Raw genomic sequence first — 64,996 nt, forward strand, 5'->3', positions numbered from 1 at the left:
TTGCTAGGTTTCATCGCCTGGCATCCTGCACACTGTGCCACTATCAATCTGGCCGCAAAGTTGTGATGTGGGAACCGGAGGAAGGCAGTGTCGAATAGATCAGCAGTTTCTTCCACCCCAGGTGGGTGGTTTCATGTAAGTTGGTGATGAAAAATTTCCCCAGTTTCTACGGGCAAAAGCAGTCTTCCCTCTGAGTCCCTAAACCAATTGTCTGACTTGGTCTCCTGAAGGCGTTGGCGTTGGATCCACTCCCAATCTGAGGTGTCGCTTGGTTGCGGTGGCAGCGCTGGGAGTTCTGGTATTGGTAAGTCTATTGCTGCTATCTGGACAGCTTCCTCCTCCTCACCTCCGGAGTCTCCAACAGCCATGGCCACCCTTTTTGCTTCTTTATCCGCAGGGCAGTTCCCCACCGCCTTGGCGGTGCCAGGGAATACGCACCAAGGCAGCCGCCCGGGGTCTCTCGGCTGAGGGCAGGCGTTGTACTTCGGCCAGTTTCTGCCAGGTTTCGCAGCTCCCTCCCCTCTGCTGTTATGAAGCCTCGCTCCCGGTAGATGGCGCTGTGAACATGCACAGTACCGAAGGCACACCGGCTGTCTGTGTAAACAGTCACTCGCCTCCCCTCCGCTGCTTCTAGCGCTTCGGACAGGGCAATTAGCTCTGCCTTCTGCACTGAGGTCCCCGGGGGAAGGGCACGGCTCCAGACCACTTCCCCGTTGTGGTCGACCACCGCTGCCCCTGACCTTCGCACGCCATTCTTCACAAAGCTACTACCGTCCGTGAACCAGGTTGACTCACTGTTCGGCAAGGGCGTGTCCAGGAGATCCTGACGAGCTAGAGTGACTTCTGACAGGATCTCAGGACAGTCATAAAGGGGGGTCTCTAAGTCCAGGTTAGGCAGCAAGGTGGCAGCATTCAAGATGGCTGGTTCTAGGAACACAATTCTGGGAAAATCTAGTAAGAGCCCCTATAGTGCGTGAACCTTGCATTGCTGATTCATTTACCAGGGGGTTGTCTCAGGATTCCCTCTACAGCATGAAGAACTATGATCTTTAAGTTCTGGCCGAAAGTCAGTTTGTCTGCGTCCCTGGACACGAGTCCAGGCCAGCCAGCAGCCACATGATCAAGTTTCTTTGACAGATAAGCTGCTGGTCGTTTCCATGGGCCCAGCTGTTGGGTTGGGACTCCTTTTGCAATTGCCTTTCTTTCATTCACGAAGAGATAAAAGGTTTTAACGGCTTAGGGAGTGTCAGTGCTGGGGCTTTAAGGAGGCGGCCCTCAGTTCTTCAAAGGCTTGCTGATGTCCCCTCAGCCAGGCCCAGAGTACGTTTGCTCTTTAGCAGCCTCATACAGGGGCCTAGCTAAGTCCGCATAACTCCGTATCCAGAGTCTGCAATAACCCGTTGACCCTAACAATTCTCTCACCTCTCGTGGGGAGGTGGGCACGGGAATTCTGAGAACAGTTTCTTTCATGGCCTCTGTTAGGCATCGAGCCCCCTCCTTACGTTTATACCTTCAAGCAAGTCTCTAGTAGCTCTCTGGTGACCTTCCACAGTCGGCGTGGCGAGGAGTAGATCATCAACAGATTGCAGCGGGATCACTGCGGGTGCGCCTGCCATATGGTTCTAGGTCTTGGCTAAGTGCCTCATTAAACAGGGTGGGCGAGCTTTTGAACCCTTGTGGGAGCCGAGTCCAGGTCAGCTGATCAGTCTTGCCTACTTCACACCACTCAAAAGCGAATGTTGGCTGGCTCACCAGGGCCAAAGCTGTGCGGAAGAAGGCTTCCTTCAGATCAAGGGTTGTATACCAAACATGTGGAGAGGGAGGCGGCTTAGAAGAATGTACAGATTTGGCACCGTGGGATGGATATCTTCCATTGTTTCATTCACTCTCCTCAAATCTTGGACTGGGCAATAGTCCTGCCCACTTGGCTTTTTCGCTGGGAGCAGTGGAGTGTTCCACAGAGAGTGGCAGGGCTTTAGAATGCCAGCTGCTATCAACTGGTGAATGTGGGGTGCAATGCCTTGGCGAGCTTCTTCTGGCATGGGGTATTGCTTTACCCGTACGGGTTGTGCATTGGCCTTAAGTTCTACCACCACTGGGGGTCGTGGGCTGCCAATCCTACTCCTGCAATCTCGGCCCAGGCCTGGAGGCAGGCCTTAACCCAGTAGTCCATGTCCTTATCCCAGGTTGCTGGGGGTTTGGGGACGAGGCGGTGCTCATCGGTCAGAGACACAGTGAGTACAGGGAATGGTTGTCCTTGACTGTCAGTTACCTCTATCCCATCTGGCTCTAAGTGGATGCGAGCCCCAATCTTGGTGAGCAGGTGTCTGCCCAGTAATGGTGCCGGGCTCTCTGGAACCACCAGGAACGAATGGGTGACCTGGTGCTTTCCTAGGTTTAACTTTGTGTTGCTTGTCCATGAACAAACTTTCGTTCCTGTTGCTCCTTGTAGTGTGCTAGTCTTATCAGTGAGGGAGCCATGGTCCCAGTTCACTCGCTCACTATTTCCTGGCTTCCTGATCCCTGGCTCAAGCTTGGCTAGCTGGTGGTTGGCTGGTTCAAACCTGGCTGCCTCCCCGTTTGCTTCCTCAGCAGAGGAACAAAGACCAAAGACACCCAGGGTGCTGTCACAGAGAACACCCCTCTGTGCTTTCCATAGACTCCTAGTGCAAGTTTTGGCTTTGTTTTCATTCTAACTTAGAAATGAGCAAAGGAAAAGAGCACAGAGCAAGTCCTGGTGTTCACGGGCACAGAGATGTCTACACTCTGTGAGGAGAGAGAGCTGGGTCCCAGGCCTCCTTTCCCTCCTTTGTCTCTCAGAGTCCAGGACACACAGTGAAAAGATCAAGAGCCGGAAGAGCAGAACTCTGTGAGGTACGGCCTTGCCCTTTGGCCCAGAACCACACAGGTGACTTTAGCTCACCAGAGGGTCCATGGGAGGGGCCTCAGAGAGAGGCTGCTGGGAAGGGAAGCCCAGCAACTAGGAGTGGGCGTTTGCCCACTAGGGGGCACTATGGGCTGCAGAGACCTGCACTGCCTCTGCAGTCCAGCTGTGGACAAGCTGGCCTCACTGCCACAAGGACTATTTCTCTTTGAGGGGAGCCTCTCGTTTGTCCCCCTCGGTGCACTGGTGAGTGTTAGCTCTTTTCTCCACACCCCCTGCCAGACACAGCAAGTGAGCCACAGGACAGGTCCTTTATTCGGGTGGGGGTGGTAGCTGTGGGCAGGGAGAAAATGCAGCAGAGAGAGAGTGCTTGAGGAGGGAAGAGAGAGAACAAAGGAGGAAGGAGACACAGAGAGACACAGAGCAGAGCAGAGCAGTGCAGAGCAGAGCAGAGCAGAGCAGTGCAGAGCAGTGCAGAGCAGTGCAGACGGAGCAAAGGGCAGGGGCATCTTTATAACCTTGAGCTGGCTTGTGGGCAGTGAGGGTACAAAGTTCACTTAGGCCAGTGGGCCTTAAGGGGGCCCAGACCGAGGGTGAACGGGCATTCAAGGGGACTGAGACCGGGATTTAAGGCAGTGCTGGGGAAGCAGGTACTCCAGGTGGCACTAGGTCTGGGATGGCAGGGTCAGTCTTCAGGGTCATGTTCCACTCTCCTTAGAGTGAGGAGAGGTGCAGGGAGACAGAGGTGTGGAAGCACTTTGTAACTGTTAGTCCCGTGATGACACGGATGCTTGGGCTCAAGGTCTGTTCCCCAAGGCCCCCCCTAGAAGGGACATCCCACTGGATCACTCTTCTCCTCATTCCAGCCTTCACACGTCACCAGGGGAACCCAAGGAGGCTCCAGGCCTCACTTCCCTTCTGCAAAGGTGAGGAACATTCTGCATGTCTCCTTCTTGCACCTGCTGTAACTCACAGGGCCCGGAGCCCCAAGGGCAGCAAGTCCATCAGACTGAGATGGGGAGGGGGGAGTAAGAGATCAATGAAGACATGGTGGAGGGGAGGGGGCATGGGCTGCAGGCACCAACCCCTGTCTTGACTGGGTGGGTGAATCACCGGCCCTGCCAGTTCCTAGCTTTAGCTGTGCCTCATTCTCCAACAGACAGCTGGGGAGGCTCCCATGTGGCGATCCCCATGATGATGAGCAAAAGACAGCACCTCTCCAGCACAGTGGCCACATGGGGATGAGATGATGATTATACACTCTGTCCATGTCGACTACCTCAGGGTCCCTGATTGAACAGGCTCTGCCAGTGGCTTCTACTACCCTGTCCTCAGACCAGTGATTCCCCCTGATCTCTTATCCCCGAATGCCTCTTGCTCACCAGAGCCATTACCGCCCCCAAAATGCCTCTTGCCCCAGACATCTGTGCTGACTGTGCCCCATCCAGCTCAGGTGGCCCATCCTCTCCACCCCTCGGACCTCAGCCTGCCTCTCCATCAGTGCAGATCAGAGACTCTCCCATTGGACTCCATAGCACAAGGCTTATCTCCTTTCAGCTCTTGTTGGCCTTCTCCCACACCAGGGCTCTCAGTCCAGGATCTCACTAGCTGCCCCATCTCTACCCTCTCCTGATGGCAGGCAGCTGCCAGTGCTTGGGGTCCCTGCCCTTTCACGTAAAGCAACACCCAGTGGGCAGGGACTGGCAGCTGCTGTTTCATCAACCCCAATGTCCAGAAGGTGTGGAGACCAATGCAGCAGAGGGAAGATGTGGAAGGATGGAGCAGAGGAGGAATCGGTCCACCTCCTGGATGCCCTGCGGATCAGCGTAGGGTCCTCAGCAGGCCAGCAGAACACCACCACCCTTCCTCCCCACTCTGGGTCATGAAAGACAAAACAGAGGAACTGCCTGATCCTCACAGGATTTATTTTTCCAAGGTCCGGGAGGATCCTTTCCAGCAGAAATGCAGCCAGCTCTTCTGGGCCTTCTAGTTCTGCACAGTGAGTCCATTGGTTTTGTTTAATGGGCTCCATAATCCCTTACTGCACTGGAGTCAGTCCCCACCTCTGGCATCAATCCAGACCCAATCTCCCCGCTCCTCACCCATTCATATGCCTTTAACTCTATTGTTCAACAAACTGTACCTGATGATGGACCAGTGCACTTCCAAGAGATGGGCCTCCCAGGACCACTGTCCAGCTCTAAAACTTCCAGTTGATTGCCAACAATGAAATGTGGCCAAAACTGGAGCAACAGCTACAAAAGAGGCTCACACAACCCTTGTGTGGGTCACCCCGCAAGATGAAGCCTCCTCTGATGCAAAGGCCGGCACAGGACCCAGTTCCTGGAACAAGCCAGGCAAAGGCTAGGTCCTAGGACTGCAAAAAGAACATGCAGACAATGCAACCCAGGAGACCTTCAAAGCTACACCTTAAGAGGAACTCAGGCAAGGCCCCAGGCTACTGCCTGGGAAGAGTCCTAGATGATCCACCCAGAGATTCCCAGAGCCCCTTGGCAAAGGCTCCATGGGAAGGCACCAGCACACACTCAGCAAGTAACCTGAGGACCTTAGGAGGCCTAGTCAGAAACCTGAACATTCAATTTGACAGGAAATTAGAGGATGTCAAGGCAGGAACCTGGGGTCTGTGGTCAGTCGGGACAAGCTGGGGACCTTCCTTGCTTCAATGCTCCTCAAGAGACTGACACCAGCAATCCAGCATTCGTAAGTAACAGCGAGTTCTGTGAAGTCCCCTCCATGATCCTTCTAATCAACTCAAAGATTCACAAATCACTGGAAGATCAAATGAGGAGGTTTCATGTGAGACACAGGTGGGGCCTCCCCTTCAAGGTTCTCACACCCATTAATCTCCTTGAAGTGAAAAATACACTAGCTTCTCCATTTCTGTGTCCCATCGTCCCCTCTGCTGCCACCTGTATTTCTGAGAGCTACTCAGAAACCGAGCTAACACTTTCCCTGGGAGAAGCTAACGGGAAAGTGCCAGTGGAGACAGGGAGGGCAAAAGAACCAGTGCTCACCCCAAGGAGTCATCTCCCTTTTTCCCGCACTGTCTATAAGAAAACCTACAGTACAGCTCTGGCCAGCAGAGCCAGTAACGTGGACAGGGAGAGGGTTTGGGGATGAAGCACCGACAGGAGACCAGTGATGGTGGAAGTCTCTGCGAAGTCTCCCTTTATTGCTCCTTCACCTCTCCTTATCTGCTCTTCCCCCCACATCCTCATTTAGCAGCATATTGGATTCAGATGAGTCCAATTAGTCTAGGTGTTTTTAGCCACAAGCCCAGTTCCTGTTCTGCCCAGGCTAACGATCAACTCCTTAGCTCACAACACAGTACCTTGGAGATAACCTCACCCAGGGCCATCTGTGGACTCTCCCATATCCAAGGCAGCAACCAGCCCCAGGAGCACAGTGGGACCCTGGCCTCAGCAGACACTTGCCCCAGCCCATATATCATGGGTTTTTATGAAGCTTCCCAACCTATGCAACCTGAAGAGAGCAGGCAGGCAGGATGGGCAGGGGAGGACAAGCCCTCTCCTTGGGAAGTTACCATGGGATTCAACTCAGTCACCAACTGCCCAAACTCTGCCAGAACCAACCAGAGCCTCTCCCCTTCCAGCAGTCCTGCAGGACACCAGGAAGGAGAGGCAGACCTGAAGGCCCAGGTCTTGCACAGGAAGGACCTCCCAGTGCAGGAGTCAGAGGACTTGGCAATGGGCACTGTCCTTCAAGAACTTGCCGCTGACCACCACCTCTGAGACTGTGCCCCCGAGACTTCCTCCACTATGGACATCTTGCCTTTTCAGACCACTGGGGCCAGACGTGGGAGCCTATCAAGCAACAACTCAGCTTTACACACTGTAAGTGATACTTTGTCGGGGCCAGAGTGCAGCCTAGAGCCACAGGAGCCGAGGGTCCTGAACATGAGGCCCCCATGGGAGAGTGAGCTCAAGATGCTGTGTCCCACTGACAGGTGGGATGTATGCAGGAGAGTCCCATTATGAGAGCAGGAAGGGAAGTTCGTAGGACAGCACACTGCCCATGCCCTTTGGATGTGCCACACTGTCCAGGACACACTAAGAAGCAGAACAGCTCTGCTCTAGCCCAACCCAGAAGTGCCACCCCCATCCAACCGTCCAGGATCAGGAACTTTCTGAAGAAACTATTCCCTTAAATATAAAAAGACAAATATTCATCAAGAACAACCTGTGCCTGTAGCAGGGTGTCAGCCACGAATGGTCAGGCGACCCAAGAGCACAAAATGCTACATCACAATACTCTCAGCTCAAATGAATTCCACGCCTCGGTGGAAGTGTGTTCCTGGCATCACAAGGGAGCTCCCTTCTCTCCCAGGCCAAAGGGAAGGAAAACTGCTGTCCATTACATTGCCAAACCACCTGCAGATGCTGTGGCCAGCCACAGGTGTGCTGTCAAGAACAGGTGGGGGCCCGGCGCCGTGGCTAGCGGCGAAAGTCCTCACCTTGAATGTACCAGGATCCCATATGGGTGCCGGTTCTAATCCCGGCAGCTCCACCTCCAATCCAGCTCCCTGCTTGTGGCCTGGGAAAACAATCGAGGACGGCCCAAAGCCTTGGGGCCCTGCACCTGTGTGGGAGAGCAGGAGCAGGTTCCTGGCTCCTGGCTTCAGATCGGCACCGCATTGGCTGTTGCGGTCGTTTGGGGAGTGAATCATCGGACGAAAGATCTTCCTCTCTGTCTCTCCTCTCTCTGTATATCTGACTTTGTAATAGAAAGAAATAAATCTTAAAAATAAAAAAAGAACAGGTGGTCCGTAGGCAGTGTTTGGCCATGTGGCTTGGGGAATGGAGCCCCCTGCAGTATGGCAACTGCAGGAAAATGTCCTGTTTGGCCATTCCAAACATGCTGCCTCTCTCATCTGTTGGGGTCAGCACAGCACTCTTTGCCTTTCCAAATTAGACCTTTCTAGGCCACGAAATGCCAGCGACTCGAAAAGATATCTTCTGTCCGATGATTCACTCCCCAAATGAGCCGCAAAGGCCGGTGCTGTGCCGATCCGAAGCCGGGAACCAGGAGCCTCTTCCGGGTCTCCCACGCAACGGTCGGTGCTGTGCCGATATGAAGCCAGGAGCCAGGAACTTCTTCTGGGTCTCCCACACGGGTGCAGGGCCCCAAAGCATTGGGCTGTCCTTGACTGCTTTCCCAGGCCACAGGCAGGGAGCTGGATGGGAAGTGGGGCTGCCGGGATTAGAACCGGCGCCCATATGGGATCCCGGGGCGTTCAAGGCGAGGACTTTAGCTGCTAGGCCATGCTGCCGGGCCCAAATACTGCTTTTTTTTTAAATGCTCATGCAAGTCAGTATTTTTCCTTATTTTTGATTTTACACCCTCTCTTTCTCATTTTTATATATCTATACAGTTCATCTGCTAAGTAATTAATAATTATACATTTTTGGAGTTAAAACATTTTTAAACTCTTGTTTCACTTTAAATGTCCATGCAATTCATTTAGCTTTTAGAGGCAAGGAGATTTCAATCTTCTCTCCTTTATTTTCTTTTAAATGCTATAAAATTGCATTTGTTTATTTACTTCTTTATTTATACCATAAAAATCTCTTTAAATTTTTAAAAAAGTCCTTACAACTTCATTATTGTTGATTATGCATAGATTCATTTTGGACTTAAAACCTTTTTAAATTTTTTATTTGTCCATACAATTCAGTTATTTATTTATTTATTTATTTGGGTATAATGCTCTCCTTTATTTTTATGGCACACATAAACTTCATTTATTTAACCATTTATATTTGAAGTCCAAACCTCTCTCCATAATTTTAGCTTTTTTAGAATGTCCATACACTTTATCTGCCTATTTATTTATTTAAGATTGTATTTATTTATTTTTGGAGTTAAAACCACTTTCCTTTATAAAAAAAGTTTATACATTTAATTGTTAATTTACATAAATACTTTCCTTTTTTATTCTTATGTGTTATTTTAACACATATTATTTGCTCCCTAGAGTTTGTGGTTTCTTTCTGTGCCGTGCTGGTGTGTTGGGAAGCGGTCAGCATTCTCCCTTGCTGAGTGCAGTGTCTAGAAAGGGCGGGGCGTGGACAAAAGCTGGGCTGGTGTTCCACGCTCTCCCTTCCCCTGGTCCCTTGCTGCACCTTAGGTTCTCACAATTTGGGATGCTTGAGATGAGCAGAGTCCCTTAGAGGACCCAAGCCGGTCTTTGGTCCCATAGCCTGGCGCTTTTAATGACTGCAGCGAGGGGCTGCAGGACCAGCTTAGGGCTAAATGGCTTCACTCACCATCCAGTGGGTGGGGAGGTTGTAGTACGCAGACCCTGAGTGCAGAGGTGGGAGAAATCTTGCTCTCACGGTCTCTCAGAAGGGAGCCAACAGCCTTGCATCTTCCCAAAAAGCATAGAGAGGGGGCCCAACTACTCACCCTGTCAGAACCCTGTGAGGAAGGGGAGCAGGACCCGCAGGCCTCCCCGGAAGATATGTCTTTTGGATGCTACAACCCAGGAGCCTCCTAGGAGGGCGCCAAAATGAAAGAGGAGCTGGGAGCTAAGACAGCTTGGGATGTGGAGCAGAGCCACTGGTGGTCCTAGAGGGTGATACAAGGTTGGGGACCTGGGCCCGGAGCCCGCTGGATCTTCTGAACAGCCAGCAAGGCAGGCAAGGGAGGGGTGGAGCTGGGTGAGAACCACATGCCTCCTTCAGGAAGTGGGCCGCAGTAGGTGACAGAGAGCAAGAACAGCCCCACGCAGGAGGCAGCAAGCCACTGTGCTCTGCCCTGTCCATCCTGTCACCGATGACAATGCAGCAAGGTTAGAAATGACCCAGGTGTGCACACTGCCACACCCTACTCCCAACTTCCTGACTTAATATCCCTGAGCGAGGTGTGACAGGACCCTGCACCCAGAGAGCATTCTCTCAGAGACGTCACCCAGTCCCTGCCCACTACTGCCTCAGTGACACACTGAGCTGACCTGCCAAACATTTCGAACAGATTTCTGGGAAGCACAGTCAAAGCTGTGACTTTTCTTCCTTCTTTCTAGCCCGGGTTGCTGTACTACTACTTGACTTATTTAACTTTAATTTCTGAGACATGAAAACTCAACTGAACCAGTGTCTAGTCTGCTTGCATTCTGCCTCCACTCACTACCACACATTTACTGTTTGCCAGGCTTCATCTGTTAGACTAAAGCTCCACTAGGATTCCACCCCTCTCCTGCCCGCTTCCCACATCCATCACCCTTCCACTACATTCTTCTCCCACGTTCAGCCGCACGTGTATTAGTGCATTCACTTCTCCATGTGCTAGTTTGTAGAAGAGGTCAGTTCATTTCTCCTTCAGGATCCCCGTTTTGGAGGACGATGTGCAAACTGGGGTCCCAAAGCTCCCACCGTGATGGGGAGACCGACTGCTCCTCAGCCCACCAGTAGATTGCTGCCTGAACTGAACTACACAGCAAGTCAGCTTTCTGAAGACCCATTTCTGCCGCTTGGCTTCTTCCTCTCCCCTGGGAGTTGGGGGCCTTGAGAGCTCTGGCAATCCCCAGCCTTTTCAGCCTGTCCACAAAGTTCATCTTGAGCCGACCCCTGTCGGGAGGGTTTTGGGCAGGCTTCAAGCCATACAGCTCCTGCAGGAATGTTTCACCTGGTTGAGGGGCCAACAAGTTCTCGTGAGATGAGCACAGGCTCTAAGCACAGAGAGGAGGAATGAGGTGAGTGAGAGGGTGAATTGGGGTGTTGGGGGGATGCCAGGGATTTAGGGAGAGGCTGGAGGGGGCATTCTCAGCTCGTGCACTGTGGTACACTTTATATTTACAACGGCATGTGTTTAATTCACTTCACAAAGACAGGATTGCCACTGTTTTTGGTAGAGAATTCAAGAAAAAATGTGTAAAAAATTAAAAAAAATGGGCTATTCCTCAAGAGTTTAGGAAAAGGTTGTAAACAATAATTAAATCTCAACATGCAATCTCATGTAAGTTGCATTTCTTTTCTCAAAAAAGGAGCACTGGGTCCGGGCGGGACGGCCTAGTGTCTAAAGTCCTCAACTTCAACGTGCCGGGATCCCATAAGGGCGCCGGTTCTAATCCCGGCAGCTCCACTTCCCATCCAGCTCCCTGCTTGTGGCCTGGGAAAGCAGTCAAGGACAGCCTAAGGTCTTGGGACCCTGCACCCGTGTGGGAGATCTTGGGGATGCTCTGGACTCCTGGCTTCGGATTGGCGTAGCTCAAGTTCTTGCGGCTGTTTTGAGAGTAAAATATTGAATGGAAGATCTTCCTCTCTGTATATCTGTCTTTAGAATACAAATAGATAAATCTTTTTTAAAAAGTTGTGTGGATTAGTTGCTACACACCAGTGACATCAGCAGAAACATTTTTCTTTGTTATTTCACTAAACAGAATATTTTCCTGTTTTAATCATTTTGTTGCAAAAAGACAGTATTGAATTCATTTTTATGGCTAAGTAGAGTCCCAGACATTTTTGAAATATGAAGTTTCTTTGCTTTGTCCTGTTTCTAGGTTAGATTCAGTATTGTGAATTGTGTTCTTTAACGTTTACTGATATTCAGTTGCAACACTCAATCAGCATCTGCTTCATCATAGTTTTGGTAATTAGTTTCATTTTCATTTTGTTGTATATTATTTATAGTACATTTAATAGAGCAGTCACTCACTTGTGGATGACAGGGACCCTAGTTATCCATCCATTACTTGCTGCTTCTTGGTGATGCTGCTGTAGGAAGTCGGAATCAGACACTGCTCCGCTCTGTGCGTTCCGCTGAGGCCGTCACTATCCGGACTGTCCCGGCCTCCTGTGGTTTCATTCTGTGACCGTTCTGAGGGTGAATCCAGCTGAAGGAAGGCAAAAAGGCTTCTCTACATGTGGTTCTCACCTAACTGCAGTCTTTATCTATTATACAACAATCCTCTTCATGTATGTATGAAAAGGTCTTGCTGTGTTTTGCAGTATGTCTTGATAGTGTCTGTTTTACACCATTTTAATACACATGCTGAATTCTATCATATACAGCTTGCCTTGAACAAAGATGTGAAAGAGACCATGAAAAGAATATTCGGGAATGATGGTGTATGAATAAATTAGTTTAACACTAAATATTAAATCTAAAAACAAAGCTGATTTTTAATGTCTGCATATGAAAAGAGTTGATGGAAATGTTTTACCGCAAAGAACGTTTTCCCCTGCTCTGAACATTTTCAAATAGAGATCATCACTGATTCTCTGTTTTGCACCTGCAGAAAAGTATGGCATCTGTTGTGGGACTGGACCACCTCAGCTACCGACTCTCATACTCAGCTACACACAAGCGACCAAGGCAGGCAGCTCATCTGATCCAGCAGAGGACCCAGAGTACCGCATCTGGAGATAGAAACAAGACAGGTGGGACAATGCTTGAGGCCAGGCTTAGAATAAGCACACAGCCCTGTGGGAAAACTGAGGTAGATGTCAAGTCTATTCAAGCAGTGCCCTCGAAACATTCTTCTCCCCATCGAGGTCTCCACGGTGACATCAAAGACCATCTCTGTCCACAGGAGATGAGAGAGTCTGGTAGCAAGGACCAGTGCACACACTCGCCCCAACGGACACAGGGGGAAAACTGAAACACCTATCTCATCTGTCTTCATCCCATCTTGACCCTCCTCACCCTAATCAAACACCCGTAAGGCTCAACAAACCCCTCCCCTTAGTAATCAATATTCAAGTAATTTGTGAAAATAAAGTAAAATAATTTGTGGAAGAAAAAAGAAAATGTTCACCAAACCTAGGAAAGATGGGGTCATCGGGAAGGTAAGCTACCTTTGGCCAAAACCCAATCCTGCCTTCTTCAATGCTTGTTTCTGCTTTCTAGACGAGAAATCTCACAAGTTCATATAACATTCTAGCAAGATTTCACATAGAACTTTATACACGTTACAACACTGGCAAGTAATCCAAGAGCTCCATAGTTCCAACATGCCATATATTGACAGTTGGAGAGCAGACATCTTATGCAGGTGTGCAGAGAAATCCCAAATAATTTAGCATGTGAGGAAGAGCTGGACTCTGCATCAGAGCAGTCAGGGTGTCCTACTCTTGTAAAAGCCAGCAGAAAATGTAAAGAGGAGACTTGCAAACATGGGCCTATAGAGAGCCTGACCAGTGGCACGGGCTGAACAGTCATAGACCCACCTTTTACTGGATGCTCCAGTTTTTGGATTAGTCTCCATCAGAGGGAAACATATAAGAACAATGGTCCTTATCTGAGCTAATTTTGGGCTGCTGAGAGACCATTAAGGTCACTCTAATGGAGGAAAAGGGGCCAAAGCTAGAGCTAAGGACAGAGAAAGTTGCTCTCCTGTGTCCAGAAGGGAATTTGTAGACTTCCCTTTCTCTGTGAGAACCACCCGGGCTCCTGGGTGTGTGACTGGAGCCCATGGAGGAGCCTGGGCTGCTTCAGTCCCATGTAGAAGATCTAATAGGAAATGGCTGACCCCAGAGTTCTGAGCCTTTGAGGGCAGTCAAATTTCCAGTGATCCCCTAGGTAGTTGGGACATGGTCCTGGGTGTCCTTTGTGACAATCCTTCTGAAGTCTTCACTGGTTCTGCAGTGAAAGCACTTGAAGCCCCAGGGGTCTTGCTAGGACCAGGAGAACATACATCCTGTTAGCCCCCTGCTCTACTATGGGATACCCTCCTTATCTGGGATAAAGACCATGGGGCCACTTTTAAGAGGATGTCCAGGGTGCTCTCAGGTCCAGCTGCAAGTCTTGGGCGCTTTTTCCTAATGTCCATGGCAATTAGGAGCCTGTAATTTATAAATCACTGGTTAGAGTCTTAATAGACCAAACCTCAAGTCTTCCTCAAACATTCTAAGAAGGTTTGGAATTTCTCCATGATTCTGACCTGTTAGGGATTTGTTCAAGTTACACCAACCACAAGAATGTTATTTTAGCAATCTTACACAACTCTGGCATGCATTTCCCTTACTCTCCGATCACTGGCATACAGTTCCCTGGCATACCAATCGCTGGCACGCTGATCACTAGCATACGGTTCACTGACAGTAGATCGTTGGCACGCAGTTCATTGGCGGGCCAATCATTCGTATGGTGTGCCCTAGCTCGTGGATCCATTACTGATCAATCACTAGCACGTGTTTCCCTGGCTTCAGATTGCAGCCACGTGGCTCTCCAGGTTGCAGAAGGTCGGCACATTTTCCTGGCTTCAGATCATTGGTAACTGCTTCCCAGGCTTGCAGAGTGCTGGTAAGCTGTATTCTAGCTCACGGATCACTGCTACGTGGTTTCCTGGCTGCAGCCCACAGCTCGCACTTCCCTGGCTATCCAATCACTGGCATGTGGTTCCCTGGCTTGCTGATCACTGGCAAATGGTTCCCTGGCTGTAGATGGCTGGCATACAGTTGCCTGGCACATACATCGCTGGCACAAGGCTCACTCGCTCAGGGCTCATGGTACGTGATTTCATGGCTCCATATCGCTAGCTCATTAACCAATTACTCGCACGCATTTCCCTGGCTCCCCATTTGCTGGAAATCAGTTTCCTGACTGGTGGAAGGCTTGCGCGCAGTTCCCTGGCTTGCAGATTTCTGTTAAGCAGCTCCCTGGCTGCAGATCGCTGGCACGCAGTTGCCTGGCATGTGGTACACTGGCTCAGGGCTTGCTGGTTCGCAATTCCCTGGCGGCAGCTCACCAACTCACAGTTCTGTGGCTAACCAATTACTTGCAGGCAGTTTCCTGGCTCCCCAGTCGCTGTAGATTGCAGGCACGTGGTTCCCTAGCTCCTGGATGGCTGGCGCACATTACCCTGGCTGCAGACCCCCAGCTCATAGTTTCCAGGCTAACAACCCCCTGGCACTCAGTTCCCTGGCTGTTGGATGGCTCTCAAGTGTTTCCCTGGCTGCAGACTGCTGGTTCAGGTTTCCCTCACTGGCAGATCGCTGGCTGCAGATCACTAGCATGCAGGACCGTGTTGGCCAATCACTCGCACACGTGCCCTGGCTCATGGATCGCTGGCACGAGGTTGCTTTACTCACCGATCACTGCCACGTGGTTCACTGGCTTCAGATGGCTAGCACACAGTTTTCTGGCTAATCAGTTACTTGCGTGCAGTTTTTTTGGCTTACTAATCACTAGAAAGCAGTTCCCTGGCTGCAGATCACTGGCAAGCAGTACAATGGCTTTCAATCCCTGGCTCATGAATGACTGTCATGTGGTTCCTTGGCTTGAAGGTCGCTGTCATGCTGTTCAGTGGCTGAAAGTTTTTGGCATGTGGTTTTCTGGCTTGCAGATCACTGTCACTGTTTTGTTTAAAAGTGCTAGACTCTGATGGATTCCCAACACCCAAATCAACACTGGTTACCAAATAAGACACCCCTACAATCACCTGTTGACCTTTTTGTCCTGAAGGAAGAGCTGGTCCCTGGTTGGTTCTGCAGTTTCATCACAGGCCCAAGAACTTGCACCATCCCCCACTTCCTCCCTCCCAAGCACAGGTGCATGGAGCTGGATTGGAAGTAAACTCAACCCGGTGCTCATATGGGATGCTGGGGCTGTAGGCCAAGTCCACTGTGCCCCAAACAGAATGTCTGAAGAATCGCAGGGCCACAATTAGAGGGAGGGGGCTGGAGCATTTACCTGGCATTACTTTCCACTACCCCTTCATCCCTGACCAATTGCACTACGTTAGGGTGAGAGGAAGGAGCTCACAAGCTTCCATCCGTATAGCAGGTGGCTGATTTACACATGGACACCAGGTAACATGACAACTGTGGGCACTCGAGGGGCAGAAGGGGGCAGAAATCTGATCAGCAGAAAGGAAGAGTTCTATCTTCATCTTCATACTCCTGTTGTATTTGAATGTTCCTGGAATAGAATGGTAGCCACAGAAACTCGGGACTGTTTTGGAACCTATGTCCAGCTTATTTTACTCAGTTTAATGTCCTCCAATTCTAACTATTCTGATACAAATGAATGAATAACCTTCTTGATTATAGCTGGATAATATATCCTTGTAGGTAAATAACTGAATTCTGTTTTTTTTTCCTGTTGGAAAGTCAGATATACAGAAATGAGGAGATACAGAGAAGAAGTCCTTTCTTGCACTGATTCACTCCCCAAGTGGTTGTAATGGCCAGAGCTGTGCTGATCTGAAGCCAGGAGCCAGGTGCCTCCTGTGGGTCTCCCACGTGGGTGCAGGATCCCAAGCCTTTGGGCCATCCTCAACTGCTTTCCCAAGCCACAAACTGGGAGCTGGATGGGAAGCAGGGCCAACAGGTTCAGAACCGGTGCCTATATGGAATTCCAGCACTTCAAGGTGAGGACTTTAGCTGCTAGGCTACCACACAGGGTCCTGATTTGGCATTTTGACACAGAGAGAAGCATTGTGTTTAACCTAATTAATTTACATAGTACAAACTTCTGATATTGATCAATTTGATGATAGGGTTAAATAATCAGAACTTCAGCCCCTGTTAAAGTGGTTGCTATATTCACAGGGGAAAATGCTGAACTACAAATCTAATTAACATTCACTGATTAGCACGAATAGTGAAGACAGAAGCACAAGATCTTTGAGTCTCAACAGTGACTAGACAGAAGTAAAATAAAATCCACTCGTTCTGGCAGCACGGAGAACCGAAACACACTTTTGTCTCAGGTGGGTTAACAAGTGGCTAAATATCATGATAGGAAAAAGTCCTTGCTTTTTGAAAGCATGAGTAATTTAGTATTGAGGGATTTGTAAACTATTAGTTTTAAATCTGATTGCCCAGTGAAATAAACTTACAATCCATTGCCTGGCATTGTAGCATTATCACTCAAAGTGCCACAAGCAGTGCCAGAACCCCACATGGGAGTTTGATCCAGCTCCCTGGAAGCTGGATCCCAGCACCAAGCTGGAATCCCAGAATTCAATCCAGGTGTGTGAAATGGGTGACAGGGATCCAAGTACCTCTTTGTTGCCTCCCAGAGCATGCAATGGCCAAGGACTGGATGTGATTGGAGTGTACCTGGACTGACATCACTCACTCCAGTCGCACAAGTATGTGAAGCAGCAAACACAGCGCTGTTCAAAGCTTCCAGTCTCAAGTATCAACTTCTTGTTAATATTGTTTAATAAGTCAAGAAAGGACTTACCCTAACCCTTCTGTGGCTGATTTTTGTTATAAGACTTGTCAAGTTTCAGGAGAATATACCCAATGGTAACTCCAGAGATTCTGACAACCTCTTGGGTAATAAAAGTATTATTTTTTTGAGTTTACCTGATGGAAAACTGTTGTCAATTAACTTAGGTGGTTTGAGCTTTGCTTCCAAATGATCTCTCAAAGGTGTACATCTGACATTTTAGGGTTGGATTCAACACAGTTGTTAATGAAATATGAAAAATGCATCCATGTTGCAAATAAGAATCATTTTCCTAAAATTAAGACTATAGCAATGCCACTGAATTTCACCAGATGAGTGTGCGGCCTTACAGACATCAAGGGAAATCTCATTAACAACAAACAAGATAAAGAAAAATAAAGACCATAAGCAAAATGTATTGCCAGGAGAATGTCCAAAAGAAACTTGAAAATTTGTGAAGCAGCAAAGTGCATAAATGAGTGCATACTTTACAATTCTTAGTGGCCTTTTAATCTTTGTATTAAGTCTACACATATGGGATTTATATATATATTCATGTATATAATAGGAGATACAGAGAGAAACACTATCCATCTGCTGATTCACACCTCAGGTAGCTCCAACGGCCAGAACTAAGTTAATTCAAAGCCAGAAGACATGATCTTTGGGGTTTCTCACTTGTGTGCAGGGTCCCAAGGCTTTGTGCCAGCCTCTCCTGTCTGATATTATCTCTACCAGCGATGTGCAGGTACACTTAAATAACAACTGAAGCAATCATGACTCCTTATGAAGGACTATACTGTTGAAGTAACATGGGGAAAATCTGTTGGGGGGTGGGAGTTTTGGGAGGAATCCCAGTCTACAAAATTGCATGATAAAACTCAAAACTTCAAAATAAAAAGTTTACAAAAACAAATGGTGTTTTTTTTTTTAAAGATTTACTTATTTTAGTTGCAAGGTCAGATATACAGAGAGGAGGAGAGATAGAGAGGAAGATCTTCTGTCCCCAAGATTCATTCCCCAAGTGACTGCAACAGCTGGAACTGAGCTGAACCGAAGCCAGGAGCCAAGAGCCTCCTCCGGGTCTCCCACATGGGTGCATGGTCCCAAGGCTTTGGGCCATCCTAAACTGTTTTCCCAGGCCACCAGCAGGGAGCTGGATAAGAAGTAGAGCTGCCGGGATTAGAACCAGTGCCCACATGGGATCCTGATGCATTCAAGGCAAGGGCTTTAGCTGCTAGGCCACCATGCTGGGCCCTAGCATAGGTATTAAAATGTTGTAAAACAGACACTATCAAGACATACTGCAAAACATAGCAAGACCTTTTCATACATACATGAAGAGGATTGTTGTATAATAGATAAAGACTGCAGTTAGGTGAGAACCACATGTAGAGAAGCCTTTTTGCCTTCCTTCAGCTGGATTCACCCTCAGAATGGTCACAGAATGAAACCACAGGAGGCCGGGACAGTCCGGATAGTGACGGCCTCAGCGGAACGCACAGAGCGGAGCAGTGTCTGATTCCGACTTCCTACAGCAGCATCACCAAGAAGCAGCAAGTAATGGATGGATAACTAGGGTCCCTGTCATCCACAAGTGAGTGACTGCTCTATTAAATGTACTATAAATAATATACAACAAAATGAAAATGAAACTAATTACCAAAACTATGATGAAGCAGATGCTGATTGAGTGTTGCAACTGAATATCAGTAAACGTTAAAGAACACAATTCACAATACTGAATCTAACTTAGAAATAGGACAAAGCAAAGAAACTTCATATTTCAAAAATGTCTGGGACTCTACTTAGCCATAAAAATGAATTCAATACTGTCTTTTTGCAACAAAATGATTAAAACAGGAAAATATTCTGTTTAGTGAAATAACAAAGAAAAATGTTTCTGCTGATGTCACTGGTGTGTAGCAACTAATCCACACAACTTTTTAAAAAAGATTTATCTATTTGTATTCTAAAGACAGATATACAGAGAGGAAGATCTTCCATCCAATATTTTACTCTCAAAACAGCCGCAAGAACTTGAGCTACGCCAATCCGAAGCCAGGAGTCCAGAGCATCCCCAAGGTCTCCCACACGGGTGCAGGGTCCCAAGACCTTGGGTTGTCCTTGACTGCTTTCCCAGGCCACAAGCAGGGAGCTGGATGGGAAGTGGGGCTCCCAAGTATGAACTTTTTTTAAAGTAAAGGAAAGTGGTTTTAAGTCCAAAAATTAATAAATAAAATCATAAATAAATAAATAAATAAATAGGTAGATAAAATGTATGGACATTCTGAAAAAGCTAAAATTGTGGAGAGTGGTTTGGACTTCAAGCATAAATGGATAAATAAATGAAGTTAATGTATGATATAAAAATAAAGGAGAGGGTTATACCCAAATAAATAATCAATCAGTCAATCAAAAAATAATTGAATTGTATGGGCAAATAAAAAATTTAAAATGATTTTAAGTCCAAAATGAATCAATATATAATCAATATTCATGAAGTTGTAAGGACATTTTAAAAAATTTAAAGGAGAGATTTTTATAGTATAAATAAAGAAGTAAATAAATAAGTGCAATTTTATAACATTTAAAAAAGAAAATAATCTTGGAATCTCCTTGCCCTTAAAAGCTAAATGAATTGCATGAACATTTAAAGAGAAACAGCACTCTTCCCTCAGGGCAAGTACATCGTGAGGGAAACTGGGGAACTGGATTAAAGTCCTTGCTCTGCCCTGCCGCTAACATCTTGCGGCAGGATGAGTTTGGGAGGGGTTCGGGCTTTGGGGTTGGGGGCAGCTGCAGCTCCCTGCAGTGTGGCGGCTGTGGGCGGTGCCCTTGCCAGGCTGGACCCAATGCTGGGGACTCAAGCCAAAGCCCCTGCTGGAAGGCAGAGACCCAGTCCTTAGCTTTCTCTAGGCTCAAGAGAGTTGTTCCCAATCAACAGAGTGATTCACTAAATTCTCCTTTTGTCTCCTCCTAAGGCCCCACATCATGCAGAGAGGCAATCACTCAGTGACCGAGTTCATCCTGCTGGGCTTCACAACAAATCCCGTGATGTAGCTGGTCCTCTTTGTGCTGTTCCTCAGAGTCTACTCCATGACCTTGGTAGGAAATACCACCCTTATCATGTTGATCTGTGACTCCCTGCTACACACACCCATGTACTTTTTCATTGGAAATTTGTCTTTTCTGGACCTCTGGTTGTCCTCTGTCTACACTCCTAAGATTCTAATGACCTGCATGTCTGACAAAAGCATCTCATTTGCTGGCTGCCTGTGTCAGTTCTTCTCTGCTGGGCTGGACCACAATGAGCGTTACCTGCTGGCTGCCATGGCTTATGACCGTTATACGACCATCTTCAAGCCACTGCTTTATGCTCAAGTCACGTCCATAAAACTGTGTGCATTTTTACTAACAGCTTCATATCCTTCATATCTTGGTGGCTTTATTAATTCTTCCATCGTCACCAAAAAAACCTTTTCCTTCGACTTCTGTGATGATATAATGTCATTGATGACTTTTTCTGTGACTTGCTTCCCCTGGTGGAGCTGGCCTGCGGCAGAAAGGAAGGTTACCAGACTCTCATGTACCTCTGTGTCCTAGCCTCCAGTGTCATTACCAGACTCTCATGTACCTCTGTGTCCTAGCCTCCAGTGTCATTACCAGACTCTCATGTACCTCTGTGTCCTAGCCTCCAGTGTCATTACCAGACTCTCATGTACCTCTGTGTCCTAGCCTCCAGTGTCATTACCAGACTCTGATGTACTTTCTCCTGACCTCCAATGTCATCACCCCCATTGTGTTCATCCTCGCCTCCTACCTCTTCATCATTGCCACCAATACGCTCCACCCAGGGCTGCCTCACGGCCTTCTCCGCTTCCTCTTCCCACCTCATCTTTGTCACCTTATACTGTGGTTCCATTCTCTACCTCTATGCTTGCCCTCAGTCTAGCTACTCTTTGTCTAGTGACAAAATTGAGTCTGCATTTTACAATGTGGTGTTCCCCATGCTGAATCCTGTAAGCCTGAGGAATAGAAATGAGAAAGAGGCTCTGAACAAACTCTGCAGGTAAAACAGATGTTTTTGTTCTAGTTAAAAGACTCTATTTAATCAGTTATTTGTATTTTTTATAAAGCAGAGCTGGTCAATGTGTTACATCAGAATCAATGCTCATAAAATGAGGTCGAGGCATCTCTTTTAACATTAGACGGTTCATCAAATGTAAGACAGACAAGTTATTGGACCCCAGAAGATAAAATTTGAATATAAATTATAAGGATGTGTATTGAGTGTCATCTTACTTTGGATTGAAAGCAATGACCATGAACCAAAACATGATCTCTTGAAAAAAAAGGAGCTATATAATCTATGCTCACTAGCTGGCGATTTGGTTAATTGATATGCAGAGAACAGGGCATCTGACTCCGCTAACTGACATGGCTGCAGCTAGTGTCCCTCCCCCCTGGGACAGGAGACAGGGACCTGTTCTTAATTGTTACATTTCCAAAGGGCAGATTTTAGGTTGTTTGAGAAAGACATTTCTGGATAGTGGAAGATACATCTCACAGGGAGAGAGAAGGACCTTACTACTGTTGGTTTCCTAAAGTAAATATCCTAAGAAAAGGAAGACCAGGTGGTCCAGCCAGGCTTTGTGAGGACAAAAAGAATACTTTTTTTTTTTTTTTTGGCAGTAGTGAGTTTTCTCAGACAGGAACTTGTAGGAGATTGGAGTCCTCCCAGAGGCAGGGTCTAGAGCTATTAGAGACTGTTCCAGTGTTTGCTCAACTTTTTTTGGTGGGTGCCAGTTGGAGGGTGAAAGAAGTGGTTTTGTGCCCAGAGTTGCTGTCCCCGTAGGCCAAGTTGGAGGCCTAGTTGAGAAAAGGGCTCAGAGGGCCTGACTACACTTTGATCAAGTAGAGAATCTTTACCAAAAGCCAAAGCACCGTGATATCCCTTTGTGTGCTCTCAGAAGCCTTGGTGATGCCGTGGAAGGAGCAGGTGAATGAATGACCTGGAACTGAACATACCATCACTGTTTCCACAACCTCAGCACACTGTGCTAGAGCCCAAGCCCCAGGATCTGGGGAAACTGGAGGCTTTTAAAGACTTGACAAGTTTTAAAAGCACTTCAAGGATGTCAAAATCAAAAATGATTCAAGTCTTCGAAGCTTGCCTAGCCTTTTTGAGGAAGCTGGAACCTAGAGCTAGTTCAGTCTCTTAGGTGTGAAAAATCCAAGGAAGTTCAGCATGTGGTTCTGTATGGCCACTCTGCATTTTGTTCAGGATTAACACTCCAGGAGTGGCATGTTAAGGACACAGACTCCCGATGACTTGCACTGGGGGTCCCATTCTGCTCATTTGCTTATATTGTTTGTTGTTGGTGGTGCTGTTTCTGTTTTTTTGTTGGGCTCCCCCTTCTCACGCCTGTATGTTTTAACCTGCAATCCATGCAAGTGATGTACCTTCAGAGCGACTGAATGGTTAGTAACACGGCTCAGCCGAGACTAAACTAGGTCGGACAGAGAAACTGAATGTGCTTGGCGACCTCCCGATGTTGTTTCCCAGAGTAACAGTATAAGATGCAAACAGAACATGAAGGAACCCCAGCTTAGTGAAAAAAAAATGAAATTATATTCAGGACATCTGACTTCTAAGTGTTTTTCTTGCAGGACATTCCTGGGTCGGCAGCTTTTACATCCGACATTTCATCACATTTTACCCTTTCTATGGAATTTTTGGAAGCTTTCTGCTCATATATTTGGTCAAGTAAGAATATTTTTATACCCATAACCCAAATGATCCTTTTACCTTCTTTGACAGCATATTTGTGATTAGCACAAGTCACATTCCATTTCCTAAAACTGAGATATTTTCCAGCAAATATGCAAAAAGTGACGTAAAACTATTATCTAACTGGACATCGCAAATCCTTGACAGGACAGGAATGTTAATGTTCTTTTCTGAGTAAAGATTTTCCCAAAACCAAATAATTATTTTTTTACTTCTTTTTTATTATTATCATTTTATGATACAGTTCCATAGGCCCTGGGATTTCCCTCACCTCTACCCACCCCACTGAGTTCCCCTATATTATTACTATAGTATAGTTTATTCAGGTTATGAAGAACTTTACCAAATAATAATTTTTTACCTTGATTTTAATAAATTACATTCTTTAACTGCCTCTTTGTTCCGCTCTTATTCTATTGCACCTTTACTCTAAAGGCTAAGTAATTATAAGGATAATGGTAGCTGCTATGCATCAGACACGTTGTTGAAAGCTTTCAATGCAGTATCTTGTTTGCTTAATCCTGTACAATCCTACAATGTAGATAGTATCATTTTTATTGTCCTGATAAGGGAATTGAGCTCATAGAGATGAAACTACTTACTTCATGTCATAGAACAAGTAAGGCCACTGCCAAGAAAGAACTTTAACTTAGTTCTCTTCAATGACAAAACCCAGACTGTCAACTATTTACCAGTTATTGGAACATTTGAACCTCCTTTATTTCCTCTAATGTTGAGCTGCTTCTACCAGTGGTTATGCAAGCCCAATGATTGGAATCCTTCAAACAGTCATCATTTCCTTCTTTCTACTTCCCCAAAGGTTTCTGGAAAGTGCCTGGATTGCTTGTGTTACCCAGATGAGCCACATACCCATGGAAATGAGCAAAGAGGAGAATTGGAACTGGCTCAGCACTCAGGTAGTGATGGAAGAATCCTTAAAACCCTATTGCATTAACTTTTACTTACCTTGAATATTAACAACTCATTTTATTAGAATACTTGTCTGAGGCCAATGCTTCGCATGCCACTGTGTGAGGTAGGTACTCTAATACCCCTGACCTTACGTATGGTACAATTGAGGCAGGAGGCATGCAAAGATTCAATCACATCAGACCAAAATTAGGAAATGTATATCTACATAGTTTGACTATACAGCCTTCATTTGCTTTAAACCAAGGACTAGTCAAGTGAAGTCCAGAGGTCAGATCTGGCCTACTTTATTGTGATTTTTCCCAAAGTCACTTTACTAGATTTAGTTAAAATAATATGTAATGATACTGTGACTATAACTATTGTGTAAAGTTATGGAACACTCCAGTAGCCTGCCAGATTGCTGGTGTTTCCAATGTCTCACACAACAATAACTAAAACAACACAATGACTTTATACTTCCAAACGTTTTTGATAAACTCCAAAAAATTTTTGTAGCATTTTAAACCATTTATCATTGATGTTTACTGTATTTGAAGTGAAAATGAATATTTAAACATCTAAGTATGAACTCCTTTATTCATTAATGTTAAAACAGCAAGAATAAGTCTCAGACATGTTAACATCAGAGTAATGATGTCATCCCAAGTTTAATAATATCTGGAAAATTCCACGATCCAAGCAAGAAGGAGTGGCAAAGAAAAAGGCAAGTGATGTCTTAGAGGTAATACAGCAGGTGACAGTTTTGGTCTTGCAGATCTCGTCAAAGTGTCCTGGCCACCTCCAGCTTCTCTAGATTAGGGCAACTAACAGTCACATACAACACTCACAATAGCAACAACCCCAGCTAGAATTACACCTCAAGAAAGGTTTAATTGAATAAAACATCATTCTTACGAACTCAAGATAATTTTTTAAATGCTGGAAAGAAAATACATAAGAATACAAAAGAAAACTTTTTAAGTTGGAACTCACTTCTGTGCACAGACATCTTGGCTAGAACTTGAATATCCTACTCATTTAGAACTCCTTTAAGTTGACTCCACGGACATGGCATTCAAACCTGGCAATAAGCACCACAATCCTGCAATCCCACCTTCAACTGCCAGAATCGTCAGTCACAACACCAAGGTCAATGGTGATGTTCTCGCTCAAACCCTGTGTAGCTTTTTGTATCTGTAGCCTTATATGTACCTCACAGAAAAATTGCATAGTCTTTTAAAAGTCTAAGTTTCTGAAACAAAACCGAATATCATTTATACTCCTTATAGTTTCTTGCAAGAAACAGGTATACAATAAATACTTGTAAGAATGTTTGACTAAATGAAGAAATAAGTGAACATTTGCTTTGTGTTGTTTGACACTTGGGCTCATTTGTAGCTACTGTAAACCTTTTCTTTGCAGGTATTGGCAACTTGTAATATTGCACAGTGCTTTTCAGTGATTGGTTTGCTGGGCACCTGAACTTTCAAATTGAACACCAGTGAGTGATTTAAAAAAAAAAAACATTTTGTGTTAGGACAGAAGCCGTCACTCAGCCTCGAATAGAGATCAGACCAGAGATCCAAGTGCAGAATTACAGAGACAAAAATGAATATTTTCTCTAAAGGCTGCTATCTATATTAGCATCAATATGGGAGGGAAAGAGGGAGGGAGGGAGGGAAGGAGAGAGGGAGCGGGAAACGGAGGGAGAAAAGGAAAATATCAAATGTGAGCCGGTGAAGCAGAATCTCTCAACAATATTCAAGGAAGAAATTCTTTTTCTGCAATAATCAGAAAGATTTTGCACTTGTTGATGACATTTTCTCATTCTTTCTCTTACATTAGTTCCTTAAAGCCTCGGCATAGCAGGAAATGATCATCATTCATGTTTTATTGCATGGAAGATTAAAACCCAAGTCATTTACTTGGCTGATTACTGGACCAAAATAAACATGTCCAAGGGAGCTACTCCCAAACGTTTACCTTCTCCATGGCTCACCCACATGGTTTATGTGTTAAGAGATAAGGCAATGGGCCTGGGTCAGTGGCCTAGTGGCTAAAGTTCTTGCCTTGCACACAACAGGATCCCATATGGGCACCGGTTCTAATCCTATCCAGCTCCCTGCAGTCGAGGATGGCCCAAAGCCTTGGGACCATGCACTCACATGGGAGACCTGGAGGAAGAAGCTCCTGGCTTCAGACCAGCTCAGCTTTGGTCCTTCAGCCTCCTCCTCTCTGTATATCTGACTTTCCAATAAAAATAAATAAATCTTAAAAAAAAGAGAGATAAGGGGAGAGTATTTTGCCAAGAGTTTTTTAAATCCCCAGAACAGAGGAGGAAGGTCAAGATTGGGTCTTCATTGGTGGTAAGAGAATAAAGAGAACTCCTTTGGGTTTCTCTTTGATATAAACTTCACTTCTTCTCTTGGTTGTTTCCCCAGTCTCTTCCCTACAATGCCTCGCCATAATTACTACAAAGTGGCACCTCTGGTGAAGTCACTGTGTGCCAAGCATGGGTTGCAGTATGTGAATAAGCCCATGTTGCAGGCGTTTGGAGATATTGTCAGCTAATAACATAATTTCTTCCGGCTCATAGCTCTCAGTTCTTTTCACTACCACCCCCAGACTACGCACTGGCCTGTGAATCATCCACCCAAGAACCCTTTATTAAGGAATACCTGTGAAGCCAGCATGGACACAGAAGTCTTCAGTGCGCAACAGCAACAGAAATAAGGATAATGGAAATGCTTCGTCGTTTTCCTATTACCTTTGGGAACTTCTTAGTGAAAATGTTGTATTATCTGACTACGTATGAGCGTTTTAAAACTAAGGCTGAGTATTATTTGGCCCTTCACCCTCTAGAGGGTTTCCGACATACATTAAAAGTTAAGTAGTGAGAACTATGAAGTCACCTGGTCCAGTGTTGTATGCTTAGATGTCTGCAGGTCCAAGGGGACACAAATGTGCAAATAGTGCTGGTGTTAGAGTAGTGAGGTTTGCTGAAATTGAAAACTCCATACGCATCTGTATTAGTGTGTAGTATTTATAAATATATATATACAACACAAATATAACATAAATAAAATAAATAAAAATAATAGTATAATAAAATAAAAATTAATAAACAGCAAAATATATAGTATATATAAATCATACTATATAAGAGTGTTCTATATATATTCATATATATGATATATATATGAATAAGTTCCATATATGCAAGCTTTTATGCTGTCATACCAAAGTGAACCAATACAGAGTGGTTTGGGAAAATTATGGTAATACAAATGCCTGTTGATTTATGTGGCTTATGTGGATCTTTGATTTATTTTAAAATTTTAAAAAGATTCATTTATTTGAAAGGCACAGTTACAGAGAGGGAGAGAGAGAGATCTTCCAACTGCTGTGTCAGTTTTCAGATGGCTGTAATGGCCAGGGTTGGTCCAGGCTGAGGTTAGGATTGAGGAGCTTCTTCTTGGGCTCTAATATGAGTGGCAGGGGCCCAAACACTTGGGCTATCATCCACTGTTTTGCCGAGGCCATTAGCAGGAAGCTAGGTCAGGTGTGGAGCATCCAGGGACTCAAATCTGTGCCCGTATGGAATGCTACCCATGTGGGCTTTTGGCATTGCAGGTGGTGGCTTTACTCATTGCATTGTAATATTTGTCCCTTAAAGATGTTTTTTCAAGAGCTAAAGATATTTTCAGAGTTGTCAACATAGATTTGTGCCTGTGTTTGCTGGTTGGAGTGGTTTTTGCCTTCTAATTACAGAGCATTCTAAGCACAGGCACTGGGAGGGCACACATAGTGGTGGGATTTGGGAAGGCAAACACACACACCCACACACACCCACACACACCCACACACACCCACACACACACACACAGTGGGTGTAACTGAGGACCGGGAGGAGGGAAGCCATCACGGAGTCCCAGCTTAGGACCTCCTGTTGTCTGTCTCTGAGGGAAGCTCTCCCAGCACCACCTGCTGTGAGGTGATGTGCTTACCTGGAAGCTTTATAATACCTTAGCATCCACATTGACCTGGAGACTTCCCCCCAGGCCCCAGATGCCAGCAAAGCATCCTGAAAAGGAGAGTTTCTGAGAAACCAGGAGAGTTTCTGAGAAACCTGTGGATTGTGACCTCCAGCTCGGCTACCTGCTTTACCCCCATCAGGGCGCCATGCTTTCCCTTATCAGTCATTTAACTTCACGAGCGTGTGTTTGACCTAAGAACAAGTAATTCAGGTAGAGGTGTAGTAGTCATTGTGTTCTAGGTGATTGAATTTTGCTTTATGTATGCACTTAAGTTACACACAAATAACCCACACAGAGAAATGCATACATCTGAGGGGGAAAAGTCTGTGGAAGGGCCTAGCATGGTAGCCTAGTGGCTAAAATCCTTGCCTTGCACACCCTAGGATATCATATGGGCACCGGTTCCTGTCATGGCTGCTCCACTTTCCATCTAGCTCCCTGCCTGTGGTCTGGGAAAGCAGTAGAACTTGGCTTAAAGTCTTGTGACCAGGTACCTGCATGGGAGATCCAGAGGAGGCTCCTGGCTGGTATTGGATCAGCTCAGCTGTGGCCATTGTGGCAACTGGAGAGGGAACCAGTGGAAGAAGATATTTCTCTCTGTGTCTCCTCTCCTTTGTATATCTGACTTTCCAATAACAACAAATAAATATTAAAAAAGTCTTTTTTATTGCATTTCATTTTATAACATCGTTTCATAGGCTCTGATGTTCCCCCATCCCCTCCCCGTGCCCTTCCCCCATTGTGGATTGCTCCACCTTATTGCAGTATTACAGTTTAAATCCAGTCTTGTTCCTTTCATTGCAAGCATGTGCCATGCATAGAGTCCAGCATCTTATTGCCCAGCTCAGTTCAACAGTTTCTTGGGGTGAACAACTCTGGTCTGAAAGCATAGCTGGCAGAATATTGTTCCAGCCAATTAAAAGCCATAACTTAACATCCACAACAGTTTCCAACATTATGGGGTTAATTAACATTGTATTGAGTGACTGATATGTTAGAAAATGCGGGTTCTTAACCACATCCTGTGACTACTTCATTAACATTTCAATTACAGTTTGTATATTAAAAAACTATATAAAAAAAGGAGAGATAGAAGGAAGGTCTTCCATCCACTGCTTCACTATCTAAATGGCTACAAATCTGGAGCTGAACCCATCCAAAGCGAGGAGCCAGGAGCCTCTTTTGGGTCTCTCATGTTGGTGGGACTTCAAAAGTCTATGGAAAAATGGAGTTGTAAGTTAAGTTAGGGGTAGTTGTTTGGTTGGTGGTTAACACAGTGCTTGGGACATCCATATCCAATCTCAGTGAGCTGGGTTTACATCCTAGTTTGGAATCTCAATCCATCTTCCAATAATTTGCAACCTGAGAGGGAATGGGTGAGAAGGACTTTGCACAGGAGTCCTTGCCACCTGCACAGGGAAATGTGATTGAATTCCTGGTTCCTGGATTTGTACTGTCCCTCCCTGGCTGTGGAGGGCTCTTGGGGAATGAATCAGCTGATAGGAGATCTGTATTTATTGGTCAAATAAAAAAAAAAAACAAGTAAAAATAAAGTTTAAGTAATTTTGGAGAAAAAATCTTAAAATTTCAGTTCAACAATCTTGAAATCTTTCATGATAACGGGCCTCGCGGTGAGGGCAAGGCCTTGGATTTAGTGCTTTTCTTCCAGCTTCTGGGCCCTAGGACCACCAAGGGGCCGACAATAGGCAGTCTTGTTGCATCTGTTATCGCTTTGACCACACTCATGACCTGCAGTGGAGAAGAGATGGGCATGGTTCAGTGCCAGAGGACTGACCTGACGGGGAACACACTCCAGCAGCCCATCCTGCAGCCAGGACGAACCTGGCCCTGTCCTCCGTGGAGAGGCAGAGGACACAGAAACGGAGCAGGGCGCCACTTCCTCCCCGCTTTCCTTCTCCCTCTTCCTTCTCCCCTGCCCTCCCCTCCCATCCTTCCCTTCCTCTCCTGGCTCCCCTTGCCCTCCCCTTCAATGCTGCTTTCTCTTCCCATTTCTCTCCCTCCCCTTTTCTTCCTCCTTTCCTCTTCTCTCTCCCCTCTCCGTCCTTCTCTCTCCCTTCAGTCTATCCCCTTCTCTCCCTGTCACTTTCTCCCTCTCTCTTCTCCTCCCCCTCCTTTCTCTCCCTCTCTCTTCTCCTCCCCCTTCTCCCTTCATCTCTCTTTCTATTCCTCTCTTCTCCCTGCCCTGCCCCTTTACATTCCCTCCCGCCCTTGCCATTTGAATACATAAACATTTTAAAACAGGAAACAGACACCCTGAGAAACCACAGAGATGGGAGGAAGACCCCTGCCCTGCCACCTCCTTCCCCCCCCTCACTGAGCACAGCTGCCCTGAGCTGAAAGATCCTTGGGGAGCCCATGAGAATCACTGCTTTCTGAGGTCAGCCTCATGCCAGGCTTGCCCCTGGCCCAGGACTTCCTGTGTCCCACTGCTCTGCGCTGCAGACATTTCAGTGCCACCTTCCAGAGGTGAAACCTGAGGATGAAGCCTGACAAGAACAAGATCCCACGGACAGCAGATGTCAACAAATTCAAATGCAAGCATGGCTGGGGACAAGGAAGCAGGCACAGACAGCCTGTTTTGTTCAAGGACACACAGAATCATCTCCCAGTGACCTGCGTGATTGTGGCCAGACATCATTTCATGGAACCTGCAAACACACGAGTCAGCAGTGATGGGGGAGCCAGGGCAGAGGCCCCTGGGCAGGGAGTGGCAGGGGACCAGCCTGGGCTCAGCAGAGTCAGAAACACAAGAAAATGCAAAGCATGAGGTTGAGTGGATGGCAGCATTCCTGATGCTGACCCTGTCCAAGTCCCTGAGGAAGACGCCAGCACTGTGGGTGGCACCTGGGCAACCCTCTCATCAGCAGAAGAAGTTAGAGGCCCATGACAGGTGTCTGGAGCACACCCTCCTGCCAGGTGAGGCTGTCTCAGCAGCTGGCGTGAGGGATGCAGCCTTGGCTGCCACAGTGTGGCTGTGCATGTGGTTGGGCAGTATCCTTAGCTCTGTGGTTCCCATAGCCTAATGTTCCTGAAGGGAGAGAATAAGAAAAAGAGCAACAGGCTGACAGTAGAGGACTCTTGTAGACCAGCACAGTCCAAAGAGAAGGCAGTGAGAGGGAGAGGGACAGCCAGGTTCCTGAGCGTCCAGTAAAAACATGTCCAACAAACACACCAGCCCTGGGCCTCCTCAGCCGAAGGAGTGGGGGCGTGCCTGATCAGCAGAACCAGCTTTGGGCATCACGGTGCAGTTCCCACTCCAGTGCCCAAGACCGCAGAGTGGCCTGGCAGCTCTCACTCTGGTGTCCTCGCTTCTATCTCCTGCTGGCTAATAACCAGGAGACGAAACATTGCTCATTGGCTGAATGAGCTGAAAATGCAACACTTGAGTGTGAAGAAGGCAAGTGAGGGAAGCATGCACGCTACGTGCAGTTAACTAGATTCCAACCTCTGCTGAGTGTTCAGAATCAGCAGATTAAAAAAAAACATATATGCCACCCACAAACATGAGGTGTCACCCAGGTTTTCAAGTGACTTTAGAACAGGAGTTGGTAAGCTACACCTTGGGACAGGATCCAGTCTGCTATATCCATCTCTGAAATAAATGCAGAGACATGGCCTGTCATGGGAACATGGATTTGCCAAATCGGCCACTCCCTTCCATGGCCGTCACCTCCATCTGCACTGATCTGAGTCATCCACACGTGTGTCATTCTCCCCATCTGAATGTGATAGCCACAAAGGCGAGAAGTCCTTCTCTGCTGCCTTGTCCATGTTCCCTGTTGCACGCCTAGCACAGACACAGCAGGTAACCAGCACCTGTCCTGAGGAGTGGTTTGACTCTCGGGTCAGGGAGATCCCAGATGAGCACTCACCTGGTCGCTGCGGGAGATCCCATAGCGTAGCTTATTCACGAAGTGCTCGCAGTTGTTGTGGGTCAGTGAGTAGTGTACCTCCCTGCCCACCTTCTCCATGGCCAGCTGGACAATCTTGTTGGAAGGCAGTGGTGGGTACTTGTTGTCATGCTTGTTATTGACCCGGTACTCGTCCTTCCCAGCCACCTCAGACAGCAGTTCCTTCTTCACTATGGCTTTTTTAGCCAACACACACATGATACTGGATACACGAACTCCTGCAAATTGGTGTATTTAAACCATCACTTCAGCCCAGCATGGTGTCACTGAGGCTGAGAGCAGGTTCCAGCTGAGGCAGTCTCAATGCCCTTGGCCCCATCCCCAAGGACCTGTCCATCTTGCATAGGCTGAAATTCAAGAACAGGTCAAACTGAAGCATGGATTGCTTTTTAGGAGGTCATCAGGGTCCCAGATTTCTAGTTTCTTTATGGACTAGGTGGGTTCACATATCCCTGAAAGAATCAGGGCTTGAGTTGGTAGATAGCCATGTCCCCATCACCAGCCTAAAAAAAGTCACTGGGCTCCCCTACCAGGCCCAGCAATGTGGGAGCACCTGCAGGTGAAGGGACATTTGTAATAGTGTGAAAGAGGATTCCTGAGCATGACCAAGGCCCACCCTCAGAATCTTGGCTCACTCACCATGATCCCGAAAGCCAGCCCTGTCCCCACTCATCTCGCACCCCGGCCCCAGGGCCCTGTTCTATGACTTAAAAATGGAAGGGTTCAAGGTAGCTTGGTCCTGGGACTACCCTGCCTCCTCAGTTTCATCTGGGCTACTGGGAAGCTGAACTGAAACAATGGCTAGTGACCAAGCCTGAAGCTACCAGCAGGGAGCAGATGGACCCTGGGCCACAGACCGAGCAGGCCTGCTGAGAGCTGGGCCCTCCCTGGGTGCTAGGGTGCATTTGCCCTTTCCCCGCAGGCATGTTGGACATGAACCAGTAGATGAGGCTACTTTTTGCATTCAAGTCTGTGTGTGTGTCACTGCTCCTCAAATAAACGAATAATTTGTGTTGAGATCTGTGGTGCAAGCCCCCTTATTGCTGACATAGTTGACACTTCTGTTCTATTTCTCATCTGGCTCCATGCTTATGGCCTTAGAAAGCAGTAGAGGATGGCCCAAAGCCTTGGGACCCTGCAGCCACATAGGAGATCCAGGGGAGGCTCCTGGCTTCAGATTGGCTCGGTTCTGCTACAACATTTGTGGTGATTTGGGGAGTGAACAAGTGAATGGAAGATCTTTCTGTCTCACCTTTTCTCTGTATATCTGACTCTGATTAAAATAGATAAATATTTTAAAAAAGAAATAAAACTACATTGGGATATATATGTCTGAAAATTAAAAGTGGAAGGCACAGTTAGAAAATAACCTTAAACCACATAAATTAATCTTGATTTCTACAATAAATACTGGTTCTGTGAACAAACTAAGCTATTCTGACATGAACAGGACCTTCCACAGCTTGTGGCCAATCAGGTATAAAGACGCTCGATCAACACTCCCCACCATGTAGGAATGTAGGTCTCTGTCCCCAATGCAAGCATGCAACAGCATGTGTAGAGTCTTCAGAAAGTTCATGAGGGAACCAGTGCAGTAGCCTAGTGAGTAAAGTCCTCACCTTGCATGCACTGAGATCTCATATGGGTGCCAGTCCATGGTCCAGCTACTGTATTTCTCATCTAGCTCCCTGCTTGTGGCCTGGAAAAGTACTTGAGATGGCTGAAAGGCTTGGGACCCTGCACCACTATGAGAGACCCGGAAGAAGCTCCAGTCTCCTGTCTTCTGATCAACTCAGCTGTGGCTGTGAGGGCCACTTAGGGGGCGATTAACCAGCAGACAGAAAACCTTTCTCCCTGTCAGATTTGTGTAAATCTGACATTCCAGTAAAATTAAATAAGTCTTAAAGACAAAAGTTCATGGGAAACACAAACCATGAATAAGCTACTGATGAAGTTCATTTTTTTTACATCTTAGATTTCCGAGCCTTTCAAAGACCCCTTATACTTCTTCCTTCATGCTATGCCTGCTCCAAGCCAAGCTTCTTGCCATTTTTCAGCTTGAAGTTTCCTCATTTCTGAATTCTTCTTTTCAGTGTGCAATAAGCCTCTCAAAGGTACATACAAGTGTGTACATACACCTGCTGTGTAGCAGCCCAGGGCATACAGGGGTGATCTATTTCATCTGGGTCCCTGTTGTTCAACAGGTGATTTCTCCTTGAAGCCATGATGCTCCAACCCTACACCTGCAGCTGCAACTGGGAAGAAGGGAAGTTTATCTTGGCTCCACAGAGAGTGGAGTCACATGCTCCAAGTCGTCAGTGAGCAGAGCAGTCAGGATTCCCCTGCGTTCTGCTTCCATCACACAGCACAGCCAGCCAGAGTGGACCATTTGAAGGAAATGACTGCTGTTGGCTGTGGCTTGCAAATCCTGAACAACCAACATAGGCTAAGTGACATATGGGGTGATGCTCAGCAGGTAGAGAACGGTTGGCCAGTGTTGAACCCCTCCTACTCCCATAAAAGGGAACAAAGGTCCAGAACCATCTTTCCACCAACTGACTGATAAGAATAGGTGGCCTCTGATACACCCATCAACGAAAGGCATGATTCATTCAACTGAGACTTCATGAGTGCCAACCCCATTAGTCAAGAAATGACAAGTATGTACCTGTGCCTCTGTTTACCCTCCCGATCTCAGTTAGTGAAATTAGGAGAACCCTTACCTGCAGGAACTACATGGACCACGTAGTCATTTCCCACATACACGGCCCAGTGTTGAAAGCCAACGACAAAAATCTCAATCAGATCTCCAACTTTTGGTGTGTGTGAAGCCTTCAACAGAGAAGCCAGATACAGGTAGGAGTGAAACTTTGGAAAGAACATTCTAGAACCTGACCTGTAAGGACTCTTGACTCAGATTGCAACCTCACTCTGTTCATTGCCTGCAGGGACGAGGGAGCACTCCTCACACTGGGAAGAATCCCCCCCCCCCACTTGCTAGGGCTGCTGGTCCATGAAGGTAGGTGTTCCACAGGGGACCTGGAGATGATGAACAGAATGATGGCCAGTAGGGATCAGGAGTGTGAGAAATGATGCACACCAGCTAGGCATGAACGTACTTGATGTAGCTAGCATGTGTGTGTCAGCAGGTGACACCTGAAACGTCTCAGTGACGACCACCTGTCACACACACCTCAGCCTGAGTCATTTCTGTGAGTCACAGAGCTCCAACGTGCAAAGTCCAAGACACCAAACCCAATGTGGAACACTCAGGATATGTCCCCCATCCCATCTTTTCGGGGAGAACATCATTGCTCCATCTTAAGAGTGAAGAGTGAAGAGTGAAGATGCAGCGATGGTGGAGTGGTGTTTCAGAGAACAGTAAACCCCCCAGCAACTGGTGAGCAGCCATTCGGACTCCAGTGACAGCCAAGGATCCAGTGGCAGCCACACATCAGCTCTTGTGGCAGCCAGGTGGGAGCTCAAGTTCACACAGTGAGCTCAGGAGATAAATGCAGCCTGAGACTGGCAAATTCCATTGAGCAGTTTGGCCCAGCAATGAATGGAAAGGGAGTGGCAGATTCCACAGGGCAGATTGGAGGTGGATTGGAACTCACAGCACAGGGATCAAACACTGGAGTGGGTATATTTCCAGCTAGTCACATCAGGCTGATCTCATGGGGAGGACAATGCTAGCTTTGCGTCCTGCAGGATCTGTGTTGTCCCTGGATCAGAGGGCCAGTAGCCCAGGCTCTCCAGCAGTGCTGTGCCGGGTGCCATCTTGTTTGTCCAGACAAGATCAGCATTGCCGACAAACCTGTTATCTGGGACAGTTGGTATCTTCCTAATACAGGATACTGACTGAACATAAGAATTGACTTGTAGATCTATAGGTAATAGATCTTAGAAATCTGCACCAAAGAGGAAAATCCACCAAATAGGATTGCAGTGTCAAAAGTTAAAAGACAGAGGCACAATGAATGTTACTGAAGACTCCCCAGTAAAGGAACAAAAGCCTCTACCATCCTCAGAGTTAACTGAGGAAGACATTGAGAAAATGGGGGACACAGAATTTAGAAAACTCATTATAAAGCCTGACAAACAATGGGAAGCACATAATACACGAGTTCAAAGAATTTAAGGAATTTGTCACACAGGAAATGAATCAAATGAAAGCTGACATTTCAGAAGTCAAGAATACAGTGGAGAGTCTAAAAAATGGAATGAATAAAGCAAAAGAAAGAATATCAGAATTGGAAGATATTTCCTATCACCAGGGGGAAACAAACAAAAAGCTGGAAGCAGAGCTAGGGCAAGAAAAAAGTATCCAAGAATTAAAAGATGTGATTAAAAGGCCTAACATAAGAACTACGGGAGTTCCAGAAGGCACAGAAAGAGAGAAACTTGGAGTATAGGTTTATTCAATGAAATAATAGATGAAAACTCCCCTAATCTGGAGAAAGAATTGGAAAACAATATATGGGAGGGTCACATAAAACCCAACAAAGTTAATCAAAAGAAAACCTCACCACAACACATGATAATCAAGCTCTCTTCAGTTAAACATAAGGAAAAAATCCTTAAATGCGCACATGAGAAAAATCAAGTGACCTATAGAGGAACTGCAATCAAACTCACAGCTGACCTCTTAGAGGAAACACTACAGGCCAGGAGAGAATGGAGTGAAATATTGTAGACTCTAAAAGGGAAAAATTTTCAGGCCAGAATAATGTATCCTGCAAAGCTCTTTTTTGTCTTTGAAAATGAAATAAATTTTTTCCACAATAAAGGAAAACTCCAAGAATTCACCTCCTCCAAATCTGTCCTACAGATAATACTCAAAAATGTAATCGTGCAAGAGAAAAGGAATAGCAGCTATCAAAACCAAAGGCAAAAGGAAAGAATCTTGATTGACTTTGAACTGTAATACTACATCAAGGTCGAGGAATCCACCAGGGGAGAGGGGTGTGGGGAGGGGGGGATTTCCAGAGCCTATGAAACTGTCACATAATGCAAAATAATTAATAATAATAATAATAAAAACCCAAAGGCAAATATGGAGAACATCCACTAAAAGGCTTACAGAAAACTCCACCAAAGAACAACCCATTACTAAGATGACAGGACAAAATTACCACCTATCCACATTAACATTGAATGTAAATGGATTAAACTCATCAATCAAATGCCAGAAATTAGAGGACTGGATAAAATAAAAATCTATCTTCTGCTTACTGGAGACACATCTCACCAATGAATATCAGGGGAAACTGAAATTCAAAGGATAGAAAAAGATATTCCAAGCAAATAAAGAAAAACGTGCAGGAGTAGCCATTCTTATACCAGATGATATAGACATCAATGTGAAAAACATTAAGAGAGATGAAGAAGGACTCCACATAATAATCAAAGGATCCATTCAGCTAGCACCATAATAAATACATATGTACCAAATGCCAAGGCTTCTAATACGTTAAACAAATATTAATGGATTTAAAGGGAGAAATAAACTCCAATACAATCATAGTGGGTGACCTTTCACCGCATTAACATCAAGTAACAGATCTAAAAGACAGAAACTCAGCAAAGAAACAACAGAACTCACCCAAACTCTAGAGCAAATGGTCTTAAGTTGACATCTATCGAACCTTTCATCCTACAGACAGAGAATACACTTTTTTTCTTTTTTTTGTTGTTGTTTTTAAATTTATTTTCTATTTTTAATTTTAGAAGTCTCACCTAAAAGAGAGGGCATGTGCTATTTATCTTTCTATGACTGATTCATTTCAGTATCCTTGTCAACCAAATCGCTAAGAATGAAATACTATTGGGGCCAGCTAATCCTCCACCCTGTAGTGTAGGCATGACACATGGATACTAGCTCATGTCCCAGCTGCTCTACATTTGATCCAACTCTCTGCTTATGGCCTGGAAAATCAGCAGAGGATTAACCCAAGTCCTTTCCTGCACCCACGTAGCAGACCTTGGGGAGCTTCTAGCTCCACACTTCAGATCAGCTTACTCTGCCCACTGTGGTCACTTAGGGAGTGAACAAGTGCATGAAGACCTTCTCTATCTCTCCTTCTCCATTTAAAATCTGTCCTTCCAATAAGAAAGACAGATTTACAGAGAGACGGACAGAGAAATATCTTTCATCTGCTTTCATCTAAGTGGCTGCAACCGCTGGAGCTGAGCCAAAGGAAACCAGGAGCCAGGATCATCCTCCTTGCCTCCCACACATATGCAGAGTTCCCCGGCCCTGAACTGTCCTCCACTGCCTTCCCAGGCCACATGCAAGGAGTTGAAAGGGAAGATAAGCAGCCAAGACATGAACTGGGGCCTATATGGGATTTCAGGCATGCAGGGTGAGGAGTTCAGCCATTAGGCTATTGTGACAGGCCAAAAATGAGTAGGGCCTTAATAGCATACACTACTATAGATTTTTTTTGGCAATGTATTTTTTTTAATTTTTAATTCATTAATTACATTGTATTATGTAACACAGTTTCATAGGTACTTGGATTCTCCCTACCCCTTCCCAAACCCTCCCACCATGGTGGATTCCTCCACCTTGTTGCATAACCACAGTTCAAGTTCAGTTGAGATTCCCCCATTGCAAGCATATACCAAACATAGAGTCCCTCATCTTATTGTCCAGTCAAGTTCAACGGCTTCTTAGGTTTACCCTCTCTGGTCTGAAGACAGAGCCAGCAGAGTATCATCCCGGTCAATTAAAAGCTCCAACATACCATCAGCAAAAATTTACATCATTATGGAATTAATTGACATAGTAATGAGTAACCAATATGGTAAAAGTAAATGTGAGTTCTTAACCACCTTCTGTGACCATCTCATTGACATTTCAATTTTAGTTTATAAACAACATATAACAAACCTAACATAACATGTTATACATAACATCATATCATCTTAAATTAAGGCAAACATGTGGTATTTAACCTTTTGGGATTGGCTCATTTCCCTTAGTATTATGGTTTCCAGTTTGGCCCATTTGGCCACAAAGAACTGCATTTTGTTTTTTTTAATAGCTGAGTAGTATTCCATGGAGTAGATGAACCATAGCTTTCTTATCCAATCCTCTGTTGATGGGCATTTTGGTTGCTTCCATGTTTTTGCAATTATTGATTGTGCTGCTATGAACATAGGAGTGCATGTTGGTTTCTCATAAAACAATTGTTCTGGATATATTCCTAGGAGTGCTATTGCTGGATCATACGGTATGTTGAATTTGAGTTGTTTGAATGTTCTCCATACTGATTTCCATAGAGGCTGTACCAGCCTGCAGCCCCACCAGCAGTGGAGTAGGGTTCCCTTTTCTCCACAACCTCGCCAACAAGTGTTGTTGGTGCTTTTATTCATGTGGGCCAGTCTTACTGGCGTTAGGTGGTACCTCATTGATGTTTTAATTTGGATTTCCCTTATTGCCAGGGAACTTGAGCATTTTTTCATATGTTTATTTGCCATTTGGGTTTGTTCTTTTGTGAAGTGTTTGCCCATTTCCCGTGCCCATTTCTTGAGTGGCTTGTTTGTTTTGACATTTTGGTTGTTTTGTAGCTCTTTGTATATTCTGGAGATTAGCCCTCTATCACCTATGTCGTGCGCGAAGATCTTCTCCCATTCTGTGGGTTGCCTTTTTACTTTGTTGATTGTTTCTCTAGCTGTACAGAAGCTTCTTAGTTTGATGAGGTCCCAATTGCTTATTTTGGTCTCGATTTCTACTGCATTTGGAGTCTTTTTTAGGAAGTGAGGGCCTACCCCTAAGTGTTGCAGTGTGTTTCCAACATTTTCTTCCAAAAGTTTGAAGGTTTCTGGATGTAGGTTTAGATCTGTTATCCATTTAGATTTGATCTTAGTGTATGGTGAGAGATGTGGATCTATCTTTTTGTTCTGCAGGCTATTAACCAGTTGTCCCAACAGCATTTATTGAACAGACCTTCCCATTTGCCTGGACTGTCGTTTGTCTTTTTGTCAAAGATTATTTGGCTGTATTTGTGTGGGTTCCCTTCTGGTGTTTCTATTCTGCTCCATTGATCTTCTTCTCTATTTTTTTGCCAGTACCAGGCTGTTTTGATAACCACTGCCCTATAGTATGTCCAGAAGTCTGGGACTGGAATACACTTTTTTTCATCAGTACATGGAACCTTCCCCAGAACTGACCATGTTTTAGGTCACAAAACAAGCCTCAGCAATTTTTTAAAAATAAAAATTATACCATGCGTATTCCCAGACCACCATGGAGTGAAGCTAGAGACCAAGAAATCAAAACACCCAAGAAGACTTGCAAACACATGGAAACTGAATTATATGTTACTAAATGAGCAATGGATTAGAAAGGAAATCAAACAGGAAATTAAAAAATTGCTTGAAACAAATGAAGTCATCAACACAATATATCAAAACGTATGGGACACAAGCAAGGCAGTGTTAAGAGGAAAGTTCATCTCAAGCAATGCTTATGTTAAGAAACTAGAAAAGCATCAAATAAATCAGCTAACCTTACAGTTGAGGGAACTAGAAAAACAATAGCAAAGCAATCCCAAGATTGGTAGGAAAAAAGAAATAATCAAAATAAGGGAGCAAATAAACCAAACAGAGGCTGAGATAACTATGTATAAGATCATGAATCAAAGAGATGGTTCTTTGAGAAAATCCACAAGATAGATTCCCCACTAGCCCAACTAATCAAAAAAGGAGGGAGAAGATACACATCAATAGCATCAAAGATGAGATAGGAAATACAACAACAGATATCATAGACATACAGAGAATTGTTAGGAACTATTACAAGCAACTATATACAAACAAATCAGAAGACCTACAAGAGATGGATAGAGTTTTGGACACATACAATCCACCAAAATCGAATCAAGAAGCAATTAATAATCTAAATAGACCTGTAACATAGACTGAGATTGAATCAGTAATTAAAGCCCTCCCAATCGAGAAAAGTCTTTTTACCAGATGACTTCACTGATGAATTCTACCAAATGTTTTTTTTTTTTTTTTTAAGATTTATTATTATTGGAAAGCCAGATATACAGAGAGGAGGAGAGACAGAGAGGAAGATCTTCCATCCAATGTTTCACTCCCCAAGTGAGCCGCAACGGGCCGATGCGTGCCAATCTGATGCTGGGAACCAGGAACCTCTTCCAGGTCTCCCACACGGGTGCAGGGTCCCAAAGGTTTTGGGCCGTCCTTGACTGCTTTCCCAGGCCACAGGCAGGGAGCTGGATGGGAAGTGGAGCTGCCGGGATTAGAACCAATGCCCATATGGGATCCCGGGGCGTTCAAGGCGAGGACTTTAGCCGCTAGGCTACGCCGCCAGGCCCCTCTACCAAATGTTTTAAGAGGAACTTCCCCTAATCCGTCACAAGCTTTTCCAAACAATAGAAAGAGAGGCAATTCTCCCAAACTCTTTCAATGAAGCAATATCAGCTTAATATCAAAGCCAGATAAAGAAACAACAGAAAAAGAGAACCACAGACCAATATCCTTGAGGAACACAGACACAAAGATCCTCAACAAAATACTAGCCAACAGGATCCAACAGTACATCAGGCAGATCATTCACCCAGACATGCACGGATGGTTCAACATTCACAAATCAATAAATGTGAGGCATCACATCAATAAAAGGAAAAATAAAAACCGTATGATCCTCTCAATAGATGCAGAGAAGGCATTTGATAAAATCCAACACCACTTCATGCTGAAAACCCTAAGCAAGATAGGCATAGAAGGAGCATTCTACAACACAATCAAAGCAATTTACAAAAATCCCAATGCCAGCACCTTTCTAAATGGGGAGAACTTGGAAGACGTTCCACTAAAACATGGAACTTGACAGGAATTTCCACTGTCAGCACTACTCTTCAATGTAGTGTTGGAAGTCCTTACCAGAGCTATTAGACAAGAAAAAGGAATTAAAGGAATCCAAATTGGAAATGAGGAACTGAAAGTATCTCCATTTGCAGATTACACGATTCTCTACATTGGAGAGCCAAAAAACTCAGTCAAGACACAACTGGAACTCATAAGAGACTTTGGACGGGTAGCAGGATACAGAATTAATGAACACAAATCAATGGCACTAGAATACACAAATAATTCCATGGCCTAGAAAGATAGCGTAAGCACAGTCCCCTTTAAAATAGCAGAGAGAAATCATAAATATCTAGGAATTAGGCTAAGTAAATATGTAGAAGACCTCTATGATGAAAACTATAAAATTAGGAAATAGAACAAGATATTGACAACTGGAGAAACTTACCATTTTCCTGAACTGGTAGGATCAACATTATCAAAATGTTCATATTAGCAAAAGTAATATATAGATTCAATGCAATCCCAATCAAAATCCCAGCAGCATTCTTCGCAGAAATAACAAACAAGATACAAAAGTTCATCTGGAAACACAAGAGACCATGAATAGCCAAAGCTATCCTGAGGAGTAAAAATCAAGCTGGAGAAATCACAATTCCAGACCTCAAGACATACTATAGAGCAGTGGTCATTAAAACAGTCTAGTACTGGCACAGAAGCAGAGAAGAAGATCAATGGAACAGAATAGAAACACCAGAAGGGAGCCCACACATGTATAGCCAACTAATCTTTGACAGGAAAACTGAAAACAATCCAAACAAAAAGCCTGGTCTCTTCAACAAATGCTGTTGGGACAACTGGATAGCAGCTTGCAGAATTAAAAAGCAAGATCCACACCTGTCACATTATACAAAAATCAGCTCTAAATGATTCAGGGACCTAATTCACACCCAGAAACCATCAAACTATTAAAGGAAAACAGGAAATACTCTCCAAGAAATAGTAACGGGGAAAGACTTCTTAGAAAAGACACCAAAAGCACAGGCAGTCAAAGCCAAAATGAACAAATGGGACTACATCAAACTAAAAAGCTTCTGTACAGCAAAGCAAATGATTAACACAGTGAAGAAGCAACCAACAGAATGGGAGAAAATTTTTGCATACTACACAAGTGATTGGGGACTAATAGCCAGGATTTACAAAGAGCTTCAGAATCCCAGGACAGGAAGAAAATACATCTCTGTCAAAAAATAGGCAAAGGAAATGAACAGACATTTTTCAAAAGAAGACATTCAAATGGCTAACAGAAATCAAAAGATGCTCACGCTCCCTAGCCATCAGGGAGATACAAATGAAAACCACATTGAGGTACCACCTAACTCCAATCAGATCGACCTACGTTCATAATTCAGCTAATAACACCTTCTGGTGTGGATGTGGGGAGAAAGGTACCCTCCTTCACTGCTGGTGGGAGTGCAGACTAGTACAACCAGTGTGGAAATCTGTATGTAAAGTGCTTAGAGAATTGCAAATAAACCTGCCATATGACCCAGCTATCCCGCTGCTAGGAATATATTCAAGGGAAATTAAAACTACATATGAGAAGGGGATCTGTAATTCTATATTTATAGCAGCACAATCTACAATAGCAAAGACATGGAAGCAATCCAGATGCCCATCAAGAGGAGTGGTTAAAAATCTGTGTTATATATACTCCATGAAATATTATTCAGCCATTAAAAAGAATGAAATTATACCATTTGCAACTAGATAGTCCCAACTAGAGACCATCAAGCTCAGCAAAATAAGTCAATCTCAAAAAGACAAATTCCATATGATCTCTCTAATATAAGGAAACCATCATGCAAATTGGTATGTATAGTGATGGATTAATGGAGACTACCATATACAGATATGAAGACACAATGCAGCATGCATCACTGAACCCCAAAGATGAACTCCGAATGAAAGTATTGGACATATCTAGACAGTGGGACGATGGACTGTCTGACGTTGTCTGTACCAGCAATGTCGGGGCACACTTAAATAGCAGACTGATGGAATTGTAACTCCTTATGAAGGAATCTGCTGTTGTGACAATATGGGAAAAATTAGTCGGGGGAGGGTGAGAGTTGGGGGTAAATCCCAGATTATACAGAATTGTCCAATAAAATTCAATATTTAAAATAAAAGGCAGCTCCATTTCCCATCCAGCTCCCTGCTTGTGGCCTGGGAAAGCAGTCGAGGACAGCCCAATGCAAATGGACCCTGCACCCACGTGGGAGACCCGGAAGAGGTTCCTGGTTCCCGGCATCGGATTGGTACTCACCGGCCGTTGCGGCTCACTTGGGGAGTGAATCATCGTACGGAAGATCTTCCTCTCTGTCCCTCCTCCTCTCTCTGTATATCTGACTTTGTAATAAAAATAAATCTTTAAAAAAAAAATCTTAAAAAAATCTTAAAAAAAATAAAATAAAAGTAATACAAAAGAGGAGCAGACTGGGCCTGAGAAAAGTAAGAGCAGACACTTAAGTCTAAATGACTTTTGATGGAGGTAAGCATTGTGGTGCAGTAGGGTAACCCACCCCTTAGGATGCCCACCTGCCATATCAGAGGGTTTGGTTCAAGTCCCAGATCTCTGCTTGCTACTCAGCCTCTTCCTAATGTGCACCCTGGGTGGCAGCAGGTGATGGCCCAAGTGCCTGGGTTCCTACCTCCCGTGTGGGAGGCTTGGCCAGACTTCCTGACTCTTGGGTCAGACTTCCTGACCCAGCCATGGCTGCTGTGGGCATCTAGAAAGTGAACCAGTGATCTTTCGCTCTCTCCTCTCACTCTCTCAGCTTCTTTCTCTCTCTCTCGCTCTCTCTCTCCTTCTCTCCCACTCTCCCTCTCTCCCTCTCTCAGTTTGTGCCCTTAGCAATCCAGACCATCCCAGGAAGCCTGAGACGGCTGACATCTGGGCTCAGGCCAGAAGCAGGGTGACAGATGGCAGGTGTGCCTGCAGTTCCTAATGGGCAGTGCGCTTCAGCTCAAGCAGAAAGAACGCTGCCCTTGCCACAAGCGTTCTATTTCTGGACCACTCTGAGGTCAGCAATTGCCACTCCACCCTCTGACTAGGCTGAGCCAGGCCATAAGGATCAGGTCTACCCTATTCAGGAAGCTAAGGCACGGCTGAGTGGTGCAAAGACCACTGGCTGGGAGCTGTGGTCAGACACAGCTGGCAAGAAATTGATGGCCAGGTCAAGGGCCACCTGGAGGAGTGGGCATTTGGGCACAGGAGACAAGAGACATCCAGGACACTGGCATCCCATTTTGGGGTGTCTGGACTTGGGTCTCAGCTCTGCTCTCCATTCCAGCTCTGGGAACCAGAAGGCGATGGTTCAAGTACTCTGATCCGTGTCACCACAAGAGACCCAGATGGGGTTCTGGGCTCCTCACTTCAACCAGGTCAATAGGCATTTGGACAAGTGAACCAGCAGACGGGAACACACACACACACACACACACACACACTCTCTCTCTCTCTTTCTCTTTCTCTCTTTCTCAATCTCTCTTGCTTTCTCCTCTCCCCCTATCCTTTTCAAATCAAATTAAAAATAATCCTTTTTTAACCCCTCCAAAATCAGCTAGATTAAAGTTAGATAAAAGGACAGATTTCAGTTATCAGAAACTAACAGCTGCACATGGGCTGGGTCTTATAAAATACATTCAAACCCATATGTTCATATGTTTCTAAAACCCATGAGGCATCATTGAATGATGCAAAGGAATCACCGTGCTATTCAGCAAAGCTGGTAAAAAAGGGACAAGAATCAAACACATTCTAGATCAACTGCAGTCAACAAACCTGATTAAAAACCACAACAACTCAGTGGCTAAATCCTCACCTTAATTGTTCCAGGATCCATATGGATGTCGGTTCATGTCCCAGCTTCTGCACTTCTCACCTGGCTCCCTAATTGTGCCCTGGGAAAGCAGGCAAGGGCAGCCCAGGGCCTTACGACCCTGTACGCATGTGGCAGATCCACAGGAAGCTCCTGGCTCCTGGCTCCTGGCTTTGGATTGGCTCAGCTCAGGTTATTGAGGTCACTTGGGGAGTGAACCAGAGGATGGAAGAGCTTTCTGTCTCTCCTTCTTTCTGTATATCTACCTTTCTAATAAAAATCAATCAACCCATCAATCAATCATCAAGCAATCTTTGAAAAAAATAACACACAATAAGACAGAAAGCCAAGGGCAGACATATAACATAGTGATTAAGTCATTTCTGGAAACATTTGCCTCCCCTACCGGAGGACTTGGTTTAAATTCTGATTATTCAGCTGCCTATCCAGCTTCCTGCTACTGCACATCCCACGATGCAGCAGGTGACAGACCAAGTGTTTTAGTCCCTGTCATCCTCAGCTTCCTTCCAGGACCTCCACCACTGCCCACACAGCTGTGGGCATCATCCTGAACACAGGCTCCCCACACCCCACTGCCACCCTGCACCCTGGGAGGCCAGGGAGCCACTAGGAATGTGGCCAGATGACACCTGGAAAAGCACAAATCCAGACCCTGGCAGGTGCCACCACTCCCTTCCCAGCCTCTGTGGAGCCAAACCCACACAACAGCTGAGATCAAGACACCTTCTGGGCTCACATTTGATGGTCAGGGTTCTAATGCCCACTCATTAGAACAAGTTGGGCCCCAGGCCTCAGCATGTGCCAGAGCTGGCAGCAGACTGGGACCCACACAGTACAACCCTTCTCTGCTAGTGCTGTGTCTGGGGACTCACCGAAGCCATCCTGTATCCAGCAGATGGCCTGTGTCCAGCTGCCTGCAAGTCCAGCCTTTATTGATAACGAAGTTTCGTTTACCCGGCTTCACCTGCTCAAGCATGGAAATACGTCACATCAAAGACCAAGGTTCATATGCAAATCATCTGATCATTAAACAAGGGCAGTGTACAGGTATGGAAACTGGCAGGAGAGAGGAAACCGTTCAAGAGGAAGACTCCGAGGAAGGGCTCAGGTATGGTCAGCAGCATCAGTTAGTTAAGCCATGGTCGACAGTGCCAGCATCCCAGACCAGAGCACCGATTCGGGTCCCAGGTACCCCATTTCCCGTGAAGCTACCTGCTAAGTGTCTGAAAGGGCAGCAGAAATTACCCAAAGCTTGTGTCCCTGCACCCGTGTGGGAGACAGGCTGGAGTTCTAGGCTCCTGGCTTCATCCAGAACTAATCCTGGCTGCTGCAGTCATTTGGGGAGTGAACCAGCTACTGCAAGATTCTCTCTCTCTGTAACTCTATTTTTCAATTACATTTAAAAATATATTTTTTAGAAAAATCACCAAGTGTATCTCACTGCCACCCAAGAGGTGGCTGCTGGGAGGGAAGACAGCCTAGACCGGTGACCGGGGACTTTCACCCTGTCAGATGCCCTGAGGTTCTGGCCAGTGACCAGGGTGCCAGTGACTGGGCAAAGCCCTCTGGCAGCACAGCAGCGAGCTCTAGGTCTTTGGGGTATGGACCTATAAGCTGTCTGGCAGATGGTATAGGTGGGGGCATATAGGAAACTGAGGGTTCATGTCCAGGTGACAATGACTCCAAGTGACTTCAGGGATAAGGCCACTGTCCTAGCAGGTAAGTAACGGTGTGGAGACTGAGTTGTTGGGAGCCTGGAGCCTCTTTTGGGTCTCCCATGCTGGTGCAGGGTCCCAAGGCTTTGGGCCATCTTTGACTGCCTTCCCAGGTTACAAGCAAGGAGATGGATGGGAAGGGGGCTGCCGGGATTAGAACAGGCACCCATTTGGGATCCCAGCGTGTGTGAGGCAAGCACTTTACCCGTTAGGCTGCCGCACTGGGCCCGACACCTGAGACTCTTAAGAGGCACCTGGCCTGGACAGGGAGGCCCAGTGCTCCTGAAGGGGACTGCACTTGCCTAGTGTCCCTCATAGTGGAATGATTTATCTAGGGCCAAGAATGAGGTTGGAGGCATTAAATCTCAGAGTACAGGGATTGGGGAAAACTTTGCTTCTTGCTGGGTCTAATGGTCATTGGGGCTGACCTCTGGGTGGAGCAGCTGGGCCCTCCTGTCTTGGTGTAGCCTCTGGGGCAGGGCAGGCAAAGGATGCTTCTGGAAACCACCCCTCTATCCCCAACGTCAAACTGTCTCCTAGTGCTTTCCTTTTGCAATGTGAACAAAGTCCCCCTTATTAAAGGCTACACGTTAGCCTCCTGTTGTTATTCTTTTTTTTTTTTATTAAAGATTTACTTATTTTTATCGGGAAGTCAGATATACAGAGAGGAAGAGAGACAGGAAGATCTTTGGTCTGATGATCCACTCCCCAAGTGACCACAACAGATGGTGCTGCGTCATCCTGAACCCAGGAGTCAGGGACTTCCTCCAGGTCTCCCACGTGGGTACAGGGTTCCAAGGCTTTGGGCCATCCTTGACTGCTTTCCCAGGCCACAAGCAGGGAGCCGGATGGGAAGCAGTGCTGCCGGGATTAGAACCAGTGTCCATATTGGATCCTGGTGTGTTCAAGTTGAGAACTTTAGCCATTAGGCCATTGTGCCAGGCCCGCCTCTTTGTTCTTCAATCTCCTCCTAGCCCTGGGCTTCTTGGGGAGTCTGTTCATCGTTTCTGTCTCTATTGTGCTGGGAGAAGGAGCAACCAGCCAAGTTCTCATACTTAGGACACAACAGCTGAGTGTGTGTTGCCAGTCCCAGTCCTGAAGCGCCAGCATTGCTGGCAGGGGTGAGCACCATGGGCAGGGCCACATGGGGTGGCCATTTGGTCAGGTCACGGTTGCTGAGGGTGAGGTGAGAAATTGCAAAGATGTGGCCCTGGGTTCTTCAGAGGCCACACTCAGGGGACACTGGGAAGTATCTGAGGTGACCAATCTGTAGAAGGGAGTGACTCTGAGCCATGGCAATGTAGGTGTGAAAAGCTAATATAATATAATGATATACAGTGTAATAGTATGTAATATGATATATAATACTAATGTACTATAATATTCCATCTATAGTCTCAGGTAGGGAGAATTAGATCTCTGAGTTAAAAAGTGCTTTTGAGTTTTCATTTTTTAACAGATGTATGTAATCAGGCTCAGAGCAGTAACCTAGAGGCTTAAGTCCTCACCTTACATGAACTGGGATCACATATGGGTGCTGGTTCTAGTCCTGGTGGCCCTATTTCCCATCCATATCTCTGCCTGTGGCCTGGGAAAGTAGTGGAGGATGGTCCAAAGCCTTGGGACCCTGTACTGGTATGGGGGACCTGGAAGAGCCTCTGGGCTCCTGGCTTTGGATAAGCTCAGCTATGGCTGCTGTGACCGCCTCAGGAGTAAACCAATGGGTGAGAGATCTTCCTCTCTGTCTCTTCTCCTCTCTTTTTCCAATAAAAAGAAATGAATTAAAAAAAGATGTATTTAATTGTTTTAAAGAATTAGAGAGGGATATTTTTCCATCCACTGGTTCACTGTCCAAATGGCTGCAACAACAGCAGATGAGCCAGGTGGAAGCCAGGATCCAGAAATGTCCTCTGGTGTCCCACATGCTGCAGGGGCCTGAGCACCCAAGGTATCATCTTTTACTGCTTTCCCAGGCCTGCGGCACGGAGCTGGACTGGAGGTGGAGCAGCCAGGACCTGAACAAGTGACCGAATAGGCTGCTAGTGTCGCAGGTGGCAGTCTAACCCACTGTGCACAGTGCAAGCCCCCAAACACAAGCTTTCTAAATGCCAACATGAGGAGATAATCCAAAGGATCCTCAGAAATGTTATATTTTAGTACCAGATGATGAGACTGTGGATGGAGGTAATTAGGCGTTATTTTTCATATGTCATAGTCATGTTCATGTAGAATGTTGCAGAACAGTCACCAGGTAAGCCATACCAAGCCATACCAAGGAGGACCTAGTGCTGGGTGCCTCATAATCTGTGATCCCCAAGGAGCTGTCCTGACATATTCACATCCCATCCAGCTCCCTGCTAATAGCCTGAGGTTGCAGCAGAGGATGGCCCATGCCTTGGGCCCCTGCACCCCCATGGGAGACCCAGAGAAGCTCCTGGCTCCTACATTGATTTGACACAGCCCTGACTATTGCAGCCATCTGGGGAATGACCTGGCAGATGGATGACCTCTGTGAAATTCTTTCAAATAAAAAAACTTGGACGACTCTGAAGGGTGTGGGTTGGAGGCTGCGCTCAGATTTTCCACAAAAACTAAGCTGTTCTGTGGCCATGGGCTCCTGGTGCCCTTGCCTCTGACAACTGTCCTGGTGTTGGCTCCATTCCAGACTGTGCTGTGACCCACAGGGTCTCCCTCGGGAGCTGTTTCAAGGTGGATCCCAAGGGTGTCAGAGATGGCCAGGGGGTCAGAGAGTCAGAGGGTCAGAGATGGCCAGGCCTAGGACCAGGGAACATGGCCTACTTGGCTGTGGACATGGCGGCTGTGAATTGTCCCAGCAAGGGGATTGGGGGACCTGTGGGTGGAGGGACTGCTGAGGAAGCGTATTAGAGGTGAGGGAATGACCTCTGGTGGACTTCCACAGATGTTGCTACTACAATGGCAGGTAAAACAAGGGGGCTGAGACTGTCTTGTTTGGAGTGGGGGGAAAAAAGAGGATGTTTTTGGGTCAGACCAGGACACCTGCTTATGTGGAAGACCTGTGGTAGGTTAGCTGGCATCTATCACAGCCCCACTAGCATACACAAAAGTTAGGGCTAGGGGGCCTGCCTGGTAGAACTAAGACACAGATATGCCAGTGAGCATCAGGGCAGGGGTGGGTCATGTTAGGCTGGGTCATAATACTAACTGATACACAAGAGAACCAGTCTTTTTTTTATTTAATTATTTATTATTTAACTTCAGTAATTACATTGTATTAAGAGAACCAGTCTTAAGCAGACACTGAGGGGAATTTGTGGGCTCATTCCTGAGGGACTGCAACATCTGGTTTGGGGAAGAGCTGGAGGAGGTGATGGACAAGCTATACATGACCATGGAACTCATCAACACTCATGGGGTGTTCAACCCCTTACTGGGGTTCATAGTAGGCCAGGTTGGCCAAAGCTGCAGCACCCATGGGTATACCCAGGAATTGGGTTGCGGTCAGGCCATGATGCAGCATCCACCAGCACTCACAGAGGCTGAGACTGGGGAGTGGACTATGATAGACTGGGAATTAGCACATGTTGACATACATGAGATCCAGATCTGGAAGCAAGGCTGTTTGGAGATCTTGGAGAATTGTCTTACTAGGCTGTAGCTCCCATTGGTGAGCATGAGAGTTAGGGCTGTGTATGGGCCAGACCAGGCATGATGCTCCATATGTCAGCAGCTATGTGGACTAGCTAGTGAGCAGGCGAGGCAAGGCCAGGCCAAGTTGTAGCGCACTGGCATGCATGGGAGCCAGGATGGTATGTGGGTCATGCTAGGCTAAGCTTCTGTACCTTTCATTTTGCATGAGAGCCAGAAACGGGGACAGAGTGGGCGGAACTAGCTTTTAGCACCCACTATCCAGAACTGGGACTGGAGGCAGGGCAGGCTGCAGTATCTGAAGGCAAGGCCAATCCAGGGGATGAGCCATGCTGAGCTGGGCTGAGCAACCACTAGCATGAGCAATATCTGTGACTGGGTGTAGGCCTGTTCGGGGAACTAAGGGAATGCCCCTCCCGGGCTGTGATTCTCTCTGTTGAGCATGAGAGCAGGAATGGGGGATAAACTGTGTTGGACATGGCTGCAGCATTCCTGAGCATATGGGTCTGGGGTGTGTCAGACTGGATTAAGCTCTAGAACCCACTGGTGCTCGTGATAGAGTGGGTGTAGGATGGACTGGGCTAGGTCTTGGCATCTGCTGAACTGTGTGAGAGCTGGATCTGGGAGTTGGCTAGGCAGGGCTTGGTTGTAGTACCCATGCATGAGAGCCAGAATGGATGTGGGTCAGTTTGGCCAGGCCTCAGTACCTACCAGAGAAGGTCAGGACTGGACATGAGCCAAGTCAGGCTGAGCCCAACATCCACCTGTGTGTGTGAAATCTGCAACTTGGAGTTGGTCTGATAGAGGAACTTAGGGAACCTTCATTAGGATTCAGCCCCAGCTGATAAGTGTGGGATCCAAGACTGGGGGCAGTCCAGGCCAGGCCAGGCTACAGTGCCAGTAGGTCAGGTATGGGTATGGGCCAGGCTGGACCAGTCTGCAACACTTGCTGGCAGCTGTGAGAGTCAGGATGGGGTGTAGGCCAGGTTGGGTTGGGCCACAACACCAGCCAGTTCACAATAGGGGCAGAAGTAGGGGCTGGCTGGGCTTGGTTGGGCTGCAGCACCCCCAGCATGAGCTGGCACTGGGGCTTGTCCTGGCTGGCTAGGTTGCAGCACCCACCAGCATGAGCTGGCACTGGGGAAGGCTGGGTAGAGACAGTGTGTAGTACCACTGGCAAATGCTGAGGGAGGTGGATCATGCCAGATTGAGCCACAGCACTTATCACTAGTACATGCAAGACCCTGGTTCAGGCAGGGTAAGCCCAGTAGTGGGGCTGCAGGAGCTCCCCTGCTGGGTCATTGCGCTCACTGGTGAGCATGAAAGCTGAGATTTGGGGCAGACCAGGCTGGGTAGGGCTACAACACCTGTTGGACTGCATGTGAGCTGGCTTAGAGGAGTAAGCAACTGAATTCACTGGTGCCTGCATGAGCCAGAGTTACGTGTAGGCTGGTTGGGCTCTGCCACAGAATCAGCTGGCAAGTGCTGGGACAGAGCAAGCCTTGTCAGGGTAGACTGCAGTACCGCTCGGAAAATGCAAGATCCAAGGTTGGGAGTGATCCTATTAGGGAAACTGTGGGTACCTGTCTCATGGCTGCAGCTTCAACTGGTAAACATAACAACCAGAGTTGGGGTGGCCCTGACTAGACACGTGTTAGCACCCACAAACACTTTTTTGTCTGTATCTGTGGGATAGGAGGGAGAGAAGGAGAGAGTGCTGCTCCTAGCGGTCTAATTCATCAGTACCTGGGAATAGGGGACGGCCACTCGATGTCATCCTAGGATTCCCAATGTGGAGCATTTTCTGAGGGTACCACTTAAGTAGGATTGGCTGGACTGAGCTAGGCTGTAGCACCCATTGGTGTGTACAAGAGCCAAATGGGGTGTGGGATAGAACAGATCAGTCAGTTGCACATACCGGAATTCACAGGAACCAGGAGTGTAGGTGGGCTTGGTGGAGGTCACTGGGGCTCAATTCAATTTGACTGCAGTTCCTGCTGGTGTGTGATGTGTCAAATGTGTGATGGGCACAGTTAGGCTGTACCGCAGCATCCATTGGTTTGCATATGAGATGGGGCTTGGGACAGAACTGACTGGGTGACTACAACCAGCAGTGCATGTATGAGGGAGGTGATGGACTGAACTGGACCCTGCACCGGCTGACACACACCGGAGCCAGGTCTGGATCACCTCAGGTGAAGTTTCTTCAGGGCCCCGTCCCCCAACTAGACTGCTGCACTCAAAACTCCAACTACAGGGAAAATTACAGGATCTGGGAGTCTGACCTTGGAATGCATGTATTGGAACAGGGTCTCTTTGGTTGCTGAAGCCTGTGCAGTAGACGGCATCCCTAGATGCACATGGGGGACACAGCAGTTCATTGAGGCCTGTAGAGGACTATTCCCATGGCAGAGAATGGAGGACAGAAGAGACTGTACGACTCTCCTGGCCAAGCTTTGACAGTAGGTGTCTGGGCAAGCGGAAAATCTAAGGTGGACTAGGTCAGTCAATGGACCTCAGAAGGATTTCCTCATCCTTGGTGCAAGGAAATCAACAGCATCTTATAACTATCAAAACCACTTAAGCAGTACCCTTAGAACACTTTCCCCATTGTGGACCCTAGGATGACATTTGATTAGCCATCCCCATATCCGGGTACTGATATGGTTAGGCTACTGTGAGCAGCCCTCTCCTCTTATTTCCCTTCTACCGTCAGATACAGAGGAAAAAATTAAATAACTGTCTCATGTGCTTTCTGCCATACCTTGATCCTCCCCAACCTAATGAATAGTTCACATGGGCATATATCCTTCTCAACTATGTGAACATCATCACACATAAAACAAATTTAGCTAAGAAAAAAATCAGAGTGTCTTCCTGCTGGGGTGTGCCCTTGACATGGCAGCTCAGAGGTCCCCAGTGATATCCTGGTCCTAGTCTCAACTCCAGTTCCCTGTCAACGTGCACCCCAGGAGACAGTAGGTGAGGGCTGGTGGACTTGGGCTGAGACCCAGCCTCCATTTCAGCCTGGTTTCACCTTGGCACACCAGGCACTTGGGAGTGACGGCTCATGAGAAGTCTTCCTCTGCTGAACTATCAAATCAAACCAAACCAAACCAAGCCAAACCAAACCAATCCAATCCAAACCAAACCAAACCAAGCCAAACCAAGCTAAACCAAACCAAACCAAACCAAGCCAAGCCAACCAAACCAAACCAAACCAAGCCAAGCTAAGCCAAACCAAACCAAACCAAACCAAACCAAGCCAAACCAAACCAAACCAAACCAAACCAAGCCAAACCAAACCAAGCCAAGTCAAGCCAAGCCAAGCCAAACCAAACCAAACCAAACCAAACCAAGCCAAGCCAAGCCAAACCAAACCAAACCAAACCAAACCAAACCAAACCAAACCAAGCCAAACCAAACCAAGCCAAGTCAAGCCAAGCCAAAGCGAAGCGAAGCGAAGTGAAGCGAAGCAAAGCAAAGCAAAGCAAAGCAAAGCAAATAGCTCTCCATTGTGCCCTTCTAGCCGGAGGAAGCCAAGTCTCAGTGGGGGAAGACACCCTGTCGAAGGCCCCCATGTATCAGAAGCAGATCTGGGATTTGAGTCCCAAGAGGCCACCTTTGCGGCATCCTTGGTGAGTGCCCATCCCCATGGCCTCACAGTCTGTTCAGTCCCTCTCCAGGCAGACCTTCTGGTATGAGAGGGGCCACCCAGACTGGGCATTGTCTGTGTGCCTGGAAGCTGCCGTGCTTAGGTCATTAACAAAAACACTGTGTGCCAATGTCCACGGTATCTCCCAGACCCAGGCAGTCATTGTCGCCATGGTGCTTGTGATTCTGGTGGTCACTGTCCTTATGGTGACAGCACCCACAGTGTCTCCCAGACCCAGGCAGTCATTGTCCTGGTGGTGCTTGTGATGCTGGCGGTCGTTGTCATGCTAGAGCCAGCCCCCATAATGTCTCCAAGGTAAGAGATTTTCTGAGAGGATGCTGGGGGAGTCAGCCTCCTTCATCAGAGCCTGAGGAGGGACAGAGAAGAGGCCAGTGTGAGAAGGAAGCAGGAGGAATACAGTGTGAAGCCTTTCGTGTTTTTCTTTAAAAGACTTGTTATGTATCGAAAAGGCAGGGGTGAGGGAAAGAGACAGAAAAATCTTCCATCAGTTGTTTTACTCCCCAGATGGCTACAATTGTCAGAGCTTATCCAAGCCAAACCCAGGAGTCAGGAGCCTCATCCATGTCTCCCACGTGGATGGCAGGGGCCCAAGCAAGCACTTGGATCAGCTTATGCTACTTCTCAGGTGAGTTATCAGGGAGCTGGATCAGAAGCCAAATAACCAGGACTCAAAGCAATGCTCCAGTAGGGGGCGCTGTTATCACAGGTGCTGGCTTTACCCACTGGGCCACAAGGCCTGCTCCTCTCCTGTAACTTTCATGGAGAGTCTTAAGTCTTATCTCCTTGTAACGTGCCCTGCTGAGCCCAGAGGAGCCTCAGGCTCAACTGCCTCACCAGAGGCCCTAGAAGCACGAGGTGCCTGCTTCTCTCCAGCCCCAAAGGCAAGCTCCTTCCATGACCCTAGGGGGTCTTTGCCTTCTGTCTGCTGAGCTGGCACTGTTCTGGGCCCATGGACAGGTTTCCAGAGGAGCTGTGCAGTGGCAGAGCCAAATGCCATTAGAAGGGAAGTGCCGACTTGCTAATATGCACAATAGCTAATGGACACACACACATTAGACTGGATCTCCTTCCTTATATTTCTTTTTTTTCTTTCTTTTTCAAATTATTATTTTGTTTTATGACAGTTTAATAGGCACTCGGGTCACCTCTCCCCCTCCCTAGATCTCTTCCCCTCCCCACCTATTTCCCTTCCAGTTTCACAATGGGTGTCTTTCGTGAACTTTCACAAGTCCGTCATGCTGCCACTGAGGTGTCTCCCAACAATGTAGGACATTATCACCCGTATCGCCGTGAGTCCATCCTTATATTGCATGTATAGAGACATACTGTTTCCACCTATGAACATGTTAATTTCTGATACACTTCCATTAAGCACCCCCTTAAATACAGAGCCAGTTTCTAACATTAGGGTTGATGTTGGGTCTCAGAACTCACTTTGGAAAATCTTGTAAGGAAACCTATCCATGCCCAGGAAGCTGGGCACAAAGGGCCAGTTGGGACTTGATGGACACTTTACCATCAGTGCAGATATTTTCACAACTCTCTTAAGGGAGATGATCAGAAAAGACCAGAAAGATGCTGTTCAAAGTTGCAGTGGTGTTTGTTCATTGGCAGCACAAAGGCTTGATGATAAAGAGCATGGCAGGTGTTGGGCCATGAGCCAGTTTGCCTCTAATCCGGTAATCTCATGCCATTGTTTGTTTCTTTTCTCTTTTCCCAACTGCCATATTTCTGTTCCCAGTATCCTCCTTTTTTGAAAGAATTATTTATTTTTCTTAGCAAGGCAGATATATAAACAGGAGGAGAAACAGAGAAGAAGATTTTCAGCCCAACGATTCACTCCCCAAGTGGCCACGATGGCTGGAGCTGTGCTGATCTGAAGCCAGGAGCCAGGTACTTCTGGGTCTCCCACTTCGTTGCAGAGTCCCAAAACTTTGGGCCATCCTCTACTGCCTTTCCAGGCCCCAAGCAGGGAGCTGGATGGTGGGATTCCGGTGCTTATAAGGTGAGGACTTTGGCCACTAGGCTACCTCGCTGGGCCTTGTATGAGAATTTTTAAGCATGTTTAATCCCCAGGGAGTGCTTCTGGTAGGGAGCATAGAGTATATATCTTCCAGACACCTTGCTTGTGAATCTATGTGACAAAAACAGCCTGGATAAACATTCTGTGTGAGAAATCTTTAAGACAATCGATGGGACCAGAATCGCGATGCAGCGAGTTAAGCCACGGCCCGCGACACTGGCATCTCAGCTGTTCTACTTGCAATCCAGCTTCCTGTTAATGTGCCTGGGAAAGCAGCAGATGATAGCTGATGGTTGCCATGGTTACAGGAGGATGGAGTTTGCGTCAGACGGGACACATCACTCGGGCCTCAGCCTGGATCCGGAAGGGGCAGTAGAGATCTGGCATGTCACCAGGGCAGCAAAGCCCTGATGGACAGATGACAAACTCAGGCCAGCATTTACTTAGCTAATAATGACCGGAGCAGGACCAGCTCCAGCTTCCCCATTAGGAGGGCTATAAAAACCTCCTGCATGCTCCCTTGTGCGCCTTTTCATCCCCGCAGCTCCCCTCTTCTCTGCTTCTCCTTTGCACAGAGGAAAGGCCCAAGAACGACTCCACATCCCCTCCTCAAGAAAGTTCGTTACAACAGTCGGCCAATACTTTCCTTCCCTGAGGTCAACGAATGTAATACTTGAGAGACCTGGTTGGTTTTGACCTGGCCTGAACTGGCCCAGCCCTACTGTAGGAGCCATGTTGGGGAGTGAACCCGCAGATGGAAGATCTCTTTTTCTATCTTTCCTTCTCTCTCTGTCACTTTGCCTTACAAATAAACAAAATAAAAGGGCACACTCCCCAGCAAGGTGACTGGTTTCCATCGTATCAGCTGGTGTTCACAGCTGAACTGGATTTGAGTTGTAGAGAAGGAAGGCTGACAGGATGCATGAAGAAGCCCAGGGTCTCCCTCCCAGGAGCTGCAGAACCCCCTGAACACACAGCCCCCTCATGTTCTCTGAGAAACCTCCCAGTTTGGGGTTCCCTGGCTAAACTGACACTCAAAAGAACAAATATTTTGAAAATAGCCTTGGCAACACACAGAAGGCTCACGTGACCATCTCCTGGGCGATGGCTCCGTGCTGGCAGCCAGTGTGGACCATCTCATGCAGGACTGAGGCTGGGACTACTGGCAGGATGGCAATAGCAGAGGCGGGAAGGTGCAGATGCGGCTACAGCACAGACACAGGCTGCTAGCCTGCACCTGTCTGGAAGGATGCCTGGAATGCAGAAGCAAGCTGTAGATGACCTCCTAGGAGTAACGGTGTTGGTGTCGACCCTGACCCATCAGAGGGCTGCAGTGACATGATCTGACTTCAGGTTCACAGAATCCCTAGCTGAGCTGCCTGTGCAGCCCAGGCTGGGAGGGGCAAGGCCAGGTGCCAGAGCCCCTGACAACAGGAAGAGAAGAAGTGAATGGATTCTTTGTGTACTTTAAAGAGAAAGTGTATTGGTTAGCTCAGGGAACCACAAAAATACCACAGACAGTACAGATGTATGTTTTCATGATTCTGGAGGCCAGAAGTCCAAGGTCAAGGTGCCCACAGGGTTGGTGTCTCCTGGTGCCTGTCTCCTTTTCTTGTGGACAGCTGTGTGTTCACATGGTCTTCCTTCCATGAGAACCTGTGCCAACTTTTCATCTTTGTGGAAGGGCACCAGTCATGCTGTTCAAATGTTTACCTGATGACTTCACTGTAATCACCTCTCTCAAAACCCTACCCTGAAATACAGCTGAATTCCAGGGTACCAGGGAGTGACAATTTCAGTCTATGAATATTTTTGGAGAGGACACAGTTTATACCACATCATAAATCCACCAGGATTTCCTGAGGAGGTGAGAGGACAGGAAGAGGAATCAAGAATGGGTAGAAGGCTCTTGCTTTGCGCATTAGCCAGAGGGAGTTGAGATGTGAAGGTTCCAGATTGGGGCAGGTTTGGGGAAGGCAGAAGAGCAGGGGTTCAGCTTTGAAGTGTTGAGTGTGATGTCTATGGGGCGCCCTCTTGTGGGTGCTGAGTGGGATGTGCAGCAGGGAGATGGGGTCTGGAGGTCAGGAATGAGGTCTGGGCACTAGAGAATTAGGTGAAGCTATTAGCTTGTATGAGTCCAATAAGAGCATTGTAAAATCAGAAACCCTGCCAGGTGTGAGATTCAACCCCATGCCCAAGCGAATACAGCAGCCATGGCATGTTAGTGCTCATAGCACTGCCTCAGTTCCCGTGAGGCAATGCAGCAGCCACAGCACATAGGGCTTGTAGCACTGCCCCCAGTTCTGATGAGGCAATGCAGCAGCCACGGCACCTTAGTGCTCATAGCAGAGCCTCAGTTCCTGATGCAGTGAGGACTGGACCCTGGGAAAGCAGCCAGGACACATCTTACTGGCAGAAACCCTAAGTTACGATGCTCAAGCTTGCGTCGGAGATTGGCACCTTGGCCTCTTCCACTGTGGAGAGCGGGACTTTGCCCCAAGATGGTGCTTGTTATTGTCTTCTCACGGCACAAAGGCAGTAAACAAGTTTTAGGAAGTTGCAGAAGATTGGTTCAAGGTCTCATGCAGTCTGCATGGTGTGCGCGTGATCAGAGTTGTGATTGGTGTGTGTGTAACCTAAGTTTGAGAGAGAACAAAGGGAAGAAGAACAAAGAGGAGTAGTGGTAGAGTAGTAGTAGTAGTAGTAGAAGAGGAAGCCTGTAAATATGCTGTAGTTATTGCCCTTCTGTATTATACTTGGATTTCTTGTTATGTTATGTTATGTAATTAGTTTGTCCTTCAATAAATCCTCATAAGAGCAAGCACCTGTGTCGGAGCTTCACTCGCTGGACGAGGGACCCCGTTATCTGGTGCCGTGGCTCGGATGATAAAAGTCAGCCGGTGAGTACCAAGAAGTTAATTAGCTGAGCAAATTGCTCAGGGAGTTGCTTACAGCTGCAATTAGTTTTCAACTGAGCCTTTGCTCAGGGAGTTTGCAACTGAGCAGATAGCTCAGGAAGCCGCTAAAGGGAAAAAATAATAATAATAAAATAAGTGACTGAGCGAAAAGCTCAGGGAGCTGCCTATCGGCAGGGGTGTGCACACCAATGATCGGGGTGAAAGCGACGATTTTTTTGAAATTTGCGGCAAAAACGAAAATTCTTTTGAAGCTCGCGGTGAAACGACGATCCTTTCAAGGTCCTTTCAAGGTCGCAAGAAGCGATTGAATGGGGAACTTGCAGTCTTCTGTAGAAATGCAGAATCTTTTGCAGAGGTTGCTGAAGAAAAATGGCACTCCAGTAAAGGCAAAAACAGTGCTTTCATTTTTACAAACAGTGCAGCAGCATGCCCCTTGGTTTTTAGAAGAGGGTATGCTAAATGTGCCACAGTGGGAACATCTCGGAAGGGATTTATCTAAAGCTGATCAACTTAAACCTCTCCCTCCGGGTACTGTGGGATTCTGGTCTCTGATTAAGTCTTGTCTAGTAGATAAGACAGATAAATTCAAGGAATTGTTACAAGAAGGTGAAGCAGCTCTCCGCAAGCTTCAGGAGGAAGCTTCTCAGCCAAGTGGTGTTGGTGAGAGAGCAGAATCTGAAAGTAGTCAGGATAATGAGGAAGAACATTCGGGTGATGAGCTGGATGCTGTGGCCAAGGGCACCGAGAAGCTAGCCTTAAAGCCGCCTAGAAAGGCCAGACGGACTCCTGTGCCACCCCCTGGGGAGCCTCCGGTGGCACCCAGTGCACTGCCTTGGCCACACTCCGATCCCCCTGGGTGGGCTGCGCCCAGTGAGGCAGTGAGGCCGCAGCCCAGGGAGGTTCAGTCATGGCATGATATTGTTGGAGCCAAGCAAGTTTTTCCTGTTAGAGAGGACCGGACCCAGAACCCTGCAGCTCATTTGCATGACCCCTTAAATTTTAAGCTAATAAAATATTTGAAGATTGCTGTGGATTCTTATGGGGTTCATGCGCCTTACACTATGGCTGTTTTGGATCAGCTGGCTGCTGATGTTTTGACTCCTGAGGACTGGAGGAATGTAGCCAAGGCCACTCTCTCCCCAGGCCAATACTTGCTTTGGAGAGCTGCTTGCTGAGAGCTGGCAATAGATATTGCCCGCCGTAATGCTCAGGCTGGGAACCCCACATGGAATGAGGAGGCATTATTAGGGGAAGGTGCTCATGCTGGCCAACAACAGCAGATTCAGTACCCTGAGCCATTGTATTTACAGGTTGCTAACATAGCCACTGGAGCTTGGAAGGCAATACAGAGTAAGGGTGATGTGCGTTATTCCATTGCAAAGGTGACTCAGGGACCTAATGAGCCTTATGCAGACTTTGTGAGCCGTCTCATGGAAGTGGCAGGGAAATTATTCCCGGATGTAGAACAAGCCATGCCTCTGGTAAAGCAACTTGCCTATGAGAATGCAAATAGATGGTGCCGTGAGGCTATACGCCCATGGAAGCATAAGCCACTAGATACTTGGATAAAACTCTGTAGGGATGTGCATGACCAAGTTACTGCAGGAGTAATTCAGGCTAAAGAGCAGGCTAAAGTCATCATGAATGCTATGCGACAGGAAAGACAGGCTGAAAGTCGTATTCACGTTTGTTTTAAATGTGGGAAGTTGGGACATTTTAGAAGGGATTGTCGCCAGAGAGGGCCGGCTCGACCGACTTCACGACCTAGGCTTTGCCAACGTTGTGGCAAGGGAAATCATTGGGCACATGAATGTAGGTCGATGTCCAATGTGATTGGCCGCCCCCTGGTCAGAAGTTACAGGTCAAAAAACGGGCAGTGGGGCCCAGCATCCCGGGGCCCCTACAGAGCTTACGGGGTGCACCAGGACCCACAGGCACAGAAGGAGGAGTCATTTGCCGAGCTGTCCTGTCCAGCAGGACAGTCAACGGGGTCGCAGTCACCTAGGAGAGAATGAAGGGACAAGAGACACGAAGAATGGACAGCAAGACAGTAGGTCTGATCAAGCTGTCAGTTTATTGATTTCAACTGAGGGTTTTTATATTCTTCAGTAACTAAGGCTCAGGGAAAGAGAAACTGGGACGCAAGCCATGGTCTCAAGACCGATTGTTCTTGAGCAGCCACCATATCAACAATAGTAACCAACATATCGACAATAGCGTAGGTAATCAGTAACAAGATGTTGGTAAGTACAGCATCAATCACATTCTGAAACAGTTGCTAGAAACAATTGAAGCTAAGTGTGTGATTAGTTTCATAACTTCTTTCCCAAGCATCTAGCCAACCGGGGGTTTCCACTGTCCCATAGGTCTATATTCAAAATGGCTTCAGTGTGGCTATAGTGCACGGCTCCTGACATCTCCCCCTTTTTTCTATATATCAATGAAAGTGGCAAAAAGAGAAAGGTTCGTGAAGCAAGATAAGCGCTGCCTGTCTTAGGTTCATTCTGAGGGACCCTCAGCTCTTACCTGTCTCTGGGCAGCCCTGCCAGTCATCCAGGGCTCCCTGTCTTAGGTTGGCGGGGTATCAGAAAGGTGCCCGTCATTGGCTAAACACTTATCCGGCAAAGGCTGTGCCCCATTATATTAGACAAGCCTCTTTGAAGACTGGAGCCGCATGGCATGATGTGGGGGGTTATCACTTGGAGAGTCCCGTCAGATCTTATCTGTCTCTGATCACCTGTTAACACATCATGCTCAGCCAAACTTGAGTGCTAGGATTTTCCACAACCAGTGCCATCATGGCTTGTCCAATGACAACTTGCTCCCAGGCCTGCTGTTTGCACATGCAGTACAGGAAGAGCATGGCGACTACTAGCACAGCAACCATCGAGGTTTCTAAGGCCATAATCTTGCTCCATTCCTTGAACATGTAAGCTGCCAGTTTAATGCCATTTAGAATAACTTCTCCTGACATGAGTGGAACTCGGGTCTCATTTACTTTAATTATACTGGTGGCTAACTGACTGGTGAAATTTAGGAAGGCACTAGACCATTGTCCCTGGAGGTATTGATTGATTTTTATCACTCTGGCCAAAACATTGTGGACTTTTACTGGAGTGACACATATATGATGGTATATTGGGGAGTAGCTGGCTGGTGAGATTCAAAAGGACATACTTAACAATATATAAGTATTGTTGAAACTGCTAACATTCAAGAATCTCATAACACTAACATTGTTACATGTACACAAGACAGTTTTACCAGGAACCGGAGACCCTAACTGCCCATTATCCCATCTAGCTCCTACATTTCCAAACAGAGAAATGGACCCCAGCTGCTTTTAGGGAAAAGGGACGCCGTCATCTGTTCTTAACTACTTCCTGCTGAGAGGGGGGCGCCGTTGGGTAACAGCAGCTGTAGGGGATCCATCTAGTGGTTCCTGATAGAAGGCAGAAGTCATTAGGTGTTCGATGTACATTCTGGCACTTGAAAGGTTTCTCTTTCTTGAAGTCTAAATAACAAGACATAACATAGTTAGCTTTCCCAGCCTAGCAGGTTGTGAGTTTGGTTAGCAGTTTGAATACTTGAGCTTCAGAACTTAGATGTAAAAGAATTGTTAGCTTTCAATCTTTGTCAGAGTAAACTTTAATTTAAGACTGTGGACTAGATTTACATCTGTCTAAATTAACTCCTTGAAGTCTCAAATTTTGGAACATATTCAATGAGCTCAATGGAACACATGAACCTTCTTTTAGCTGCATGAAATTGCTAACCTAGATCAATCAGAAGGCACAGTAACAATGCAAGGATTAGCATACAGCCTCAGGCTATAAGACCATCACAGGACAGGTAAATGCAAACTGACTTCTTAGAGCAAAAGAGTTAAATATTCAGACCTAACCAAAACTGAGATGATAAAATCTTTATACTAAAATACAGCAAGATGTACTATTACTTTTACTATAACTCTAAATATATGGTCCTGCATGGGAAGTCAGTGTACACAGTGACTCTAGTGGATTTAACAAATTAGCACTCTTATGTGTGACGTCAGTGATCACCTGAGGCTCCAGACACTCAATGCTTAGGCTGTGGAAGCCTCTTGAATCAACAACAACCCCATCAGACCTGGCAACACACAAAGTGGAAGTTCTCTCCTCCATTGAGAGAAGAGCACAACCATCCTCGGTGGTTGCTTCTTTGCACTGGGGCGTGGACCACTGAGGCCCTTCACAGAGGGACACTCTTTGCAGTAGTGTCCTGGCATTCCACACCTGATATGCTGGCTCTCTTGTTGGCTCTCCTGTCAGATCAGAATGCCTTTTGGGCTGATTCTGAGGCCACTGAGTGCTTCTTAAAAATGACAGTCTATGAGTCTGCTGTAAGAGCTGTTTCCCATGTTGGAGCATTTTAACATTCTCTGACATCTGAATTATCATTAAACACTTACATACATATACCCATATATTTTCCATCTAGCTTATGAGGATTTGGGCTCCCATGGCCAATCTTGAAACTGTACGCTAGCAGTAAGTCCATTTAAAATCGTGTAGAACTATTAAGCTGAACAGATCTTGTAGGTCCTAAGAAAACAGTAACAGACATGACTCTCTAAGAGCTTAATTATGCATCTATACATAATTTTAAAAAAGGATTTAGCTTAGCAATTCTCATTCATAAACATGTACATGCATATGGGGTAACACATAAGAAACGAAACAGCTTTTGTAACAGCTACTTGAGAATTCTCTTAAGTGTGTTAAAGTTACCAATTGTTTAGAGTTATATTTTGCTCTTAGTAATCTGAATAAACCAAAACTATAGTTTACAATTAAACTTTAGCTTTAATGAATACAATAGGCTTGCTGGAATCCTAGAAAACAAAATATCTATGTTTAGCTCTGATACTACCTGTAGGATTTTACACACTCTTGTACTTTTTTAGACTTAGCCGTCCTGGCTCCCCACTGGCAAGGTTTCCCAATGTCTTTTCTGCAATTGCCTCCTCCCCCACCATTTTTTTTTTTTTACAGATCTAATCAATTATCTGTTCTATAATTAATTTCACTAACCGAAAAATGCAACCTTTGAAACACATTCTTCTGACTTTGAGACTACTAGGGGCCTATTTAAAAATTCCAGAACCAGAAGAGTTAAACCTATTAAATATGCCAAGAGTTCTTAAAGTATCTGATCAAAGATTCCTCATTATAATTTCCATTCATTTAGTCAGACTGATTCAAACAGCAACACATCAAAAAAAATTTTTTTTTATCACTTATAAATGATCACCCAAACATTTTAAAGTAAGTACATACCAGAAAATACCCTTAAACACAGTTCTTTTAAATCATGAGAATTTAACAAAGACAATATACAGAACACAAGGGATTATCTAACTGAAAGGCAAAATGTATATTTCCTTAGTCAGTCACCAAAAGGGAAATATAACCTTAAACATGGGAATTAGTGCATAAAATCATCTCTTAACTGTTTAAGAACTGTAACTGAAGCTGGATAGACAATTGACAAAGCTACCGATTAAACAGAGACTACTTAAAGTTCAA

At 46.4% G+C, this 64,996-nt stretch overlaps 1 protein-coding gene and 1 pseudogene across 2 annotated transcripts; one reads left to right on the top strand and one right to left on the bottom strand.

Moving 5' to 3' along the window:
• The first annotated feature begins 20,038 nt into the window (after window positions 1-20,038).
• On the top strand, window positions 20,039-21,120 carry LOC101516465 (olfactory receptor 9G1-like; annotated as a pseudogene).
• Window positions 21,121-29,322: 8,202 nt separating this feature from the next.
• On the bottom strand, window positions 29,323-46,419 carry LOC118757846 (phospholipase A and acyltransferase 2-like). Of its 2 annotated transcripts, none has more exons than XM_058662882.1 (4): window positions 46,340-46,419; window positions 34,443-34,551; window positions 31,681-31,937; window positions 29,323-29,536 (listed from the first exon to the last, which is right to left on the bottom strand). In XM_058662882.1, exons 1-4 carry the CDS (start codon window positions 46,346-46,348, stop codon window positions 29,399-29,401), a joined length of 513 nt encoding a protein of 170 aa, XP_058518865.1. In that variant the 5' UTR covers window positions 46,349-46,419; the 3' UTR covers window positions 29,323-29,398. The 2 variants fall into 2 exon arrangements, with proteins under 2 accessions (XP_058518865.1, XP_058518864.1); XM_058662881.1 differs by lacking the exon at window positions 46,340-46,419 and adding an exon at window positions 45,450-45,490.
• Window positions 46,420-64,996: the final 18,577 nt, after the last annotated feature.

This window comes from Ochotona princeps, chromosome 4, assembly GCF_030435755.1.
Source record: "Ochotona princeps isolate mOchPri1 chromosome 4, mOchPri1.hap1, whole genome shotgun sequence".
Classification (NCBI taxonomy): Eukaryota; Metazoa; Chordata; class Mammalia; order Lagomorpha; family Ochotonidae; genus Ochotona; species Ochotona princeps.

What these genes read in the sequence shown, in the direction of transcription:
- LOC118757846 (XM_058662881.1), bottom strand. Translation starts at nt 45,470, where the DNA reads ATGGATCCTGGAACAATTAAG. An exon ending in TGGATCCTGGAACAATTAAG is followed by an intron (nt 34,552 to 45,449) that starts GTGAGGATTTAG and finishes TCTCTGTTGAAG; the next exon opens with GCTTCACACACACCAAAAGT. An exon ending in GGATCTCCCGCAGCGACCAG is followed by an intron (nt 29,537 to 31,680) that starts GTGAGTGCTCAT and finishes TCTCCACTGCAG; the next exon opens with GTCATGAGTGTGGTCAAAGC.